The sequence below is a fragment of the Macaca thibetana genome, chromosome 4 (assembly GCF_024542745.1).
Source record: "Macaca thibetana thibetana isolate TM-01 chromosome 4, ASM2454274v1, whole genome shotgun sequence".
NCBI classification, from domain to species: domain Eukaryota; kingdom Metazoa; phylum Chordata; class Mammalia; order Primates; family Cercopithecidae; genus Macaca; species Macaca thibetana.
Window position 1 is genome coordinate 6,694,280 of NC_065581.1, and position 72,089 is coordinate 6,766,368.

At 45.4% G+C, this 72,089-nt stretch overlaps 1 protein-coding gene and 1 pseudogene across 1 annotated transcript; both read right to left on the reverse strand.

Moving 5' to 3' along the window:
* Positions 1 to 17,721: 17,721 nt before the first annotated feature.
* Positions 17,722 to 18,579, reverse strand: LOC126951962 (oligosaccharyltransferase complex subunit OSTC-like). The gene has a single exon (XM_050786199.1). The coding sequence runs from the start codon at positions 18,556 to 18,558 to the stop codon at positions 18,307 to 18,309; it is 252 nt and encodes an 83-aa protein (XP_050642156.1). The 5' UTR covers positions 18,559 to 18,579; the 3' UTR covers positions 17,722 to 18,306.
* A 9-nt stretch (positions 18,580 to 18,588) lies between these two features.
* LOC126951961 (transcription factor BTF3-like) lies at positions 18,589 to 50,662 on the reverse strand (annotated as a pseudogene).
* Positions 50,663 to 72,089: the final 21,427 nt, after the last annotated feature.

Here is a 72,089-nt window from a genome sequence, read left to right on the forward strand (position 1 = left end):
TTGTTACTGGAATGTTTATGTTCCATGTACTGTATTTTTGTATTTGTTCAGTTTATTTATTTATTTATTTATTTATAGAAATAAAGTATTTGAGGCTATATTTGCAGGCTTAAAATGCCTTTTTTTTTGCTTACAGAGGAAACAAGTTTGCTTCAAAATCTGATTCTTTATCTAAGTAAATTCACTGAATGACTAGTTGGCATTACACAAAAGTGGCACAAAAGATTGTTAAATCTCAAGAAAATTGATGTCTCTCATTCATTAGCAAGATCAACCATTTTTGACCTTTGATAGAGAATCAAGCTAATAGTGAATGCTCATCTCTTCACCAAGCATGAAGCCCTATCTGCCTCTGCATTTCCAAAAGGTCCCCAAGGTTTGCCACCTTGAAGGTGGGGTTCACCTGAGCCTAGGGGAACCTGCTTCTCATGTGTATGCCTTCCCAAGGCTACAGGGTATTTGGTGGTTGAGTCCTCTTCCTACAAAAGCCAAAATGGTGAAGGGTGTGGGGTGTGGACCAGTTTAAATAGAAGGCAGAGCAGAAGTGGGCTGACATGCTCATCATATGAGCCTTCCAGCGGTCTATGGTATCCTTCTCGTTTTTTTGTAGAACTGTCTATAGAATGAGCTTTACTTATACTGTGAGTCTAAGCATTCAGTCTTGCCATGAATGCTTCACACAATTCCTACCAACCACCATGAGGTAAGAATCCCATCCTCCTTCCTTAGGTTCCCAAGAACTAATCACTTTGATTCACAAAGGCTTCATTTTACCCCATCCAGACATGCATGGGTTGTTTTGCCTATTGCTTTTGATCTGTTTGTTAGTCTAATACTGACAAGCATGTATCTGTTCATTCACTTTAGAAATGAAGCTCGAATCTTATGTGTCCTGGCTTTCTTAAGCAAGATAAAGTTAAGAAAATGCTTTAACCAAAGGAGAAGTTAACAAAGTTATGGTAAAATAGAGACTAAGAAATTGAGATATTAGCACTCAGTGGTGAGAATTTACCTAACCAAATCCATCCCCTCTAAAATAGAGATAATAGTATCAGCCTGACTGGTAAAGCTATTCTTCAGAAAACAAACAAACAAATAAAACAAAACACAAATAAACAAACAAAAAAACCCGAAAAGTCCAAATCCACTTCCTAGACCAGTGGCTTCTATGCTTTTATTTTATCATTTTATTTTATTTTACCAGTTTACATGGTTAAAAAAAAAAAAAAAAAATATATATATATATATATATATATATATATATATATATATATATATCTTTACACCTTGACCCAGTACACAGACACATAAGCTGAAACAAAAGTTTTATGAGTCAATACTTCCCCTAATTACAGGCAATATAGAATGGTATTTTCTAACTCTATTCTATTTCATTTTAAGATGTTGATGTGACTTAGTAAATAGTTACAGCTCACAGTTTGAAAAAACATGCCCTAGAAAATTACCTCCTGGGCAGCTGTCTAATGAGGTCAAGCAAAGGGCTCCTGAGGCAAAGCCTAGTTTTCCCATTCTCATGCAGTCCCTGCTTGTACTACTTCATCACTGTTTCCCAAATGCCAGTGATAATATTATTCTGACACTTGTTATAAGAGTAGGGAAGACTTTATCCAAGATTACTGCAGGACGTGGTGGCTTAAACCTAAAATCCCAGCACTTTGGAGGGTCAAAGCAGGAGGATCACCTAGGAGGCCAGGAGTTTGAGACTAGCCTGGGCAACATAGGGAGACCCTGTCTCTACCAAAAAAAAAAAATTTTTTTTAAAGGACTATTGCAATAGGGACAGTGCAATAAGGGAGAGAGATTGGGCTCAACTCCAAATACAACAAAGACTGCTGGGGCCAAGGAACAAGGTGGGGATGATTGGATGAAAAATTACCAAGAGAACACATCAAGGGTACAGAGATTCTTGCAAAATTGACCTAACAGAATTCTTGCTAAAGGCAGGCCAAGGATATATACATCAAAAGTGAGGGATGTTAGAAATGAAAGTGTGAAAGTGCAGTGAGAAAAGAAAATGTGGTACATAAAGAACTTGGTCACATATTAAGGGTGATCATATATCAAGGGTGAGGGATTCTTGCTAAACTGACTTAGCAGGATTCTTGCCAAGACTGGGCAGTGCAGGCTCGGCAATGACTAAGACCAAGGTCAAGGCCTAGTCGATAAGAGAGCTCAGAGGAGCCTGACTAAGCCTTGGCCAAGGAGAGTCTTTGCCACTGGCTGTGGTAAACAGAAAGATGGAAATGACTTTGTTATCACTACTGGAGGAAAAATCTCTCAGATACTGAAGTTGTCTTGCAGAAAGCAGGATTACCTAATGGTTCAAAGCATGGCCTTTAGGACTTCTAACTAAATGTGGCAGATTGACCTCCAGAGGCAGGAAAGGAGTTAAAAGACATCAGATGAAGAGACTTTAGCAAAGGAGAGATTTCAACAGGTGTTTATTATTATTATTATTTTGGAAGATGGAAAGCAGATAAAGAAACGGTACAGATTTAGGAGTAAGTTGTGAGCTAGGGTGCCCGCAAGGGGAAGGGGGAGAAGAGGGTGTGAGAAGAGGCCAGTCCTCTTCCAGGACTCTGAGAGCATAAGCTAAGGCACCCGATGCCTTAAAAGACAGGTGCAAGGCTTGAGTGGGAGCAGAGTGAAAGTCAGAACATGGTCTAGTTGGATCTCCATATGCCCTTTTCTTCCTTTGACCACAGCAACTACCCTCCAGCCCATACATACTACTTCACTTCTACCCGACCCAAGCCAGGGACTGGCAATTACACTCTGGGAGAAATTAACCTGAAATTCTCTAGAGTTCGGGTCATCAGACACAGTGTAAAGTAGGGGTCAATAAAATTGAAGGGACGGGTGATAGGGGTAAGTTTGCACTGTGGAGACTGAGACACACAGGGATTCCCACTTCATCACCTCTCCCTGCCCCCGCTCATGGCTAGTATTTTATCAACCAGGGTATAGATATAGACATTTGTTTCCTGGATAGACTAAATGGTCCCAGAAAAAATAAAAATAAAAAAGGAAGCCTTTAGATATTGGAATATGGGAGTCCCCACAAAAATGTCCAGCTCACCACTTACCCTACTTTGATGCCCACCAGTTAAAAGCCCAACCTTGAAAGCACAGAGCTTCCAAGCAGCTAAGGTCTCTAGGCAGGCAAAGCAAGACTTCAAGATTTAGAAACCAAAACAGACACAACAAAAATAAGAACCCAGGAGAAACAGAGACAATGCAGGAAAGAGAAGAAAACTTCTAAAATAAAAATAAATCAGGTTACTCTCCTTAGAAAGAGAGAGATGATGTTGAATATATAGAACCAGAATAAAATGCTTTTAATGTAAAGCAATCAGAAAACAAGAAATCTGATCATTAAAATTCTAACAAACAATTGAAAGATAAGTCAAAGAAATCTCCCAGAAAATAAAACCAGAGGAAAAAAAGAAATAAGAGAGATGAAAGAACAGACTTAAAAGCTCAATCCACAAGTTTCAAATGGAATAGCAGGAATTTCCGAGGCAATACATAAATTGGAAGGAAGGAAATTCTATATAAAGAAAAGTTCCTATAACTAAGTTTCTCTAACTAAAAGCTAAGATTCTCAAATTGAAAAACACCACTAAAATAATAAATTTTTAAAAATACACACCAAAGTCCTGTGCCATAAAATTTCAAAATACCAGGGTTAAAAAGAGAATTCTAAAGGGAATATATAGCAAACCAAAAAAAAGGGGATCAAATGGCTTCAGATTTCTCTCCAGCAACACCTACTACCAGAAGACAATGGAGCAATGTTTCACAATTTTGAGGGAAGATCATTTATAGTCTGAAATTTTAAACTTGTCCAGTTACAATTAATGTGAATAGTAGGACATATACATTTTTAGACATGTAGGAACTCAAGAAAAATTACCTTCCATGCACGCTTTCTTACGAAGCTGCTAGAAGATCTGCTCCAGCAAAACAAAGGAGTAAATCAAGAAATAGGAGGGTATGAAATCCAGGAAACAGGACATCCAGCACAGGAGAGGGAAAGGGAAAATAGCCGATAATGCTGAAAGAAAGGTCAGCATGTAGCTGACTAAGAGGGGGCTCCAGGGAAGGGTCTCCAGGAAAAGTTTGTGAAAAATAAGACTACAATTTCAGAATTTTTCAATAGAGACCTTATGTTGATAAGGTCTACATTGCAGGAAGCCAGAGATTGAGGTCTACTACACTTCAATTTTTTTTTTTTTTTTTTTAAAGACAGAATTTTTTTCTTGTTGCCCAGGCTGGAGGGCATGGGGCAATCTTGGCTCACTGCGACCTCGGCCTCCCAAGTTCAAGCGATTCTCCTGCCTCAGCCTCCCCAGTAGCTGAGATTACAGGCATGTGCGACCACACCTGGCTAATTTTGTATTTTTAGTAGAGACAGGGTTTCTCCATGTTGGTTGGGCTGGTCTTCAACTCTGGACCTCAGGTGATCCGCCCACCTCGGCCTCCCAAAGTGCTGGGATTACAGGCGTGAGCCACCATGCCCAGCCCATACTTCAATTCTTTAACAAATGAAGGCGACTGACTTTCTTTTATGAAGGAGTATATCCAAAAGTTGACTTATCTCCTTGAGATAATCAAGGAGGGAAGAGATCCTGTGACATTCAGCAGGTAAGGGGAAGGCAGATCCTAGAACTAAAAGTTAGCACACTTCAAATGTGCTATTTAAAAGGGGAATGGAGGGGCGGAGCAAGATGGCCGAATAGGAGAGCAGCTCCAGTCTCCAACTCCCAGCGCGAGCGACACAGAAGACCGGTGATTTCTGCATTTTCAACTGAGGTACTGGGTTCATCTCACTGGGGAGTGCCAGACGATCGGTGCTGGTCAGCTGCTGCAGCCCGACCAGCGAGAGCTGAAGCAGGGCGAGGCATTGCCTCACCTGGGAAGCGCAAGGGGGAAGGGAGTCCCTTTTCCTAGCCAGGGGAACTGAGACACACAACACCTGGAAAATCGGGTAACTCCCACCCCAATACTGCGCTTTAAGCAAACAGGCACACCAGGAGATCATATCCCACACCTGGCCGGGAGGGTCCCACACCCACGGAGCCTCCCTCATTGCTAGCGCAGCAGTCTGTGATCTACCGGCAAGGCAGCAGTGAGGCTGGGGGAGGGGCGCCCGCCATTGCTGAGGCTTAAGTAGGTAAACAAAGCTGCTGGGAAGCTCGAACTGGGTGGAGCTCACAGCAGCTCAAGGAAACCTGCCTGTCTCCGTAGACTCCACCTCTGGGGACAGGGCACAGTAAACTAAACAAATGCAGCAGACACCTCTGCAGACGCAAACGACTCTGTCTGACAGCTTTGAAGAGAGCAGTGGATCTCCCAACACGGAGGTTGAGATCTGAGAAGGGACAGACTCCCTGCTCAAGTGGGTCCCTGACCCCTGAGTAGCCTAACTGGGAGACATCCCCCACTAGGGGCAGTCTGACACCCCACACCTCACAGGGAGGAGTACACCCCTGAGAGGAAGATTCCAAAGCAAGAATCAGACAGGTACACTCGCTGTTCAGAAATATTCTATCTTCTGCAGCCTCTGCTGCTGATACCCAGGCAAACAGGGTCTGGAGTGGACCTCAAGCAATCTCCAACAGACCTACAGCTGAGGGTCCTGACTGTTAGAAGGAAAACTATCAAACAGGAAGGACACCTACACCAAAACCCCATCAGTACATCACCATCATCAAAGACCAGAGGCAGATAAAACCACAAAGATGGGGAAAAAGCAGGGCAGAAAAGCTGGAAATTCAAAAAATAAGAGCGCATCTCCCCCGGCAAAGGAGCGCAGCTCAGCGCCAGCAACGGATCAAAGCTGGACGGAGAATGACTTTGATGAGATGAGAGAAGAAGGCTTCAGTCCATCAAATTTCTCAGAGCTAAAGGAGGAATTACGTACCCAGTGCAAAGAAACTAAAAATCTTGAAAAAAAAGTGGAAGAATTGATGGCTAGAGTAATTAATGCAGAGAAGGTCCTAAACGAAATGAAAGAGATGAAAACCATGACACGAGAAATACGTGACAAATGCACAAGCTTCAGTAACTGACTCGATCAACTGGAAGAAAGAGTATCAGCGATTGAGGATCAAATGAATGAAATGAAGCGAGAAGAGAAACCAAAAGAAAAAGAAGAAAAAGAAATGAACAAAGCCTGCAAGAAGTATGGGATTATGTAAAAAGACCAAATCTACATCTGATTGGGGTGCCTGAAAGTGAGGGGGGAAAATGGAACCAAGTTGGAAAACACTCTTCAGGATATCATCCAGGAGAACTTCCCCAACCTAGTAGGGCAGGCCAACATTCAAATCCAGGAAATACAGAGAACGCCACAAAGATACTCCTCGAGAAGAGCAACTCCAAGACACATAATTGCCAGATTCACCAAGGTTGAAATGAAGGAAAAAATCGTAAGGGCAGCCAGAGAGAAAGGTCGGGTTACCCACAAAGGGAAGCCCATCAGACTAACAGCAGATCTCTCAGCAGAAACTCTACAAGCCAGAAGAGAGTGGGGGCCAATATTCAACATTCTTAAAGAAAAGAATTTTAAACCCAGAATTTCATATCCAGCCAAACTAAGTTTCATAAGTGAAGGAGAAATAAAATCCTTTACAGATAAGCAAATGCTTAGAGATTTTGTCACCACTAGGCCTGCCATACAAGAGACCCTGAAGGAAGCACTAAACATGGAAAGGAACAACTGGTACCAGCCATTGCAAAAACATGCCAAAATGTAAAGACCATTGAGGCTAGGAAGAAACTGCATCAACTAACGAGCAAAATAACCAGTTAATATCATAATGGCAGGATCAAGTTCACACATAACAATATTAACCTTAAATGTAAATGGACTAAATGCTCCAATTAAAAGACACAGACTGGCAAACTGGATAAAGAGTCAAGACCCATCAGTCTGCTGTATTCAGGAGACCCATCTCACACACAGAGACATACATAGGCTCAAAATAAAGGGATGGAGGAAGATTTACCAAGCAAATGGAGAACCAAAAAAAGCAGGGGTTGCAATACTAGTCTCTGATAAAACAGACTTTAAACCATCAAAGATCAAAAGAGACAAAGAAGGCCATTACATAATGGTAAAGGGATCAATTCAACAGGAAGAGCTAACTATCCTAAATATATATGCACCCAATACAGGAGCACCCAGATTCATAAAGCAAGTCCTTAGAGACTTACAAAGAGACTTAGACTCCCATACAATAATAATGGGAGACTTCAACACTCCACTGTCAACATTAGACAGATCAACGAGACAGAAAGTTAACAAGGATATCCAGGAATTGAACTCATCTCTGCAGCAAGCAGACCTAATAGACATCTATAGAACTCTCCACCCCAAATCAACAGAATATACATTCTTCTCAGCACCACATCATACTTACTCCAAAATTGACCACGTAATTGGAAGTAAAGCACTCCTCAGCAAATGTACAAGAACAGAAATTATAACAAACTGTCTCTCAGACCACAGTGCAATCAAACTAGAACTCAGGACTAAGAAACTCAATCAAAACCGCTCAACTACATGGGAACTGAACAACCTGCTCCTGAATGACTACTGGGTACATAACGAAATGAAGGCAGAAATAAAGATGTTCTTTGAAACCAATGAGAACAAAGATACAACATACCAGAATCTCTGGGACACATTTAAAGCAGTGTGTAGAGGGAAATTTATAGCACTAAATGCCCACAAGAGAAAGCAGGAAAGATCTAAAATTGACACTCTAACATCGCAATTAAAAGAACTAGAGAAGCAAGAGCAAACACATTCAAAAGCTAGCAGAAGGCAAGAAATAACTAAGATCAGAGCAGAACTGAAGGAGATAGAGACACAAAAAACCCTCCAAAAAATCAATGAATCCAGGAGTTGGTTTTTTGAAAAGATCAACAAAATTGACAGACCACTAGCCAGACTAATAATGAAGAAAAGAGAGAAGAATCAAATCGACGCAATTAAAAATGATAAAAGGGATATCACCACCGACCCCACAGAAATACAAACTACCATCAGAGAATACTATAAACACCTCTACGCAAATAAACTGGAAAATCTAGAAGAAATGGATAATTTCCAGGACACTTACACTCTTCCAAGACTAAACCAGGAAGAAGTTGAATCCCTGAATAGACCAATAGCAGGCTCTGAAATTGAGGCAACAATTAATAGCCTACCAACCAAAAAAAGTCCAGGACCAGATGGATTCACAGCTGAATTCTACCAGAGGTACAAGGAGGAGTTGGTACCATTCCTTCTGAAACTATTCCAATCAATAGAAAAAGAGGGAATCCTCCCTAACTCATTTTATGAGGCCAGCATCATCCTGATACCAAAGCCTGGCAGAGACACAACAAAAAAAGAGAATTTTAGACCAATATCCCTGATGAACATCGATGCAAAAATCCTCAATAAAATACTGGCAAACCGGATTCAGCAACACATCAAAAAGCTTATCCACCATGATCAAGTGGGCTTCATCCCTGGGATGCAAGGCTGGTTCAACATTCGCAAATCAATAAACATAATCCAGCATATAAACAGAACCAAAGACAAGAACCACATGATTATCTCAATTGATGCAGAAAAGGCTTTTGACAAAATTCAACAGCCCTTCATGCTAAAAACGCTCAATAAATTCGGTATTGATGGAACGTACCTCAAAATAATAAGAGCTATTTATGACAAACCCACAGCCAATATCATACTGAATGGGCAAAAACTGGAAAAATTCCCTTTGAAAACTGGCACAAGACAGGGATGCCCTCTCTCACCACTCCTATTCAACATAGTGTTGGAAGTTCTGGCTAGGGCAATCAGGCAAGAGAAAGAAATCAAGGGTATTCAGTTAGGAAAAGAAGAAGTCAAATTGTCCCTGTTTGCAGATGACATGATTGTATATTTAGAAAACCCCATTGTCTCAGCCCAAAATCTCCTTAAGCTGATAAGCAACTTCAGCAAAGTCTCAGGATACAAAATTAATGTGCAAAAATCACAAGCATTCTTATACACCAGTAACAGACAAACAGAGAGCCAAATCAGGAATGAACTTCCATTCACAATTGCTTCAAAGAGAATAAAATACCTAGGAATCCAACTTACAAGGGATGTAAAGGACCTCTTCAAGGAGAACTACAAACCACTGCTCAGTGAAATAAAAGAGGACACAAACAAATGGAAGAACATACCATGCTCATGGATAGGAAGAATCAATATCGTGAAAATGGCCATACTGCCCAAGGTAATTTATAGATTCAATGCCATCCCCATCAAGCTACCAATGAGTTTCTTCACAGAATTGGAAAAAACTGCTTTAAAGTTCATATGGAACCAAAAAAGAGCCCGCATCTCCAAGACAATCCTAAGTCAAAAGAACAAAGCTGGAGGCATCACACTACCTGACTTCAAACTATACTACAAGGCTACAGTAACCAAAACAGCGATATAGACCAATGGAACAGAACAGAGTCCTCAGAAATAATACCACACATCTACAGCCATTTGATCTTTGACAAACCTGAGAGAAACAAGAAATGGGGAAAGGATTCCCTATTTAATAAATGGTGCTGGGAAAATTGGCTAGCCATAAGTAGAAAGCTGAAACTGGATCCTTTCCTTACTCCTTATACGAAAATTAATTCAAGATGGATTAGAGACTTAAATGTTAGACCTAATACCATAAAAATCCTAGAGGAAAACCTAGGTAGTACCATTCAGGACATAGGCATGGGCAAAGACTTCATATCTAAAACACCAAAAGCAACGGCAGCAAAAGCCAAAATTGACAAATGGGATCTCATTAAACTAAAGAGCTTCTGCACAGCAAAAGAAACTACCATCAGAGTGAACAGGCAACCTACAGAATGGGAGAAAATTGTTGCAATCTACTCATCTGACAAAGGGCTAATATCCAGAACCTACAAAGAACTCAAACAAATTTACAAGAAAAAAACAAACAACCCCATCAAAAAGTGGGCAAAGGATATGAACAGACATTTCTCAAAAGAAGACATTCATACAGCCAACAGACACATGAAAAAATGCTCATCATCACTGGCCATCAGAGAAATGCAAATCAAAACCACAATGAGATACCATCTCACACCAGTTAGAATGGCGATCATTAAAAAGTCAGGAAACAACAGGTGCTGGAGAGGATGTGGAGAAATAGGAACACTTTTACACTGTTGGTGGGATTGTAAACTAGTTCAACCATTATGGAAAACAGTATGGCGATTCCTCAGGGATCTAGAACTAGATGTACCATATGACCCAGCCATCCCATTACTGGGTATATACCCAAAGGATTATAAATTATGCTGCTATAAAGACACATGCACACGTATGTTTATTGCAGCACTATTCACAATAGCAAAGACTTGGAATCAACCCAAATGTCCATCAGTGACAGATTGGATTAAGAAAATGTGGCACATATACACCATGGAATACTATGCAGCCATCAAAAAGGATGAGTTTGAGTCCTTTGTAGGGACTTGGATGCAGCTGGAATCCATCATTCTTAGCAAACTATCACAAGAACAGAAAACCAAACACCGCATGTTCTCACTCATAGGTGGGAACTGAACGATGAGATCACTCGGACTCAGGAAGGGGAACATCACACACCGGGGCCTATCATGGGGAGGGGGGAGGGGGGAGGGATTGCATTGGGAGTTATAACTGATGTAAATGACGAGTTGATGGGTGCAGCACAGCAACATGGCACAAGTATACATATGTAACAAACCTGCACGTTATGCACATGTTCCCTACAACTTAAAGTATAATAATAATTAATTAATTAAAAATAAAAATAAAAAAATAAAAGGGGAATGATGATACACTTTGAAAGAGGTCATAGTATTTGTCTAGTAGAGTAAGTAGCATCTACAAAATGGTCACAATATTTGCCAAAGGGAGTAAAACCTTTAAGACCAATAAAGAATCTTTGAGAGCTAAACTTCCTGTTTTCATCACTTTGTTAATTTGTTAAGATTTTAATTTCAGAATCCATAACATTGAGTTCTATTTATTCTGGAGGCTGGTTTACTTCACACTTGCCCCCCACCCAAAGAAAAAGATACAGAGAATTTACAACGTTTGAAACAGGAAAACAACATGTAAATGCATTTAACATATCTGATGGTGTGTATGGAAAGAATTAAAGACCAATATATTGAAAACTAAGTCTTTTTCTAAAGTAGGCAGTTAAATGCAGGAAAAACAAAAATTAGTTTAGAAAAGGAAATGTAATCACGACTGATAACTCTCTACTTGGCTATGTAGTAAGCAATATTTATATAGTTTAATAATGTAAATACAGTCCAACTAATGATGTCAGCAAATATGATATAATTATATTGAGAGGATACTGGAAGGGGAGCGTATGGTGTATGGGGATGGTGTAAGCGTAAGTGGTATCGAATTGCAGTGAATGGACTATTCTTAAAAGTGTGAAAAGGGTTTAGGAAAGCAAAGAGTGCAGTACCTAGCACTGACAGTAGCAGGCAGTCAGTGCCACCTCTAGGCATGAGAGCTCAAGGGCAAGGGGGAGCAATTTCTAGAACCTAAGGGAGCAGCTATATGGAGAGTACTGCCTGCCAGAAGAGGAGGAAGGGGCTTATCTAGGAGAGTAAACACTCTGGCCACTGCATCCCCCTCCAATCCAGTCTCCTGGCAATGCCTCTCAAGAACCACACCCAACCCCGAAGCCAGTGATCAGACAGCCTGTCCACTGCGTTCATACAGGTCAGCCTCTTGGTGGAATGCCCCGGATGAGAGGAATACATCTGGAAGAGGCAGATGGTGTCCCGTAGAGAGAGACAAAACTTCATCACTGGAAGATGCCAAATATCTCAAATCAACACATCAATAAAAATTGCCATTCTCCTATTACATGTAGAATTGAACCGGCTAACATTTGCAAGTGGTTGCCTCTGGGGAGCAGGAAGAATCGGGAGAAGGTGGGCAAGAAAGTGCTGTTTTTCATAAATCTTAAACTAGTTGATTGTTAAAATATTTCTGCATATTGCCTGATTAGGAAAAAATAGCAAAATATTGTAAAATGTTAAAAACCAAAAAAAAAGGAAACAAAACAAAACAAAAAACCTCAGCAGGCACAAGGAGGGGAAGAAATGTGCCAGCTTTGTCACTAAGCTAGACCCTGTGGATTTGAATCTCGCTAGCTGTGGGGCCCTGGGTCACTCACTTTCCCTCTCTGGCCTTAGTTTTTACAGCTGTAAAACAAAAATAGCATTTGCAACCTCAGAGAGATTTGAATGAGATGATGTATAAAAGCATTTGGCACAAAACGAGCCTTAGATAATGACAAAGGGATGCACAGAATGAAAAAGAAAGGGAGAGAGTATGAGAGCCACTAAAAGACAATGGATATCTTTATCATTGGTTTGCTTTTGTCTTTTCTACCTTCCCTTGAAACCTTGACAGCTAACAGAGTCTCTGGTTCATGGCAAATGCTCAGTGAAAATCTGTTGGAGGAGAGAGTAGAAGGCAGCCCTAGGGGACTTTTCTGCCTCACTCCTCCATTTGCTGTAACAGGCAAGAATCCAAGGACCTTGGAATCTGCCTCTCAAGGTTTCACCTTGAGTCTGCCGTCGCAGTCAGTCACTCCCTTGATGGCCCCAGCCCACCTCCTGGCTGCCTACCTCCCTGCAGCTGGGTTTCTAGACTATCATAACCCTGTTTTGCATGTGGAGCTTCTCAGGGCCACGCCCCATCCCTGAAGCCTCTCCTGGCTTGTATACCTGTTCCCTCCACTCATCACTCTGGAGCTTTTTGTGTGATGATGAACCAAGGAGCCAGGGCTGGTCCCTGTGGGACTGGTACATTGGAAAGACTGTGATACTCTGCCAATGGCTTTACCACAAAGGCCCAGGGAGGCTTTTTCAACACAGTGATGGCAAGATTGAAGAAGCACAGCGACTCATAGAAGAGACCCCTGTGGCTCAGTCACAGGGTCAGAGAGTCGGGCCGTTCTGACTGCACCCCTGCTCGTACTTCCAGGAGCGCTCCAAGGACAGATTCTGATTTCACCTTCGTGCTGCTCCCTGGCCACACGTGCTTCTCCTCTGGGTGCAATGCTCTGGTGGGAGGAAATGAAGTCCTTTGAATTCCTTATTCATTAATACCTATTCCCCATGTGGGATGCATTTTTATGGCCTACCAGTGGCCAGTCCCCTTTCATTAATAACAGAACCCTGGTGTATGGCAGTGACTGCCCTTTTGCAGTCATAGGCCCTGGAATCACCATGTGATCAGGGCCTGCCTCTAGGGAAGGTCCCTCTCCCTGATGAGAGAGGTTCAGTGGGAGGAAGCCCTTTACCAAGACTCCCTCATCTACTGCTTGGGTTGCCATGGTGTGAAAGGAAACACAGTGGCCATCTTTGACTAGAAAGCAGGATTTTGCTCACACACCAAACATGGTAGAGTAGCAAGAAAGAAAGAGCCCCGGCCCTTGGGGTTATCACAGAGCCACAGAACCCATCCTGGGCCCTTCCTAGTGCTCTAAGTCAAGGGTCATGGGATCTTCAGCTGGTTGCAGCCCAAACAATCTTTAATGATGCAATGTGTACACCATCAACAGAGACATCAAAGTCCGTTTCATTGCTCTTGTATTGCCTGAGAGATGTGGATGCCTTTTTGTCAAAACTCAGCCCTACACTGAGGGCATTCTTATTTTTTGTTTATGTATTTATTATTATTATTTTTAGAGATGAGGACTTGCTATGTTACCCAGGCTGGACTTGAATTCCTGGGCTCAAGCAATCCTCCTGCCTCAGCCCCCTGAGTAGCTGGGACTATAGGCATGCACCTCCATGCCTAGCTCAGGACATTCTTGCAAGGGCAACTATGATGTCTGTGGGTGGAACCAGATGACTTTGATCCCAAGAAAGGGCTCAGGCAGTCAGGCATGCACATTTGCAGCCTGAAGGCCATACACCATGATAGGAGGAAATGGAGCTTACCTTCCTTCCCTGCCCTCAAACCTGATGTCACACTGTGAGTCCTACGAATGGGAGTCACTTTGCTCTTATGATTCTGAAAGAAGGTTTGTGGAGAGGCTTCCTTGGGAGGCTGGAAAGAGAGGGGCAGGTCTCTTCCCTGCCATGATACCAGCAAGCACTGCAGAAGTGAGATCCAGCGGTGAGTCTTCCTGGGCGGGAGCAAAAACCTTCCTAGTTGCTATCTTTGGCCTAGTTATAAGGAGAGGAGATACCACCTGGATTCTATCCTTTATCTGACCCGTGGTGCCTGGAAGGCTTCAGATTTGCAGCACGCTTTGAAATGGCTGATTTTCTTCCTAACAGATGGGCACAAGAACCCTCTTCAGTGCTTCCAGAGGAAATTACGTGAAAGAATACAGTCAGCCCTCTCAGGATAATGGAGACAAGTTCCCACATATTGGTGGGCACACGCATGATGTAGGGAGCTTGCTTCATAGGCGGGTTCTGGGCCTCAGCACTAGTACTTTAATTCATGAAATCGAGCCAAGCGCCCAGGAATCTCCTTTTGAAATAAACCGTGCATGTCCTTCAACACAAGGTCATCAGACCATTGAAAAATAGATAGAAATGATTGAAATCCATCAATTATTCAGGAAGTTTCATTTTGGATTTTGGGCAATGATCTTTTCTCCTCCTTTTTTTTTTTTTTTTTTTGAGACAGGGTCTCACCCTGTTGCCCAGGCTGGAGTGAGGTGGTGTGATCACCACTCACCGAAGCTTCACCTTCCCGTGCTCAAGCAATCCTCCTGCTTCAGCTTCCTGAGTAGCTGGGACTACAGGTGCACACCACCACACCCCATTAATTTGTTTTCAATTTTCTGTAGAGACAGGGTCTCAATATGTTGCCCAGGCTAATCTTGAACTCCTGGGCTCAAGTTATCCTCCCATCTCGGGCTCCTAAAGTGCCGGGATTGTAGGCCTGTACTTGGATGTTATCCATTAACTCTCTCTTCCCAGCTCCTCCTTCCTCAAACCCTATACCTCATCCATTTCTAATTTTCATACCAGAATTACAAAAATGTAGTGGCGTGACCCTAGGTAAGAGAATTGTTCTAGCATCCCACAATTTATGCCATCTGAACTCTTTATCAAGTATATGCTTTCTCCCTCAGATACATTCCACAGGCATCTGCTGAGCACGTGCTGGGGGCTCAGAAACCAGAAGGGCCTCAGTCTTTCATCTTCTCCGGGCTCCTTTTTCTGGTTTCTCTTGCCTCTGTTCACCTTTACCATCTCAACACCACTCCTTGGGAGCATCCAAATCTCTCCCCTCCCAGCTGATGACCCAAGTCCCTGTGCCGGTCTTAGTCCACTTGCTCTCCCTTCTCATCTCACGCTCTCCCTTCTCGTCTCTCACTCTCCCGCTATAGTCACTCTCGCCTGAGATCTGGATAACTCCTCTGCACCAACCATCTGCCTGCCCCTGGCACCTCAAACTCAACAACTCCCTCCCTCCCCAGCAACTCCTCCTGGGTTTCCTGTTTTCTGTTTCTGACACACCTACTTTCCCTGGGTCATCCCTGGGTCAAGACCTTGGAGTCACATTTGATGCTTTTTTTTACGCTGTTTAATCTCTTACCAAATTTTACTCACTTATTTTCTGTTTCTCTCCCCTCTGTCCCTTTCATTTGCATCATGATCTTTGTGCTTGTCTTAAATTCAATTCTAGTCAAGCCTCTGGTTGCAAGAAAGAAATAACCAATCAACCTAAGGGGGTTATGAAAGACAGAGGCACATCTCACTGACACACAATGGAAAAACAAGGGGCCTCATAGGAAACGAGATTAGACCTGGGATTGAGGCAGCTATGCTTCCAGTTTTTTTTGTTTTTTGTTTTTTTGGTTTTTTTTTGTTTTTTGCCTCCTCTGGGGCCATGTGGTTTCTTACCTGGACTTCTGTCTGCAGATTTGGCCTGTTCCCCTGCTTTTCTAGCTTGTTTATCTCCCCAAGAGATTATCCCAACCCCTCATGACCTTCCAGTGCAACTGTTCTCCAGTCTAAATACAGCCTTGGTCACTTGCTCAGATTCTGAAAGGAGAGGTTCATTGGACACTGGCCAGCCAATGGATTGCACTGGCCTCACCAGGAGCCCAGCTTTAATGCTTTAATACCAGGCAGAATCATGGTATTAACATCGATTCCTGGGTGTGGCCCTTCAGCAGCAGCTACTGGGAAGGTGCATTCCAGATTGGCTGTTCGGGGGTACCCCTTTATAGTCTACTGCAGTGCTTCCTAGAAGCTGATTGAAGGACCAGTGGCATGTCCAGAACCAAGTTCTTGCCTTTTTGTTATGAAATGAGAAAAACAAGCATGTATGTATGCGAGTGTGTGCATGTGTGTGTTGGGAGGAGAAATGATATGTTGATATAAAGTCCCAGATGTCCTTTTTGGGAAATACTGTCTACACAGCAACAACATCCTTCCTGCTTAGGGAAACTAGCAGGTCCTTTTATTTACAAAGCGAGAGTGGGACTAGGTGGTTGTTTTTATTGTTGTTGTTGTCTATGCCCTTATTTGGCAAAATAGAATATTGGGACATCTAGGTGAATCTCTCTAAGTTTTGGGGGAAACTTGGCTTGTCCATGAAATCCAAATGTCTTAGAAACACTAGGCTACGTCCTGGCTCTTTTCATAGCTTCCTAAAATGGTCTCTTGACCTTCAAGATCTCTTTTCCATCACACCACTGTCACATTAATCCCTCTAAAATGTTGTTGAGTAAAGTATTTCCTTGTTTAAGTCTGCAAGGGCTTTGCAATGATTGTGAAATCAAATAGAAAGTCCTCAGCCTGCACAAACTAGCTCCAACCTAAGGTCCCAGCCCTCTCCCACACCTCTCCCCACGCACACCATGTGCTTCAGACAAGCTCCTCCTTGCCCTTCTGACCCTTCCCCGCCAACTGCTGGGCCCCCTTTCCAGCCTATGCAGGTCCAATGATAATCCCTCCATGAAGTTCTCCAACACTCAGCTAAAGTGAATCTTCCCTAACTCTAAAGTCCTTTTACAAAAACATGCATACATTCTTAGACACACACTGCGTTCTGTGTCATTTGTGGTATTTTATGCCATTTCCTACCTACCCCACTCATCAGAAACCCTTGAGCTGCTACGTGCGTGGAGGAAGCGTGGTGAAGAGGAAGTCACGGAACATGGGATCCAAAGCATGACTCTGTTCTGGTATGACACTAGGAATGTCACTTGACTGGGATGGTCCTCCATTTGTTCATCTTCTCACTGGACTCACTGGAATGTATATTCCATGAAGACAGGGATTTATTTTATTTTATTTTATTTTATTTTATTTTATTTTTGAGGCAGAGTTTTGCTCTTATTGCCCAGGATGGTGTGCAGTGGCACAATCTCGGCTCACCACAACCTCCACCTCCCAGGTTCAAGCATTTCTCCTATCTCAGCCTCCCAAGTAGCTGAGACTACAGGAGTCTGCCACCACGCCCGGCTAATTTTTGTATTTTTAGTAGAGACAGGGTTTCACTATGTTGATCAGGCTGGTCTTGAACTCCTGACCTCAAGTGATCCACCCATCTTGGCCTCCCAAAGTCCTGGGATTACAGGCATGAGCTACTGCACCTGGTTTTTTTGTTTTTTGGTTTTTTTTTTGTTGTTGTTGTTGTTTTTTTTTTTTTTTTTTTTTTAATTAGAAAAAGTATTTATTTCTGCTCCTTTCATTCCTCTTATTGTTCAGGAAACAGTCTTACATACATATCTGAAATAATCTACCATCACACACTCTAGTTAAAGGCAAAGCACCACAGGTAAAGCTGATCAGCTGTCCACAGTTCTCAGCTTATGGAATCTTGCTTCTGGATTTTATGTTAATTTCTGAAAATCAGAAATGTCATCTCCAAAAAATGTTAAGGGGGTTGTAAAAAACAATCACTTTATTTGATATTATAGTTGTAGATATGGAGTATATTTTCTTTAAGAAATGAAAAACTAAAAAGAAAATGCCACTCAACATTGTTGGTTAGCAATAGGTCAGCAGGAAAAAAAAAATACTGTGATAAACTTGTCTCTTTAATACCAAGAAGAAATTCTAGTGCAAGCTTCAATACGCTTCCTGTTTTTTCACTAGATTATTTCTTTTACTGCTGCTCTTCATTCTTTTCCACATGTCATACTGGAGGATTGGTACAGCCTTTAAAACTTCATTGACAGGAGCAAATCCAGTATCCACTGATTTCTTCTCAAAGGCACTCTAACCCATCAGATAGCCCCTGTAGGCCAAGAAAGCTACTGGCCTCTGATGCCCATGTTCATCAGTCATAGAGCCAACACTTGGAGGTTCAACAATAACATCATAAATTATTCCTCCGGTAATGAGGAAGTAAGACACCACCACCAGAGCATACACAGTCATGGCCGACGGCATGTGCAACCAGGGCGGCTTCTTCAGCTTCAGGTTGGGACATTCGAGCACTAAGAACGGGACACGGTACAAGGTCTCCATGTTGGTGGCAGCAAGGGCCGTTCTCCCTGTTTTTTGTTTTTTTTCTTTTTTTTCCTAGGCAAAGAACTTTATTAACCTTTGTTTCAAACTTTACTCCCAGGCTTTTTCCAGCTTAATTAGCTGCAAAGAATGAAATAGTGTATAAGCAAAAGATGAAAGCTGCAGTGTCCAAAGGACTTGGGCTTACAAATTATTAGAGATCTAGATTTTATCAGCTCCATAAACAAAAATTTCTTCAAATGCATTCATAATATAAGATAGCAGCTCCCAGCAACTTCTTCAAGGTTTATCTTCTTCAGAAGTTGGCTCAATTCAGTTTGTCTCATTCTTGGAAGCCTCATCAAAATTCTCCACAAGATCTGGAACTTCATTATATCATCCTCTCCAGTAGCAAGTGGCGCTTTTCCGCCCACAGGTTATTTGTGCAGAGCTTCAGCCAGTCTGCTTAAGCTGGTGAGACTGTCTGCACCAAGCTGGTTTAAGATGCCAGGTGGCATTTCTATCAGCTGCTCTGTCTCAGCAGGGCCTATAATGTTGAAGGTGTTTGCTGCCAGAGATGCCGGAACTTTTGGTTTGTGAAAGTGGATCACTGTTCCTTGGTTTGTACACACATTCACCTCTTCAATACTAGAGGTATTGACCCTAACTTCTTTAAGGAGAACTGAAGATTTTATCATCTGCTGTGGCTGTCCCATGAACCACTTTCTTCTTTTTGCCGGCAGTTCCTTTCCCACCAATGCGCACTTGTACCTGTAATTTGTGGAGTTTTCCCTGGTTCATGATTATTTCTTTCATCTTGTCGGAGGAGATAAGGGGCAGTGCGGGAGTCTAGGGTGGGTGTTCAGGGGGTCTCAGGTGGACCAGCTGAGATTAGGCGTACACACATGGGGATGCCCATTTGTTCATCTTTAAACTGGAGATGGTGATGCCAGCCCCTCAAAGTCATTGCGAGGTGACTCAGATAAGCCACGCAAAGTTCCTGGAAAGCAGTCACTGATGAATAAATGGTGTTTCCTCCCTTGCTTGCCTACAATGAAGACTTGTAAAATATTTGTCCAACCAAGAACATCTTGAATAAGTTAAAGGAGGGAAAAAAATCATATTCAGATGTGAAAGTGATTTATAATTTACCTCCAGGGAAGATCCCAGAAGAGTTCAAAATCACCTGAGTGACACATCGCATTGGAAAAAGTGCCCTGCTTCCCAGGTGACCTCAAAGGACAATGCTCATTTGGAAACATGAACTCAGGCATGTTCTGCTTTTATTTTCAAAAAATGTCATTTCTCTCCACGGTGGCCGCACCTCATAAATGGGGCAGTTTGGCTTTTAGCATCTCTCCATTCTCTGCTCAACCTTGGTAGACTGGCTTGACGATCACCTAAATGGGTCAAAATCAGGCAAAAAGATTAGGAGACATAGAAACGTCTGGAGAGACCATCTACCTCTGAATTTCCCGCTAAGTAAGCATGAACATCCGTATTGAAGAAGCCGCTTTGTATTACTTGCTGCTAAAAATGCCGTAACTGGGCACGGTGGCTCACATCTGTAATCCCAGCACTTTGGGAGGCCGAGGCAGGAAGATCACGAGATCAGGAGATCGAGACCATCCTGACTAACACGGTGAAACCCCGTCTCTACTAAAAAAATAAAAAATAAATAAAAAATAAATATTAGCTGGGTGTGGTGGCGGGCACATGTAGTCCCAGCTACTCGGGAGTGGGGCCTGGTGGGAAGTATTTGGATCATGAGGGCGGATCCTTCATGAGTGGCTTCATGCCATCCCCTTGGTGATGAGTGAGTTCTTTCAAGAGCTGGTTGTTTAAAAGTGTGTGGCAGGAGAATGGCGTGAACCTGGGGGGCAGCGCTTGCAGTGAGCCAAGATTGTGCCACTGCATTCTAGTCTGGGCGACAGAGTGAGACTCCTTCTCAAAAAAAAAAAAAAAAAAAAAAAAAAGCACCATAACTGATTTAAACAAAAGAAGGAATTATGCCAGGTTCTCTTGTAGTCAGAAATCAGTTTGAGACCACAAAATGTGTTAAGCGGAAATGGGCTTAAGGAGTCATAGAAAGCACATTGATCCATGCCTGGGTGTGGAGCCCTTGCTAGGCACCAGGTGCTTTCTTTTTTTATTTTTATTTTTTGAGATAGAGTCTCACTCTATCACCCAGGCTGGAGTGCAATGGCGCGATCTCGGCTCACTGCGACCTCTGGCTCCTGGGTTCCAGCAATTCTCCCTCCTCAGCCTTCCAAGTAGCTGGGACTACAGGTGCCCACCACCACACCCGACTAATTTTTGTAATTTTAGCAGTGATGAGGTTTCGCCCTGTTGGCCAGTCTGGTCTTGAACTCCTGACCTCAGCTAATTCACCTGCCTCAGCCTCCCAAAGTGCTGGGATTACAGGCACGAGCCACCGAGCCCAGCCCACCAGGTACTATTCTAAACCTGTCATGCACTTGGTCTCTTGCAGACTCCCATGAGCCAGATGTTCTTACTGCTCCCTCCAGAGATGAGGAAACGAAAGCAACAAGAGGCTGACTAAATTACCCAAGGTTTCAGAGCGAGTGTGTGGAACAGCAGGATTTGCAGCCAGGCAGTTGAGCTCTGGGGTTCACCTTCTTTCTCACTACCCCACTGGGCACCTGGTAACAGATGGTTCCCCCCAGAGGCCATCATTTGGGGTACAACCTGCATGAAAGGGTCCACATTCTTCACGTTTGGTCTCATTTCCAGAGGGGAGGAAATGAAGACAGCATGGATGCAAAGAATGATCTGTTCCATGCCTCAAGCGCATCGATATGGTTTGGGTCTGTGTCCCTGTCAGATCTCATGTAAAATTGTAATCCCCAGTGTTGGAAGTGGGGCCTGGTGGGAAGTATTTGGATCATGAAGGCGGATCCTTCATAAATGGCTTAACGCCATTCCCTTGGTGATGAGTGAGTTCTTTCAAGAGCTGGTTGTTTAAAAGTGTGTAGCACCTGCTCCCTCCCCCTCTCTTACTTCCGCTCTGGCCATGTAATGTGCCTGATCCTACTTCACCTTCTACCGTGAGTAAAACTTCCTGAGACTTTGCCAGAAACTAAGCAGATGCCGATGCCATGCTTCTTGTACAGCCTGCAGAACTGTGAGCCAATTAAAACCTCTTCTCTTTATAAATGACCTAGTCTCAGGTATGCCTTTATAGCAATGCAAGATTGGCCTAACACACCCATGTTTTCTCTCTAGCAGTTTTAACATCCTCCTCACACTCTCCAGGTCACCCACTCTGTCCACCCCTTGTTGCTTCCCTGCACCGCGTCTCTGTACTTTGAGATCCTGGCCTTCCTGCTCTCCCTTCCATGCCCAGGCCAGCAGCTCCTCTTCCTATCAAGGGCAAGTCCATGTTGTTTTTACAGATGCTTGCTTCCACTCAGTCTTCTTTTGAGGAAATGTATTCCACTTTCAGACAGAGATAAGAGGAAAAATCAAAGTAACCAAACATAGAGAAAACATGTAGTGTGCAAAGCCCCTTACCCCTACTCAATAAACAACTGCTAAAATCATGGTAGCGATGCCTAACTCTTACAAATTCAGTTCAGTTCTATACATTTCAGGCTTACGAACACTTGCAAATATCACAGTTAAGACGTATTAAACACCTCTTCTTTCATTAAAAAATAAAATCTCACAAATAAATCCACAATAGTAATAGGTTGAGCGTATGCCCTTCTAAGCACAGTCAAGGCAACCACCTGTGTTCTTTTTCTACCTGACAAAATATAGCTGTCATGCTTTAGTCACAGAATTACAATGCTTTGCTTTCATGACAATAAGCACTGATTAGGTTTTTAACATGTGCCAGATTCTGTGCTCCCGGGAAACCAAAACTGTGTGTCCAACAGTCCCTGGAAGCTGACGCCATGTTCTGTAAGAAGATGATAGAGTTCCAGCGCAGAATACCTCCTCGCCCTCAAAGCCCTCACAGTGCTTCATCAACAGTGATCTCTGCTGAGCAGAGGCACAAAGAGGCAACGCGACATTTGGTGACAGCAATAGACTAGGACTTGGGATCTCTGCCACTTGGTGGCCCTTGCAGTTGCTGCTTTGCTTTTTAGGGCACCTTTCTTGCTTGTCCCTGTGGGTAAATGCTGACTTACTCTGCAAAACCGTGCTGAAAAAATGTCTCCTCGATTCCCCAAGACCCAGAAATTTTCTATTTTGCACTGTTCACTGCAGCTCGTGGCTGCCACATTGATTGAGTAATCATCCATTTGCAACTTTAAAAGGAAGAGAACTCACTCTATTCATCCTTGGAATCCTCATCTCCCCACGCTGTCCCTCAGCACTCATAACACTGTGGCTGGCAAAGGAAGCCGGTGGAAGCCGGATGAATAAAACATGGGTGAGTGGCAGAATGTACACCACTGGTGAAGGGGGTTCACTCCCTCAAGGATGTCACTTTGTTCACAGACATCCCCAACTTTGGCCTCCTCTTCACGTCTTCCCTCCCCATCCCAACTGTAAAAAGACGTAAAGATGGCGTCCTAGTCCTTTTTCTATTGTTTATAACAGAATACTGGAGACTGGGTGATTTAGAAGAAATGAAATGTCTTTCTTACAGTTCTGGAGGCTGGGAAGTCCAGGGTCAAGGGGCTGCATTTGGGGAGAGCCTTCCTGCTGGTATGGACACTACAGAGTCTCATGACAGCACAGGGCATCTTGTGGGGAGGGGGCTGAGTGGGCAGGCACAGGCCTCTCTTCCTGTCCTAAAGCCAGCCGCTCCCAAGACAACGCTTTAGTTCATTAATCCGTTAATCTGTGAATGGACCCAATCACCTCTCTTTTTCTTTCTTTTTTTTTTTTTTCTTTTCTTTTGAGACAGAGTCTCACTCTGTCACCCAGGCTGGGGTGCAGTGGCGAGATCTCAGCTCACTGCAAGCTCCATCTCCCGGGTTCAAGCTGTTCTCCTGCCTCAGTCTCCCGAGTAGCTGGGACTACAGGCACCCGCCACCATGCCCAGCTAATTTTTTGTATTTTTAGTAGAGACGGGGTTTCACCATGTTAGCCAGGATGGTCTCGATCTCCTGACCTTGTGATCCACCCGCCTCGGCCTCCCAAAGTGCTGGGATTCCAGGCGTGAGCCACCGCGCCCTACCAACCCAGTCACCTCTTAAGGGTCCTACCTCTCCATCCTGCCACACTGGGGCTTGAATTTCCACAAGAGTTTGGGAGGGAGCAAACATTCAAACCCTAAGCATGGAAAGAGTCTCATCCATGATACAACAACCTTCCTTGAACATTCCTTCCCAGCCATCTAAAGCCTTTTGAAAACTGGCTGCTTGGTTTTCATGAGGCCAGAAAATTTTGTAAAAGCCAACTGTGGTTCTAAGAAAAGATTTTGCTGAGTGAAGTGAAACTTCTCTCATCGCTGCCTGCAGACTGAGGGCAACTTCCCCAGTGTGGCCTCTAGAGAGGAGGGGGAGCCCCAGCTGAGCCTGGGTGGTGAGGAGTGGGAGTCAGGGGGCACTGAGGGTCTTGCTCTACTTGTGAAGGAATGAGCATAAAGAAGGCCTAGCCCAGGAGCCCACGGCTTACAGAGAGAGAGAACAGCCAGCGTCCTATCTCTGCAGCTGCTTTTCCCTCTGCTGTGAAGCTCTTAACCCACAGATACTCAGCTCACCCTGAATGGAAAACACTAGCCAAATGCCACCTCCTCCAGGAAGTCTTCTGGGGTTCTTCTGGCCAGAATTAACCCCCTCTCCATTATTCTCCCTTGTCATGGCCCTATTCTACCCAGGGACATTGCTGTGTTTGTTAGCCTGATGATAAACCCTAGAGATCGGTGACTGTATCTTAATCTTTTTGTTCCCTCCACCCTATCTGTACTTATTCTCCCTCTCCTTTCTCTTTCTCTCTTTCTGTCTCTGCATTTTTCTCTCCATCTCTCCATCTCTCTCACTGTATATCTCTCTGTCTCCCTCACCCTCCATCTTTCCATCTCTTTCTCTCTGTTTCCCTCTGTGTCTCTCTCTCACTCCTCCCTCTGTCTCTCACATGCCTTCACATTCTGTTTTTCTCTCCCTCTTCCTCTCTCTCGCACACGCAGAAACATACACACACGCACACACACACACTCAGCACAGTGCTGGTCCCGAGAACCTTTCAAAAGAGCCTGTTGAGTAGCTCTCAGAGAATCTCTCCACTTCCACAAAGAAAGGGTGACTAATTCCTTCCAGTGCTTGATAGGGAGAAGTGAGTTTTCAAATCTGTCTGAAACACAAAAACTGAACTCAAGCCACACCAGTCCAGACCCGTTGGTGGCCCAAGAAAATACTCACCCACTTTGACACCGCTCCTGGATTTTCCAGTTCCCTTGCATTTTAGAAAGCAGAGTAGCTGCCCCCACTCCTGGGTGCCTTGCTTCGTGCCCATATCATCCTCTTACAATAAAGCTTCTGAGACTCTGTGCAACATAATGTTGCAGAGATGCCATGGAGAACCATGAATTTACAAGTGAGGAAACAAAGGCCCTGAGGACAAGGTGCTGGCCCCCAGTGTCACAGCCCGCTGGTGTCAGGACTCGGGCTCAGGCCTCTGGCTCCGCAGAGCGTTCCCCTTATGGTGGGTGACAGGTCCCCCGACAGTGACTTCTGCTTGGTTTTCCTTTTTTTTTTTTTTAGATGGAGTCTTACCCTGCCACCCAGGCTGGAGTGCAATGTGGCAATCTCATCTCACTGCAACCTCCACCTCCCGATTCTCCTGCCTCAGCCTCCTGAGTAACTGGGATTACAGACATGTGCCACCATACCTGGCTAATTCTTGAATTTTTAGTGGAGACAGGGTTCACTATGTTGGCCAGGCTGTTCTTGAACTCCTGACCTCAGGTGATCTGCCCACCTCGGCCTCCCGAAGTGCTGGGATTACAGGCATGAGCCACCGCGCCCAGCCTGGTTTTCCATTTAAAAAGAATTAAAGGTTTCATGTCTTATGGTACTGCCGACTCTTAAGATTCAACTAACAAGGAGAAGAAAAAGAAATTTGAACAGGGGAGGCACCAGATCCCTTCACAAACCGTGACCTTCCTGTAGGCTGGCCGCAGGGGCTGCCTGACCACACCTCACCTGCAGCCATGCCTGGCGCGCTTACTTACTGCAATGTGGGACAGTTTCCTGACCTTGGGGGAGGCCATGGGGATGGGCGGCCACGGTGGGGTGGGATGCCCTGGCCTTGCTCTGCGAGACAGCCCTGCTCCCTGCCTCCTTCCTGCACCTGGGGTGAGAGATGATAAACTTGACAAGGCCCCAGCGAGTGGTTGCAGTTCCAGGCAGTGTGGCGCCCTAGTGGAAATACATGGGGAAAAGCAGGGCCAAGCCCCCAAGCATGAGGGCAGAAAGGGTCAGGGAGGGACCAGGAAAGAAGCATTACCGCATTGCCGCTGCCAGGAATCAGAACACTTGAGCCTTTTAAAATAGTGAGTGGCAGGGCTGGAGCATTTCCCCTGGGTGTGAATGAATAACTAACCCAGGGATTACAACGCTTGGCTTCCTTGCTCTCCCCTCTGGGCCTGGAATGGCTCCTGCCTCAGTTTACTCATCTGAAAACTACCTAACGAGGTGCATCCTCAGCCCAGGGGTGGGAAAGGATGAGTGAGCAGAGGTCAGGGGGATGGCCCAGGTGGCTGGCTGCATTCTCTGCCATCCGCCCTCCTGCCCTCCTTCTGGCCACGTCACCTCTCCTCCCTCTCCTTGAATCAGATTGACCCAATCATAGCCGGATCATCCAACTTCCACCCCGCAGGCATCTCCCAGGACACACTGGGTGGAGGATGACTGTGCTACCTCTCCTCACCAAAACTCTCTCCCTTCTATGAGCACCTCCCTGCTGGGACTAGCCCTGCCTCTCAGGTCACCAGCTGCCGCACCAGCCCTTGTGCGTGCTGGGAGACAACACCATCACTCAGCTCATCACAACCTCTTCTTGCCCCCTCAGTGTCGTTCTTGGCTTCCACAAGGGTGCTGGGCTCCTGACATCAGCACCCAGCTCCTTCAGACACACCCCCCTGCCATCTGTTTGAATCAGGGGCCAATACAGAGAGGCAACCTGGAGTCCTCAGGGTCCCCGCGAGCTGGGGACAGAGTGGTCCTCATTACTTACATGGTCAAGATGTTCTCTTTGTCCTTGGTCATGTGCTTGTTCTTTGCTGGAGGGAAAAAATTGATGGATGTTATTCTTTAATAAAAGTTTAAAGAAAAAAGAGTGGAGGGAGTGCTGAGGAGCCAGGGAAGAGGATGGTGTACAAATTGGGAGAGAGGGGAGGTGAGGGAACACCTGCTCAGAGGCAGCAGCCCTTTTGAGGCCATGCAGTGACACCTGGAACTTGAGGTGAGCCACAGCATGATGGGCCGATTCCCGTCCAAGGCACCACCACGGAGGCTCCCTGTGGGATCTGAAGAGTGAGGAAGGTGAGGACAGCCACCAACCGAGACAGCGTGACCAAGCTGGGTTCTCTGACCCAGCCTTTTCACGTGCCTAGTGTGGCATCAGCAAACAAAAAGGAACTGCGAGCACTGCCCTTGTCCCCCGCTGAGCCCTGGAGAAGCCCTGCAGTCCTGCTCTGTCGGATGAGGCTTTGTCACAGAGGAAGCATCACGTTCGTCATTGCTGATGATGAACAGGTGACAGGGCACTGCCAAGTGCTGAACCTCATGAGGGCACAAGCAAGCCACCCACCAGGAATTAAAGCGGGTCACGGGGTTTACTCAGAACAAGCCAGGTGCCTTTCAAGCAGGGACTGTGTAATCCTCGCCATAGCCAATCAGGTCTATGTTGGAGCCTCATTTGCAGATACAAACACTGAGGCCCAGAGAGGCTGTCATATACCACAGTTGCACAGCAGCTGGGGGAGCCGGGATTTGAACCCAAGACTCCAAAGCCCCTTCTCCTTGCCTTGCCCAAGCTGCCCTCTCATGAGATCAGCAGGCAGTCTTGCTATCATTGAGCATCTAAAGCTGTCGCCAGAGGAAGGTGGAAAGGTGAAGACACACTGCTTCTCCTCACAGTCCAGCAAGTCCCTGCCTGACTCCTGCCCTGCCTCAGGGGAAGGAAACACAAAAAGGGCAGATCCTTTCCTGGTGCTGGACACACCCCGTGACGTGTCCCAGGGGTATGTGGATGCTTCTGTCCTGAGTGAGCCATCAAGGCCGGGCGAGAACCAAGCGTCTTGCGGTGCTGAGACACACCTGGGGCCAGGCTACTCCTTCTGGGAGGAAGAAAGATGTGGCGAGATGAGTAATGAGGCCAGGCAGGGAGGAACCTGGTTGGTTTCAGTGAACGCAGGTTGGGAAAGCACCCAGCTACTTTCTGTTCAGGACACCACTATGCGAGGAGGGCTCCTCTCTTCACGGTTCTGTTTCATCGCGATATCTGTCCTGATACGTCCAAGTGCTGTCTATGACCCTTCTGCAACCTCAGTGCCTCAGAAGTGGCTAGCGGTCCTTGATTTGGCCATAATGTCCTGCAGATTGGACCTTATTTCCATCTCCTCAGAAGCTTTTTGGAAACAAGAAAGGCCATTTGAGAGTTCAGGGGTAAGAGGGCCCCAGGACAGCCTGAGGCTGATGCCAAGCTGATGGGGCCAATCTAGCCCACAGGAGCCTAGAAGGAATATGTCTGACTTCCTGCTCCAAGAGTATGGGAGGGTAAGAGGAGGCAGAAGATAGAAAAGGGGGAGACAGTGTCTGCCTGGCGGGGTTTTAGGGCAAGGTGCAGGAGGAGGATAGGGTGCAGGCCAAGGCTAGCATGACGCCAGCGCAGCCCTGGCTGGACAGAGGTGCTGCTGCCGGCAAGAACCCACCCTCATACTCATCCTCATCTGTTGCCTATTAAAGACTCCATGGTTTCCACAGAAACAAAACGAGTCCCATCTGCAGGTGGGGCGGTCCTCTTGTCCCTCTTTCTGCCTCACCCTTGTTTCTCACTGCCTGTCTCCTCCCTCTCCCTTGTTCCTTTGCATCTCTGTCTTCCCCCTGAACCTCTTCAACACCACTATTCCCTTATCTCCACTCTCTTTCCTCCCCCTCCCATCCTGCTCATGCCCACTAGAAATGGGAGCACACATTGTGCACACTCTGCAGTGCCCACTCAGGCACTCCCAACCCTGGCAGCTGTGGCATAAGCTGCCAATTGGTCCCAATACCCTATTTTACCATTCTGCCAATTTTCAGCTATGCATGAGATCACTCAGAATATTGCCTTCACTTTACTTCTAGGTGTGGCACTAGGATTAAGTCTGGGCCAATGAAAAGTCAGCAGGTGTGTTGTGTGCAACTTTCTTTTTTATTTTAGAGATGAGATCTCACGATGTTGCCCAGGCAGGACTCAAACTCCTGACTCAAGCAATCCTTCCACCTCAGCCTCCCTAGAAGCAGAGACAACAGGCCGGTGCCACCATGCCCAGCATAGTGTCCAACTTTTTAGAAGTGATCACAGATAAAGGCAATGTGCCTCAATCGTTCCTTTCCACCGACCTTGTTAGCAGGAATGTGGACATGATGGCTGGAGCTCATGCAACCACTTTGGCATATGAAGTATATGTCTGAGCCAGTGTATCTACTTCCCAGGATCTGCTCAAGTGTGGTTTCTCTGCTCAGTACCACCATTAAGCTTCTGAGAGGATCACCTGACATCACCACCTTCTAGCAGACCATGAAAGAGTTTTTATTTTTTTAAAATTAGGTTCATTGAGTTTCACATCATCTTGTGGCAGAGATTAAGGTGCCATGACATTTCACCTGCCTGGTCAGGCTGGGCCCATGGTGGCGGATGTTCCTGACTTCCCATGTTGCTTGCAGGCACAACCCAACAGCACATTGCTTCATGCCTCACGTCCCATGCCTCCCACCTCCTGCCTCAGGGCTTCCCTGTTACTGTGAAGAGCAAGATACTCTGGTATCTACTCATTCTGGTAGACACGCGGCCTTTCCAGACCAGGCCTGTTGGGCTGTAGACTGAGATGGGCAGGTGGAGAGTCCCCCTGACTCACGCCCACTCACTGGCTGGCCCCAGGTCCTGTGTTCACAGTGCAGATGCTTCTGCTGCTGTTTCAGGAGCTGCTTTTCCCTGCTAGGAGATGCTGCTTTTCCCTGCTAGGAGATGCCAGCTGCTGCCACCTGGAAGTGTGGAGTCCTGCTGCCCCGTGAAGCCAACTTTAACTAGTGGGGGACATGACCATGCAGAGAAATTTTTCTCCCTTCTTCTCATATTTATTATTCCAAGCCCAGTGGGCCTTTCTAGAGACACTCTGTGAAACTAAACAATTAGCTGCTTTTGTTGAAAGCTGGGGCCAGCCTCGTAAAACACCCCTTTGTATTCTACTCCTTCCTTCTCGGCCTCACCTCTTTCCCCCTTCCTCTTGCTTCCTGGAGTTGCATTCCTCAAGAAAGTATTGGTGCATTAGCTTTGGCCTCAAGCTCTGGTTTTTAGAGAACCCAAACCAAGACAGGGAGACACATGGAGGATGGCAAAGAAGAGATGCGGAAGGAGCTGGGGTCCTAAGAATTGTGGCGTTGCCAAACCCCTCCTGGACTGGGGGCTTCTTGGCCTTTCACCTGGGGGAGAAACAAATGTCTTTTTCATATTTAAGCTACAGCTATTCAGGACTTTCTCTTACCTGTAACCTTTTCCTAATAAATGCAGCTGCACAGGCCAGGCTTGGTGGCTCACGCCTGTTATCCCAGCACTTTGAGAGGCTGAGGTGGGCAGATAACATGAGGTCAGTAGTTCAAGAACAGCCTGGCCAATATGGAGAAACCCCATCTCTACCAAAAATACAAAAATTAGCCAGACATCATGGCATGCATCTATAATCCCAGCTACTTGGGAGGCTGAGGCAGGAGAATCGCTTGAACCCAGTAAGTGGAGGTTGCAGTGAGCCGAGATTGCACCAGTCCTCTCCAGCCTGGGCAACAGAGTAAGACTTTATCTCAGAAAAAAAAATGCAGTTGCACATCCAAATCACCTCTGGGTTGCAATTCCCTGGACAGCACCAGCCCATTATTAAAATACTCTTTCTCCTTCATTCCCATTTCACTTTCACTGGCATTGCCTTATTTTGATCCATGCGACATTCCTACAAGGCAGGTTGGACAGATGTAATTATTCCTTTCCATTCACCACCCCTTCCTACCCAACTCCCTGCTTAAAGGTTAAGGAAATGAAATCTCTTTAAGGTTATATGATTTCCCTAAGGGCAAGTGCTAATGAGAGAAAATCCCTGGTCTCCTCGGCCATTAGGCCAGACTGCACCACCATTTCTCCCCGACCCTTCACAGGCCACGCAGTTTGGAAGTCACCAGATTTTCAGTTCTCCTCCCAGGCACACCGTGGGATTGCCTTTTCTGCTGTCTTGAGGTTAGAAGTGACCAAAAGGCAATGCACACAGCAATGTTGTGTCTAGGCGGAAGCTCCAGAGAGCAGCGATGGCTCATCCAGCGTGTCTTCCTCTATCCTGGGGACAGCAGAACTAAGGATGGTGCCTGCTCGGCCACTGGTTCCTGAAATGAGGCCAATGTGAAGAAGGGCATCGCCCCAACCGAAATGGACATATAATGAGAAAGAGAACTAAGTAGGGCTGGGGGATGTTTGTTTATGCACCATAACCCAGCCCCTCCTGCCGTGACTAGACATGCACTAAATAGGTCCCGTTCTGGGATTGTAGCTCATTTTCATTTGTTTTTAAAGGGGACAAATCTAAGCCAGTTTTATTAAAATATCAAAGATCTTCTCAAATTCCGACAGCCCTGAGAGGGTCAGGAAGGGTGTGCCGGTGTTAGTTGAAACATTCGCAGCAAGGATTCTGAAAAGCCTTCGAGATTAAAGCCAAGGGATGTGCTTTTGTTTCAGAGCTCACAGGCCTGTACTCAAAAGAGTAGCTTCCAGGTTTCTGTTATCAAATGGAACTTTTCCACAGCCCTGACACAGATTAGACATTCTTGCTAAGAAAATTGGTTTTTGTTTTTAAAGGAAAGCTTTTCTCTAACATGTAAGGCATTTATCATTTCATACGTAGGAAGAGACAAGTGTCCCAACAAAGGTGATTTGCCCGCTTGTTCTCCCTCCAGCTCTAGGAAGAAACCCCTCCAGTGAATTCCATCAGCTCCTAGGCCTTCTGTCCCTGGGTGAAGAGAGCTGGTAAACACTACGTTGAACAAATTGGGGAGAAATAAATCCATTCCCCCTTAAAATCCCTGAGCCTCTCTGGAAGCCACAGTTCTTGGGGGAGGGGTGGGTTGATTCCCTCTGCAGTGACTCTGGATGCATCTCAGAATGGAAAGAGAGAATTTGCCTCTCTGGGAGGCAGAATAGCCCCAACACAAGGCTCCCCATTATTTGTGGAATAAATAAAATAAATAATAAATATTTGTGGAAGCATGGCAAGATCAAGGCTATGTTTCCCGCCCAAACCCAGGAGAATTAAACACTTCAAAAACGACATGAAATTCTCACTGGAAGCTGTGAGCTCTTTGCTTAGGCAAAGGAGACTCATGGATCTTTTGAGCTTGTAATCTTTGTGAACTCTTCAGGCACTGCAGTTCTGTTCCGAGCTAATATATTGCCCTTGTCCAGATCTCGCAGGGGGTTCTCCTCCTGCCCAGTCCCCGGGTGCAACCTTCCCATTGTCAACATCCCTCCTGCCACACTTGATCTTTGCAGCCCTTCAAAGTTACTCTAAGCCCAGCCCATCTCCTATGCAACTTCAAGCCACTTGCTCCCTTTTGGACTCGTAATTTTACCATTTCAAGCTAGTAATGGAATCCCTAAAACTTAATTATGTACTTAATCGTTCCAATGCGCTGTGTCTTTACCCAGCTTCACTGTAAACTGCACAGAGCAGGCATCACACCACATTTTCTTGGATTGCCATCCTGCTCTTTCCACGAGGATTGTGCTGAGGGTGCATTAGTCCCTCAACAAACACTCTGTCTGTTTCATTTCGCTTGAGGGCTGAACCCAGGCTGTTTTCTCCTTTTCATGTTTTAAAATAGATTGTGAAAGTCAAAGCACTGACAACTGCCACCACTGGGGCACAAATAGGCCTCCGTGTCCCACCTGGCCAGGTGACAAGCTAGACAAAGTCCACCATGAAGTCCACGGTCACGTTTTCTTTGTAACTAACTGAAAAGTGCTTCATGGGGAGGGACTCTGAGACTTTTCTTTCTTTCTTTCTTTCTTTCTTTCTTTCTTTCTTTCTTTCTTTCTTTCTTTCTTTCTTTCTTTCTTTCTTTCTTTCTTTCTGTTGTGTGTGTGTGTGTGTGTGTGCGCTTTTCTTTTTTAAGAAACAGGATCTTACTCTGACACCCAGGCTAGAGTGCAATGGTGTGATCATGGCTCACTGCAGCCTTGGACTCCTGGGCTCAAACCATCCTCCTGCCTCAGCTTCCCAAGTAGCTGAGACTACAGGCCGTCTCCACCATACCTAGCTAGCAAGATATTTTTTAATCCCTAGAGTCCAGTGTCTTTCTCTCATGTACAGGTTGCATCTTCTACAGATTCTCTTGAAACTCTTCCAACCTCGTTTGACCTGCTTTACTTTAACTAAATGTGTTTTGTTCTGTCTGCTGAAAGGATGGGAAGTGGGGTGGAATAGCCCAGGATTGATGGACACCTGGTTGCTGGTCCTGTCTTAACCTCTCTGAGCCTTAGATCCCAGATCTGCAAAATGGGTACTAAACAGGAACCGAGTGAACTGTGAAGCCCTTCCAGCTTTGTGGCTGCACAATTTGGAAAGCACAAATGGTGACTGGAAGCACAAATTGCGATTGCACGATTTGGGCCTCCTCCACTTCTGTCTGAAGGTCCCTGTGTCTGTATTATAACTGGCTATTTGGAACAGTCCTTCACTTTATTAATGGGGTGGGTAGTTTGGGGAAAGAGGTGTCTCCTGGAGTCCTCCAGGCACAATGAGGGGGGAAGAAAGTAGCAGCTTTAGTTTTCTCTGGTGAACAGGGACCACCTACCTCAGAGTGTTCACAAGTGGGCGCCTGCCCCATCTCGTTGCATCAGCTCTTTGTGGAAAGATTTTTATGCTTTTGGAAGTTCATGCGCACATAGAAATGATCATAATTTTCACTGCAAGAGAAGGGGTTTCCACTTAACTCCTTCTTCATCTGCTTGGTAAATTAAAACACACACTCATAGAGAGACAAAGTAGATTAGTGACTGCTTATGGCTGGCAGGGGGAGGGGTGAGGCGGTAGGAGAGGGGTAGCTTAAAAGGGCTTCTGATGTTCTACAACTGACTGTGGTGATGGTTGCACATATCTGCGAATGCATTAGAAATCATTGGCTTATAGATTTTATTTATGTATTTAAATATTTATTGAGATGGAGTCTCACTCTGTTGCCCAGGCTGCAGTGCAGTGGTGCCATCTGGGCTCACTGCAACTTCCGTTTCCCAAGTTCAAGTGATTCTCCTGCCTCAGCCTCCTGAGTAGCTAGAATTACATGTGAGTACCACCACGCCTGGCTAAGTTTTTATTTTTATTAGAGACAGGGTTTCACCATGTCGGCTAGGCTGATCTTGAACCCCTGACCTCAAGTGATCCACCCTCCTCGGCCTCCCAAAGTGCTGGGATTACAGGCGTGAGCCACCACACCCAGCCTGGACTTTAAATTGACCAATTGTGTGGTGCATAAATTACATCTCACACAAACACACACAACACATGTTGGCAAGAGGACCATAAGAGGACCCTGATTCTCCCTGGGCTGATGGTAGGGACTAGAAAATAGACCATCCGCATGTGGTCCTAGGTGAGGTCAGGAGAGGTTTAAGGTGGTCAGAGAGCAGGGAGAGCCCTGCAGCAGGAGAAGTGACAGGTACAAGGACAGGAGGATAGGAGGGGCCTCATGAGGAAGGAAGGGCAGAGGCCTGGTTGGGCAGGTGCACCTCTATTGGTTGATCTCAGGGTCTTAAGGGCAGATTACCAGCCAGGTTATCTCTTTCCAGGCTGGGGTGTGCAGAGATTCCTGATAAGGAAGGACCTGGGGCTAGGCTGCCGGCTCCTAGCACGGGGTTCTTGCCTACCACCTGTCTCTCCCACCAGCACCAGAAGTGCCGGGGGCAGGGGCAGGTGGGGGGGCGGTGGGCAGGGAATCTCAAGGCTTCGGGGAAGGGAAAAGTACGTCTTTCTCCAAAAATTTTAGATAGATAAATAGAGCTTTACTGATTCCAAGAGATAGTATAGTGAGATTATTGCAAAGCATTTAAAAAAAATCATGATTTGGATCTTAATTTGGCAGACTCCTAGCTGTGTGACATTGGACAGGTAAGTTATGTCTAGACTTCACTTTCCTCATCTATAAAATGGGGACAGAGATTATGCCTTCTTCATCGGGTAGTTGTGGAGGTTCTATGAGAATATGAATTGGAAACACTTAGTAGAACACCTGTTACCTAGTAAATCCTCAGTGAATGTTAGGTGGTGTTGGTCTTTATCTTTATCTTATAAGGATGATGATGAACTCATGAAACATATGAGGAAACTGAGAGCCCAGAGTGGAAGCCAGGACTGTACCTGGGAAAGCCGAAGTGTTCGCCTAGACTGAGTCGGAAAAGCTCCTCCAACCTGACTTGATCCTGGGTGCAGAGAATGCTGGAAGCCTGACACAATCACAGCCTGAAGGGAGCAAATGAAAATAAATCCTCTGAATGAAATGTGGGGTCTCACTTCACAGCACCCACCCTCTGCAAAAGGGAGATGTTTCCACGGCTGCTGATCCTGGATCCGGAGGCAGCACTCCCTCCACGAGGGACACTCGGGCATTGTCAACTCAAGCATCCCTTTGTTTTCCATTCTCCACTCAGACTTTCCTGATGACTAACCAGGGATCAATATAAATCACATCATTGTGATCTGGGGTCTTTTCCTGCTAAGGAAAAGTGGAAAGTGTAAGGAAAAGACATTGGTTTGAAAACAGAAAGCAAAATTACTCCCTACAAAAGTTACCTGGAGCTATTAGGAAAACAAGGAAGAGGCTCCTGGTGATTTGGAAGCTGGGCCAAGGTCTAGGATGCAATTGATGTCAATGGGCCCTTCGCAGGTAGAGGGACAGGTGAGGTCATAGTCTGACGTCTATTCTTAGAGGACTCCTCCCTGGAAATGACTCTCTTTCTCTGGACTCATTTCCTCTCAGGGCTTTGTTCCAGCAAGGGTTTCTTTTGAAATAGGAGAATCCCAGGTGGCACAGGATGGGATGGGGCCTCAGCAGGAGCAGTTGCTGCAACTGCGAAAGAGGAGGAGGAGGAGGAGGAGGAGGAGGGGGAGGAGGGGAGGGGGAGGAGGGGGAGGAGGAGGAGGAGGAGAGGGAAGAGGCAGTACTTCCAGCTTCCAGGGAAAACCTCTGTGCTTGCTGCCTTATCACCGTGACTGGGTAAGCCCAGGGATCCAGGAACGAAGGAAGGGGGTGGGAGGTGGCCAGGACAATAGCTCAGTTGTTGTCCAAGGCACGCCCTCATCACCTTCGTCATTTCTCCTTTTGAGCCAGAAATCCACCCTCAGACACACACACAAAGCTGTCATTAACAGAAGCCTCACGTGTACCCCGGAAAGCAAAACTGGGCACTCGGCTTCAAAGGAACCGGCTTCTTCCTTCACCAGAGTTCATCACTAAACGGTTGTCTGGCATTTTGTGTTTTCAAATGTCCACATTTTATGTGTCCAACTGATTCTCCCTTTATCAGCAGCAGCCAGGACCACAGCTGAACTGTTTGTGAGTTGGTGGTTTATAAAATCAATGCTAAGTCTTTGCTAGTCTTTCTCTAACACATACTCATTTGTACTTATTCATCTCAGAAGTAAAAGAAGAAACACAACATACAAAAGGCAGAATGGTGCTTTTCTAGGTCAATATGTGTTTGAGGACTTTTCTAGCTAACTGACATAAACCCGACAGATGACAAGCAAGAATATCCATCCCATAATGAGGCTTCTGGCACTGGGTTAATAAAGTACATCCAGAAAACAAGGCTCTAAATTACTTGAGAAGTGTTTTAACTGTTTTTGCATCTTTTCTCTTTTTTCTTTCTCTTATTTTTAAAAAATTATTCTTAGAGGTAGAGTCTCAATACATTTCCTAGGCTGGTCTCAAACTCCTGGTCAGGCAATCTTCCTGCCTCAGTCTCCCAGGTAGCTGGGATTATAGACATGAACCACTGTGCTGTTTTTGCATCTTAAAGGCAGAGGTCCGAGGGAGCGGTGGATCCCAGTCCTGTGGGTTCATTTGCTCTAAGAAGTCAATAAATCAAGGGAAATGTCAAAGGGCAATTACACATATGGGCTTTGACGCCAGGCCAACCAGCTTCAATCCAGGTCTGAATGAGAACTGAGCCTCTCCGAGCCTGTTTCTTATTCCACAAAATGGGAGTTGTAATTGTACCTACTGCATACGATTATTATACAGTAAGTATTTAAAACAGTGCTCAGCAAACGTGAAAGAACTCGATGTTGAAGATAAATGTTCAGTCCACCTCCTTAATGCGACAGATGCAGAAAGTAAAATTCACAGAATTTGTGCAAAACTCAGTTAGTTCAGAGTCAAGTCCAGAACCCAGACTCCTGACTCACAGTCTAGTGGATTTGAAATGTTTTAAAATTATTTTTAATGCATCAACTGAAAGGCGCCTTAGGGACATTACCCACTTTTTTTTTTTTTAATTACAATAGGAGTTGTAACAAAAACTGTGGGCCCTGGTGGGCTCAGGCCACCCATCGAAGCATCCGCAGACTCAACTGGTTTGGAACTCTTGGAGAATGGGGCTTTGTGGCCACACTCTAGACCCAGTCCCATGGCCCCTGCCCTGAGCTTCAGGCAACATTCTATCACAGAAAATGCAAAGCATTCTACACTGATTTCATTGCATTCTTCTCACGTGCCGGGGCATTCAAAGCTGCAAAAAAGAGATTTCCCCTAGACCACATGATGCACGAGTTGCTAATATGGGACTCAGACCCTGGTCTCCTGGTTCCAGGAGAGTGCTCTTTGTTTGTTTGTTTGTTTGTTTTTTGACACAGAGTCTCGCTCTGTTGCCCAGGCTGGAGTACAATGGTGTGACCTCGGCTCACAGCAACCTCCAGCTCATGGCTCCCCCTCCCGGGTCCAAGTAATTCTCCTGCCTCACCCTCCCGAGTAGGTGGGATTACAAGCACACACCACCACGCCTAGCAATTTTTTTTTTTTTTTTTCTATTGAGACAGAGTCTCACTCCGCATCACCCAGGCTGGAGTGCAGTGGCACAATCTTGGCTCACTGCAGCCTCCGCCTCCTGGGTTCAAGAGATCCTCCTGCTTCAGCCTCCCAAGTAACTGGGACTACAGGATGTGCCACCATGCCCAGCTAGTTTGTTTTGTATTTTTAGTAGAGGGGGGTTTCACCAGTTGGCCAGGATGGTCTCGATCTGACTTCGTGATCCGCCCGCCTCAGCCTCCCAAAGCGCTGGGATTACAGGCGTGAGCCACCGCGCCCAGCCCCGAGTGTTCTTTCTTCTGAGCACACTTGCTTGGCCCTACCTGCCACCGCCCCTTTGGGGAAGGAACAGTGGGAGGTGGGAGGAGAAGGTACAGGAGCAAAAGGAACTCCTCTATAATGAGAGAAGAAAAATGCCTTAGTCCGAGGGTCACTTGGGTTTGCTTAGACTATTTTGAAAGGATGAAACAATTTAAATATTAGTAGCATGAAGACCTCACTAGCTAGTACACAGGCCAAATGCGGGCTTACCCTCTTACTAAAGGACACTGATTTACTAAGATACAAAGAAGTTTAAAAACAGAAATGTGCATGCTTTTAGAAGGTAGTGAAACACGCCTGTTGTACTCATCAACTCCAAAAGTCCTGGTCAGTGGGATGATTCACTCACCTACATAAGAGGGGAGGAAAGAAACATCTAAGAAAATTTGAAATAGTAAAAATGTACATATGCATTTGGAGAGAACTGAGAAGAAAAACATTCTACGCATCTCCTGGCTTCCATGACAAGAAAAGAAGAAAGGCGGCATTCCGTTACCTGCTGGCTCAGCAGAGGGTCTTATTCCTCTCTCTGGTTCTCCCTTCCTCCCTTCCTCCCTTCCTTCCTTCCTTCCTTCCTTCCTTCTCTCCTTCCTTCCTTCTTTCCTTCCTTCCTTCCTTCCTTCCTTCCTTCTCTCCTTCCTTCCTTCTTTCCTTCCTTCCTTCTTTCCTTCCTTCCTTCTTTTTTTCCTTCCTTCCTTCTTTCCTTCCTTCCTTCTTTCCTTCCTTCCTTCTTTCCTTCCTTCCTTCCTTCCTTCTTTCCTTCCTTCCTTCTTTCCTCCCTTCCTTCTTTCCTTCCTTCCTTCCTCCCTTCATTCCTTCCTTCCTTCCTTGTTTCTTCTTCCTTCTTTCCATTGGTTATTTATGCATTCAACAAATACTGAGCACCTTCACTATCAGTTCCCGTCCCAGTGCTAGAGACATGATAGATAAGAAGACAGGGGAGACCCTTGCTCTAGTGCTCTTCATTCTTAAATTCTAGTCATAGCTCACTGAGCGCTCACCACACGCTGATCACAGAGGAAAATAAAGTTAGTTCATAATGCCTCCATTTTCCACTCCAAGAGTATTCCCAATTTGACAGGCATTTTCTTCATAAATACAAGTTCCCATTTTCCTCTGGAGAGGCCAAGGCACAACAAAGTAAAATAGAAATAAATTGATATAACTCCTGTCAGAGAGGAAGTCAGTGGCAGAAATGATCATGGTAATAACAATAACAGCTACAACCACAAACATGGTTTGAAAAAAAAAAAGAAGAAAAGAAAGGACCTAAGTTCAGTTGACAAATTGAACTCAAGTCATTAGTTAACAAAACAAATACTAAAGGGTCCTACCTGCCATCATCCTACCTCAAAACTATATCTTATTTCCAGCAAAAATGTCCAGTTTAAGAGTCCTAAGGTTGTGTTGAACCTCCACAGAGAAAACCAGCATTCTAACTTTGGCAAACTTTTAAAATAGAAAATAGACCATGTTTGTTGGTTTTCCCAGGAGAGACCTTAGCTCAGCTGTAAAACCAGACATGAAAATGGGATTCCTCGCATCCTCCATAGACTCTGGATCATGAGAAATTTTGCCTCTCAACATGCCAACAGGTCGGAGGGCAGTCACGTTCTTTGCTGTTCATAGTACATTGCTGTAGAAGGCAAGCTGTCGAGGGAGTAAAAGGAATTCAAAGAGATTCATTTGGACATTGCTCTCGAGGGTCTATAGAAGAGCATTCTCTTTGCTGGCGCAGCCCCAAGTGGCCACTTGCATTTTTGTATTTTTTCGGAGTCGTTGGAGGAGGCAACCATCGTCAGCAGCCCCTGCAAACGCAGAGACGGAGCGGGGTGGAAATGTTTCCCATTGCCGCGGAGTCGGTCAGCTCTACCACCTTCCACACAATTCACTCCTTAGCTCTTACAGCCTCTGTGGAACAGAAGAATCATCTGAGCTGGGAGGGCTCAGAGGCCCAGGGTCCAGCATTCCTTGGTCGGTGCCGACACTACCTTTGAACGTCTGCCGTGCGTTATTAAGGACGCAAACAAATGCTGCAGTGAAGAAACCGGTGGAATTGTTTAATTCATCATTTTCTTTTAGAGATAGGGTCTCGTCTTGTCACCCAGGCTAGAGTGTAGTGGCATCGCTCTACCTCACTGCAGCCTCTAATTCCTGAGCTCAAACAATCCTCCCGCCTCAGCCTCCCGAGTAGCTAGGACTACAGGCATGCATCACCACACCCAGCTAATTATTTTATTTTTTGTAGAGACATCATCTTCCTACTAATATGTTTTCCAGGCTGGTCTTGGGCTCCTGGGCTCAAGCAATCTTCCTTCCCCAGGCTCCCAAAGTGCTGGGATTAAAAGGCATGAGCCACTGTTCCTGGCCTAATTCACCATTTTCTAGACTTATTTGATCACGCAAATATTATTCCTTTAAAACTGATTAACATCTATTGGATTCTTTGAAGTATGGTCTGGGAAAATACTGATTGCATACAAGTTTCTCACACACACGTGTGCACGTGTACATGCACACACACTTTATACAAGGATCTCAATAAAACATTCCTAGGTAACAAAAGCACACCATAAGCATTAATAGAGTGAATGACTAGATTGATAAATTAATGAGAAAATGACTCAGCGAATTTACCAGAAGTCCTTACAAACCGCACTGGAAGACTAGTCGCAGTGAGCCAAGCCCTGTCCACCCACTCTCCCTCTCCCATGTGGAATATTCAGAAAGGGATCCTTGGAAATGCAGGGCCCACGGTGCTGTGGTTGCCTCTGAGCCTGGCTAGCATAAAAGGGAAGGCTACGGGTGCTTGGACATGGTGCAGGCAGAGGAAGTTTCAGACTCTGGGGTCTCTGGTAGGATCATGTCGCCTTAGACTTAGGAATAGAGGGCAAAGCAGGCTGTCAAGCTGTCATCTGGTTGGATCCCATTCCCTATCAAAAAGTAGCATCTGATGTTTATGTAGTATATATTTTAAAAAAGGTATGCTTCAGGTTCACAATCTCTTATCCAAAACCCTTGGAGCAGATGTATTACAGATTTCAGAAGTTTTCAGATTGTTCCAAAGGTAATGTGGTACGTATACCATGTGTAATTCCACACACGCGGGCTTGTGGTACTGTCTCATATTCATACATTAACATTTTTGCAATGAAGCATGAATATTCACAGCAAGTGAAATAAATAAAGCTTACACATTGTTTCAAGCCAGTTCAGGTCAGATGATGCTGCCACAATGGTGTCAAGTATACAAAACACTGTTGGATTTCACAGCTGTCTGGATTTTGGGAATTGTAGGTGAGAGAGTGTGGGTCCTTAATATACCTCTCATAGGAAGGATACTTGCTACAAAGAGAAAAGGGCGATGGCAAGTCCATACAACAAATCTAAGGACTTCTTATAAACAGAAGGAGGCACTGCCAGTGCCTCGCGTGCTCTTATTTATAAACAAAAGACTTCCCAGTGCTTCATTTAGGGTCAATCCACTGTGGGCCTTGCTTTAATGTTATCTGCTTCTATTTGGAATCCACTATAAGGGAAATCTATTTTTGCCCTTGAAGGACTCATGGGAATTTTACACTGTCTTAACCATAATGAGAAGTGACTCAAGAAAGAGGGGGTTTCCAAGACAAAAAGGATGAAGAACAAAGACCTAATGAGTCACTCATTGATACATTTCTAAATTCACCAAGATGCCTACATTTTGGGTGAATTTCAGTTCAATCACATGATTTTTAATGAGCATAGTGACAACGACACAATGACTTGTTTCTCTCCTTGTGTGCACTTAAATGAACTCAAATATCATTCTTTTTAATTTCTGCCTTTATGGCCTTAGGATTTAACCTAGAAAGAAAAGTTAAATGCAGACGTCTTATCTCCTGTAGGCAATTTTCAAGGAGGCTGCAAGTTTCTAACAAAATTCTCACAACACAATCAATCATTATTTGCCTTAATAAAGTATATACGCTCCACAACATGAAGTACTGAGCCACAGCGCTAATGGAACAATGGTAAGTGGTCCAGCTTCAAAAATGGTTGGTATACTATTGGGATATAACACTGGAGGATTCTGCCTATAAAACAGCTGAGCTTTATTCATTAGAGTTCAAGCAAGTTGAAATGCCAAGACTGTATTTTCTCCACATCAGGCCATAGGACCATTGACAAATACATGTAGAGATTTCACAAAATCAAAGTGCAAAAACAATGTGGTTGATAATTTTTTTTTTTTTTTTTAGGTGAGTCTAGCTCTGTCACCCAGGCTGGAGTGCAGTGGTGCAATCTCAGCTCAGTGTAACCTCTGCCTCCTAGGTTCAAGTGATTCTCATGCCTCAGCCGTCCAAGTAGCTGGGACTACAGGCACCCACCACCACGCCTGGCTAAACTCCTGACCTTGTGATCCGCCCACCTCGGCTTCCCAAAGTGCTGGGATTACAGGTGTGAGCCACCACACCTGGCCATGGTTAATGCTTTTACTTCAAGCCACACTGCATCAAACTTGTCAGACCCATCATATTCATTTCTGTTTGCAAAGGTCTGCAGACATAACAGCTCATCAATGCCTGAATCATTCATTCCTGGGTTTAAAGCCCCTCACTGTCAGTTTGTGGCAATTCACCCCAAAGTCCCCAGGTCAATTATATTTTGTCACTGGAGATCTAGCCTCACCAGGCCACCAAGGCTTAGTAACCTCAAGAAGGGAATTTCCTAAACCTCACACCCAGCTGGGGATTTAGGACAATGAGTTTCTCTCCATTAATCTTTAATTCCTGAAAATGCTGAGGTTGCCGATAACGGTCGTGTGTGTTTCCCTCCAAATCTTCAGCGGCAAGAAGCTGAAGCAGCCACGGTTGCTACAGGAGGCAGAGGCTGCCTGTATCCAGCTCCCAGGTGGGATTTGGTCCTAGCAGCTGGGAGGTGACAACAAGGGCAATCCAAGGGCAGAACAAAGGAATGGGGAGAAGCCCCCTAACAGCTAGAGTTTACTCTGCACCCATGGGGAGGGAAAGCCAAAGCTAAACAACTCAGTGGTCAGAGGCCCTGTGCTTCACACCAAGCTCTCTGAGAAGCCAGAGACTCCTGTTCTCAGGGGGATGACGACCCAGTGGGAATCTGCACAGAAGATAGAGAGAGTGGGTTGGTAGGGGTGGGGGAAGAATCCCTCAAGAGGAGGTAGCGTCTCAGGACACCATTCTGTAGGCAATTTCCATGAAGCCTCAGAACAGTGCCTGGCACCCAATTACGTGCTTAATAAATCAAAATATTCTCCTGTCTCCTGGCCTGCCCTCTCTAGGCACAAGGTTGTCCACTTTGTTCTCAGTTTGGTCTCTGTAGTTCAAGCACATCTACTTCTTATGTTTGCATAGAAATCCTTAAGTCAGAACTTTGCAGTGAAAGAACTAGTTAAAAAGTGATTGACAAGGGCCAGGCATGGTGGCTCACACCTGTAATCCCAGCCCTTTGGGAGGCCGAGGCCAGCAGATCACCTGAGGTCGGGAGTTCGAGACCAACCTGACCAACATGGAGAAACCCCGTCTCTAGTAAAAATACAAAATTAGCCAGGGTGGTGGAACATTCCTGTAATCCCAGCTACTCAGGAGGCTGAGGCAGGAGAATTGCTTGAACCCGGGAGGCAGAGGTTGTGGTGAGCCGAGATCGGGGCCATTGCACTCCAGTCCGGGCAACAAGAGTAAAATTCTGTCTCAAAAAAAAAAAAAAAAAAAAAATGTGATTGACAAAAGAAAAAGACTGGATTCCTATGTATCTAGCATTCTCAAAATAGTGAAATTATAGAGCTGGAGAACAGATTAGTCATTGCCAGGGGTTAGATACGGAGTAAGGAGGTGGGAGATTTTTGCAATGATGGAACAGTTCTGTATCTTGATTATGGTGATGGTTACAAGACTCTACCACCAGTTCAGTGTGATAAAGCTGCACAGAACCACACACACACACACACACACACACACGCACAGACACACACACAAATGAGTTCATGCAAAGCCGGTAAAATCCAAGGAAACTCTGTAGAGTATACCAATGTAAATTCCTGGTTTTAATATTATATCTAGTTCTATAAGATGTTACCTGCAGAAAACTGAATGAAGATGAAGGACACACAGGACCTCCTTGCACATTGTTCTGCAATTTCCTGTGAATCTATATTTATCTCATAAAAAAGCTGAATTCATGTGAATGAATTATGTATGCAATTTGCTAAACAGTTAAGGTAAGCATAGATAGATATATAGATGAACTGTGAATAATATGCACTGTTTGGCTCTGAAGTTAACTTTTCACACATCCCTCACTAAGCGACTGGGATAAATCTTATGCAGAGCCACCACTTTGAAAAACTCCAGGGTTATCACGCATATTGCAGTCTCTACGAAGTGCACCTTCAGGAGCTGTGCCATATACAACCTGGACAATCATACACAGCAATCCTGCCTTTAGGCATTGCTGGTTCTTTGCATTCATCATCCTGGCTTCATGATCTGTTTCTGTTCCTTAAACTGCTCCACTTTTGAAGTCAATCCAGATTGGAATAACCACAGTTTTGCAGCAGCATTGATATTTTTGTTACACAGAATTCTCAGTTTCTTGGTCTACAATTGCTCAGATTTCAAACATGAAACAGACTTTTTATTCATATATCTAATAATCTTTTATTGAGAACTTACTGTGGGCTATAAAGATTGATTTCTGTGTTGTTGTTATTGTAACCGTGATGAACCATAGTTCACATGTACACTTGTACAATGCTGTAGTTCGAGGCATTTCATGCTCTTCTACCAGCTGATCTGTGAAATGCTTTCTCTTTAGAGAAAAAGCTTCTCTCTCTAGCTCTGGTATATATCTAGTTGTCTAATTTGTTGGCTGAAAGAGAACCTTCCAGCGTGAAATCCACCTGAAACAAGACTCCCTGCTATGCAGCAGTTGATTCTGTTTCTTTACAAGTTGAACCATCCAGCTTGGCTGGTGCTAGACTTTTATTGTTTAACCATTTCAACCTATTGATGTGCAGGCCATTCATGATTGTGTGGTTCACAGCTGGGCTGGTCCCAGGACAAGCCCAGTGGTGATTCAGTTAAAGGGGACAGATACGGGAACAGATGAACAATGCATGGGGTGAGGAGGTGGTGGTGGCAGGGGCAGTGCAGGGGAGAGGGCTGGACAGGTGAGGCAGGCCAAAACTGGTGACTCATGGGCTCCCCTTTGTCAGGAGGGCTGGAGCAGGTAGAGCCCGCCCAGAGCTGGGGAACCCACACCCAGCACAGGTCCTCTCCTGATCTGCTACTCCCGCCCCAGTTTCCCGTCAGACACAGGAGCAAGGGATGCACAAAGGCTGCTTCCTGAGCAGCGAGTTGGGACAAAGCCAACAGGTGATCTCAGGGCTTGGCACTTTCCCCATGCCTGAAAGTAGATCAACCATGAAGGTTACAATACAGGTTTAGAGAATTAATAAAAAGGTGTGGGATGGGGTGAGTTTCAAGCTCCAGGATCCAAGTGTTTACTTTCCTAGAGCGACTTCTGTCTCAACAACCCCCAACCCACCCACCCACACACACACCCCTACACATCTGGAATTTTCTGTCCACTTGCCAGTCACCAAATCCCCTCTCCACCATCACCAGCAGCCCTTCTCCCTGATTAGCTTGAGTCACTAAAAAGGCAATGTGGCAGAGGGGCTAAAAGTTCACCTTTTCCCAGCTCTAATTAGAGAAGAAAAAAGAAAGAGAAAGGAGCTAGCTGAAAAATAAGACTCTGCGTACATGCCACTAACTTGACCTTGCAGCTAAAGAAAAGACTATATTTTTAAAAGGAGGAGGAGGAGGAAGAGGACATGATGGGGGGGGAAGGGGGAGGAGAGAGAAGGAGGAGAAGGTCCTTTCATCCTTACTTAACCGTAAGACAAATTTGAATCCAGCTGCATCATTTAGTAGCTGTGTGACCTTGGACAAGTTTCTTTACCCCTCTGTGCCTCACTTTCCTCATTTGTAAAATGGAGATGATGGTGATGATGATGGTGGTGATGATGATGATGGTGATGATGATGGTGATGATGGTGATGATAGTGATGATGATGGTGATGATGATGGTGGTGGTGATGGTGATGGTGATGATGATGGTGATGATGATGGTGGTGGTGATGGTGGTGGTGATGATGATGGTGATGATGATGATGGTGGTGATGATGATGGTAATGATGATGGTGGTGATGATGGTGATGATGATGATGGTGGTGATGATGGTAATGATGATGGTGGTGATGATGATGATGGTGATGATGATGGTGATGATGGTGGTGATGATGGTGGTGATGGTGACGGTGATGATGACGGTGGTGATGATGATGGTGATGATGATGGTGATGATGATGGTGGTGATGATAGTGGTGATGGTGATGGTGATGATGATGGTGGTGATGATGATGGTGATGATGATGGTGATGGTGACGGTGATGATGATGGTGATGGTGATGATGGTGGTGATGGTGATGATGGTGTGGTGGTGATGGTGATGATGATGGTGATGATGGTGATGGTGATGATGATGATGGTGATGATGGTGTGGTGATGATGATGGTGATGATGGTGTGGTGATGATGATGGTGATGATGGTGATGGTGAAGATGATGGTGATGGTGATGATGGTGGTGATGGTGATGATGGTGTGGTGGTGATGGTGATGATGATGGTGATGGTGATGATGGTGATGATGATGGTGATGGTGATGATGGTGATGATGATGGTGATGGTGATGATGATGGTGATGATGGTGTGGTGATGATGATGGTGATGATGGTGTGGTGGTGATGGTGATGATGATGGTGATGGTGATGATGGTGATGATGATGGTGATGATGATGGTGATGATGATGGTGATGATGGTGTGGTGATGATGATGGTGATGATGGTGGTGGTGATGATGGTGATGATGATGGTGATGATGGTGATGGTGATGATGATGGTAATGATGATGGTGTGGTGATGATGATACTACCAACCTCATAGGATTTTGGGGGAGGCTTGAAAGTGTTGATATGTGTGAAGCCACAGAGATACGCCTAGCACATAGGAATGTTCAGTGCACTGAGGCCATTCTTTAAAACTCTGGCTGGAAACCCCTTCACATTCCCCAGTTCCCACAGAGTCTCCATCTTCTCCCTCTGCTTCTTCCTGCCTCCCTGCCTTGTGTTCTTTCAGAGTCCCTCATGACTGTGTCTTTTCCCCATCCCCTTTCCCCCAAAAGGTAGCTGGGTTTCAGTATTAAAATCAGTGCTTTGGAGTCTGACCAAGGTGAATTCATATCCTTGCTCCACCCCATCCTGGCTTGGGCAGGTGCCTGGCTGCCCTCACCTGGAACCTGTGGCTTCCATCCTGCCTCCCAGACCTAGTCACAGCCATGAGGATGCCAGTCAGGAAAAGGAAGGAATGCCCACCCTGAATAGGAGCTCAACAAATGGAGCCATTCTGCTTCGATGGCACCTGATGCCTAATTCTGCAGTTGCTCCCGGTTTCCCTCTCTTCTCTTCCACCCTCCATACCATATTGTGCTAATAACAAGAATCATCATGTACTGAGCATTCGTGCCTTCCCAGCACTGTGCAAAGAATTTTGCTCCTGTAATCCTCACAATTCCTGGATTTAGATTCTGCCCTCTGCTCCCAGAGCTCTATCTACATTTCCCAAGGGTACCACTCAAATAACAGCGCATTGCTATGAAGATCAAAGCAATAGGTGCACAGTGGGAAAAGAAGAGAAAGACATGAAGGGGCACCTAATGGGGTAACCAGCCCTCCGGGCTCGCCCAAGGCTGAGGACCAACCGGGACGGATGGTCATTCTAACAATGCAGTCATCCACAATGTCAAGGATGCCCAAAAATATTTTTTGCTGCTATGACAATGGCTCAGAAACCCGCCTGATGATTTTGGAAGGTACTTCTCTGAGACTCAATTTCATCATCTAAAACAGAGATAGCAATGGCTACCTCCTCACAGGGCCATTGAAGAGACGAAAAGGGACAAAGTGCATCCAGCATTCTTGCAGCGTTTTTCTCATGGTGAGCCCTCCTCCACAGGTGTCAGCATCAAGCCCTGGAAATCACACCTGGGCTTGTCCACCTGCCAGCCACCAGCCCTGGCCACTTCCTTACTCTCTCCAAATCTCAACTGCCTAAACTCCATCAGTTCAAGCCAGGCATAGTAGCTCACACCTGTAATCCCAGCAATTTGGGAGGATGAGGTAGGAAGATCCCTTGAGACCAGGAGTTTAAGATCAGCTTGTTCAACACAGTGAGACTCCATGTCTACAAAATATTCTTTTTAAAAACTGGCTCAGTGGGGAGATTAAGTAAGTTACAGAAAGCTTGTGAAGAAGAAAAGAAGAAGAAGAAGAAAAAAGAGGAGGAGGAGGAGAAGGAGGAGGAAGAAGAAGAAGAAGAAGAAGAAGGAGGAGGAGGAGGAGGAGGAGGAGAGAAGGAGGAGGGGGAAGGAGGAGGAGGAGGAGGGAAGGAGGAGGAGGGAAGGAGGAGGAGGGAAGGAGGAGGAGGGAAGGAGGAGGAGGGAAGGAGGAGGAGGGAAGGAGGAGGAGGGAAGGAGGAGGAGGGAAGGAGGAGGAGGGGAGGAGGAGGGAAGGAGGAGGAGGCAGAGAGAGAGGAAGAAGAAGAAGAAGGCGGCAGAGAGAGAGTGCTAGCTGGAAAGAACACTCTGCCTAGACTCCACTGACCAGGCCTCACAGTTTTTAGAAGAAGGAAGAAGACAAAGCTCACAGATGCAGCCTGGCTGGAAAACCCCAGTCCCTCCGTTCTTAACCACCAGACGGGGAAGTCTTGGCCAAACAATGGTGGAACAGATTCTCTGAGGGACAGACAAGAAAGAGAGGGGGACAGAGGGCCCCAGCTCCAGCCTGAGGCTTGGGTCTGAAATGTCCAATCCACCAGCACACCTGACACTCCTTGGCAGGAAAAGGAAAGAAACCCTGGCAATCTGGAGGGAGGCATAGCCAGTTCACAGAATCAGAAACATGGGAGCAAAAGCCATGGCCTTTGGTTCAGAAATACCAAACATCTAGGCACCTCCGGCAAAGTCCCTGGCCCAGTTCCATGTTATTGTGACCTCTGAGTCCTGGCCGAGTGCAGGGCAAACTCCACTACCTGCTCAGTGGTCCTCGGGTCCCTTGCTCCTGGCACTGGGGTCCTGTTTCTTTTTGCCCCTTCCAACTGGGCTATCTGGCAGGGATCAATCCGGCCCCACGTAGAAGACACAGTCTGGCAGGGGTCTCCAAGGCCTTTATGTGAAAGTCGATGGCTCGGATGTTACTATTTTTTAACATGGATTCAATGCCAATGGCACGCTGAGCCCATGGAGAAATCAGAGGTAAACAGTCGGCAGACAGGCTCTCTGGGGAGATAAACAGATGCATGGCATTCCAGGTCTCTGAGGAAAGATGCCCCTCAAAGCTAGGGAGCAGCTTTTGTCCATGCTGCCACCTTTAGGGGCATTCTCAGAAATTCCCACTCCTAGGCTCAGTGACAGGATCATCAGAGCCTAACAGCTTCTTGGCCATGGTCGTGCACAGTCGTTGCCAGCCACCCCCGCTATGGCAGGCTGTGCTGTGATGGCCCTTTGCTCCCTGCACCCCAGGTGCTCAATCATGACAGGAGCAGCCTCCAGCCACCCTAGCTTCACAGCCACCCTAGCTTGGATCAGCTGGTCCCTCTCCTGGGGTGAAGGCAGCGAAGGAATTATATCAGCCCACAAGGAAAAGCCACTACTTTTGGAAGGGGCCAGGAAAGTGCAGCGGGAGGGGTCAGCAGAGTGAGAGGGGACAGGGACCCACCATGAGGGATGAAATTGATGACTTCCAATTGATCGCCCCACTCACCCTCAGCACTGGTCCCAGCCTGTGCTCACCTCCCCCTGCTGCAGGTGTGGAGGCGCAGCACACGTGGGATGGGGGCTGCCCCTGAGCTCTCTGGCTGCGGAGGGACAGCTCTGACAGGAGATAGGCTCCTATACTGATTAGGACAATTACTCTTTCTCTGGGCTTCGGTTTCCTCATTTGCAACATAAAAAGCTTGGGTTTGATGGGTTTTCGAAGAGCCTTTGAGCTCTCTGATTCAGCAATGTGATTGGAGTCTAGCCAGACACAGCCCCCAAATGTGGGGCTGGCCCCATGTCTGTGGAGGGATGGAGGTGGAAAATCAGGATGTGGTGGCAGGGCTGTCTGTGGGATTCTCCTGGGAGCAATGCTCTTCCCCATCTCACAACTCACCCGCACGGCCTTGCCAGATGCCCTGGGTCTGCACCAAACGTTCCCCCGCCCTCACAGCTTGCATCCTTGCTCACCTTGTAAATGACTCATGACAGCTGGGGACGGGGTGCCCCAGAGCACGCCCACAAGTCAGTGCCCATCCGCCCCTTCTCCAGGTGCCACTGCTGGGAGCTGTGGAGTTGTCAGCTGTTCCTAAGCCAGGGGAGCTCCTTGAGTTACAAAACCGAGAGGACATGGAAATTGAAATAGGAGAAGCAGCCAGTGGGGGCCAAAGGGCTCCTGGGGCAGCTATGGAAAGACAGCCCTGCCAGAGCAAGCACATTATTTATCGGCTCTCTTGGGGAGACATATATGGTTATAAACAGAACCTCTTCCTATCACAAGACACGCCTGCCAGCCTTTCCATGGATCACCAAAGCACCCCCGAGCTTTGCGCTTAGGGACGATTGCCAGGCGTGGGAAACACCTAACAGTTGCATGTCAGCACCGAAGGAAGTGGGGTTCAGACAAAAGGCGTTCCATTTCACAGCAGGGAGGAGGGAGCCCCTTGGAAGTAAAAAGTCTTTCTTGGGGCCACCCAGCAAGCCAAGCCAGAGCTTCTCAGCAATCAGGTGTGCATTCCTGGAGCCCACGCCACCCATTCTCGACCCAGGGAAGGGATTAGGGAACTAGGGATATTTTGAGACCCAAAGAAAATTTACCCCCTACGAAAGAGCCCAAAGTTTTCCCACCATTCTGCAAATCAGCACCTGGACTGCGAGGCCACGAGGGCTGCATTGAGTCGGGGGAGAAGGAAGGCTGGCCAGTTAGGAATGACGTCATGTGGCTACAGTTTAAAAAAAAAATGCACACTGCTGCTGAGAGCTGGGGTATAAATGCCACGGCAGTTGCTGGGCATTTCTGCCCCGGCTCTTAACAGCGGAGTGCGAGGGGATCTCTCCAGGTTGGATCGAGTGGCTGCTTTCCTGGTTGCTAGGGCCGATAAGACAGGGAAAATGCTACACTCGGTGTTCATGGGAAAACATGTTGATATTGAAGAAGAGCTGAGACGTGTTAACAGTTGAGTAAAAACAGAGCAGCCCTGGCTCAGGGGCTGCAGCTACCCGCCAGGCGGGCACTTAGATTACCCACGTGGTGTGCTGCAGGCAGTGAGTCAGACGGCCCATGCTCCCGAGACTGAGGGATGACAATCCCAAAAGGACGCACCACCAAATGTGGCTCCTCCAAGTAGGCCCAAGGACCCGGCCTCCGCTCCAGACGGCTGTGGGCCCCTGCAGGCGTCGCACTGCAGCCAGCCACCCTGGCACACACAGAGACTGTGGACGCTGACAGGCAGTGCCACAAGGCTGGAGATGAGGAAAGGGACCGTGCAGGCAGATGGGGGATGCTTTGCGGCAGGGCACAGGAAGCCCTCGTGGGGACAGACTCTCCACTGGCAGGTGTGGCCAGAGGGGCACTGGCCTCGGAGCCTCTGTTTGTAGCTCTGTGCTGGGGCTTGGGGTACAGGGCGGCCCTCAAAGGGAAATGGTTTTGGTGGTTCAGGAAATAAAACCTTTTGGCAGACACCCAGGGCTGGCCTGACGCATGCTGCTTTCTGCCCTACAGCTAAGAGCGTGGTAGCAAGGTCCTTCTAGGTTTCCATTTTAATCCACTCACCAGATGCCTCGCCTGGGATTTACACAGTTTAGACTCCACATTGGAAGATTCAAATGTCCCTCATTTTCTGCCTCCCACAAGTCAGCTATGAATTTTCCCACACATAACTAGTAACTTCAGTTTTTCTCTGCTATTCCCTGCAGGTCTCTGCGAGCTCTCAGGAAGATGGTGAGAGGGCTGAGCTCAGGATGGCTGGACGCAGCAGGGCCTGAGGGTAGGGCTTAGGGCCACAGTGCTGCCCTTGACCAGTGATGCTGGGAGCCAGGAGGCCCAGTTCTGTTTTATGCGCCGGGCTGGGCATCACTGCCCTAACCAGGAAAGCAGAAATCAGTGAGTACCAGCTACTTCTCTGTGATGCTCCACTCACCACAGATAACTCCTGAGACATGGTATTGTGTTCCGGAGGGGACTGGGAATAATGGACGGAGGAGAGAGAAGAGAAAGGGAAAAGAGAAAAGGAGAGAGGTCTGAAGTCAGCAACCCAGCGGGGTAAGGCAGAAAGCGGGAGCACAGAAGGCCAGACAGAGGGGGCTCCTCACCCGGCAGGAGATGACCCGGCATGCTTAGAGTAGAATGGAAAACACAATGACAGGTAAATCTGAGTTTAAAAGGAATTTTTTGAAAGAAAACGGAGACCGGGATAGTAGCTCACGCCTGTAATCCCATTACCTTGGGATGCCGAGGCAGGTGGATCACTTGAGCTCAGGAATCTGAGACCAGCCTGGGCAACATGGTGAAACCCTGCCTCTACAAAAAAACACAAAAATTAGCCGGGCATGGTGGCACACGCCTGTATTCCCAGCTACATGGGAGGTTGAGGTGGGAGGATCAACTGAGCCTAGGAGGTCAAGGATACAGTGAGCTGAGATTGAGCCACTGTACTGCACCCTGGGTGACATAGTCAGACCCTGTCATGCCTGTAAGCCCAGCACTTTGGGAGGCCAAAGTGGGTGGATCACGAGGCCAGGAGATCAAGACCATCCTGGCTAACATGGTGAAACTCCATCACTACTAAAAATACAAAAAATTAGCCAGGCGTGGTGGCACGCACCTGTAGTCCCAGCTACTCGGGAGGCTGAGGCATGAGAATTGCTTGAACCCAGGAGGCGGAGGGTGCAGTGAACCGAGATCACACTGCTGCACTCCAGCCTGGGCAACAGAGTGAGACTCCAAAAAGACAGAAAGCTAGAAAGCTAGAAAACAAGAAGGAAATGAAGGGAAGGAGAAGGGAGGGAAGGAGAGGGGAGGGGAGGGGAGGGGGGGGGGGAGGGGAGGGGAGGGGAGGGGAGGGGAGGGAGAAAGAAAATGGAACCAGGGTCTACTTGAGAGTAGAGGCTGGGAGAAACATGAGGATCAAAAAACTACTTATTGAGTACTATGCTCATTATGTGGGTGACAAAATAATCTGTACACTAAACCCCTGTGACATGCAATTTACCCAGGTAACAAACCTGCACATGTACTCCCTGAACCTAAAATACAAATTGGAAAGAAAGAAAAAAAGAGACCAGGCACTGTGTCTCACGCCTGTAATCCCAACACTTTGGGAGGCCAAGGTGGGAAGATCACTTGAGGTCAGGAGTTCAAGACCAGCCTGGACAATGTGGGGAACCCTCATCTCAACTTAAAAAAATACAAAAATCAGATGGGTGCGGTAGCACACACCTGTACTCCCAGCTACTCAGGTGGTTGAGGCACGAGAGCCACTTGAACGCAGGAGGCATAAGTCTCAGTGAGCCAAGATAGCACCATTTCACTCCAGCCTGGGTGACAGAGTGACGCTCTGTCTCAAAAAAAAAAAAAAAAAGAGAGAAAATGGAAAAGACTGAAAAGTTGAAGCGGGGGAAAATTAATCAGTTAGAAACAAGACTATACCCTAAGATGGAGCTGAAATTTGAAGTTTAGAAAATAAGGCAAAGGACATATATGTGTAATATATATAAAGAAAAAACAAGAAGCTAACATCTAATTAGAGCAACAATCTTCATTCCAGAAAGGTAGCAGAAATAAGCACTTAGCAAATTTAAAGTATTCTGACTAATAGAATGACAATCACAAAAAAAGAGCAATATTATGAAACTGAGCAGTGGCCTTCAAACATTTTTGTCAGGGGAAAAAAATTCAAATGGTACTAATGTATTAATACTGTTCTGTTTATAAATTTCATATGATTGCATCTATGTAATTTTAGAAACATTAGGAAATAGAAAAACAAAAATTTAAAGAAAATATTTTAATAATTTAAAATATTTTATTTATCAACTATATAAAAAGCTTTATATGAGGCTGGGCGCAGTGACTCACGCCTGTAATCCCAGGACTTTGGGAGGCCAAGGCGGGCACATCATGAGGTCAGGAGATCAAGACCATCGTGGCTAACCTGGGTGACAGAGCGAGACTCTGTCTCAAAAAAAAAAAAAAAAAAAAAAAAAAAAGCTTTATATGTAATATTAATATTCTATGAGAGTAATATGATTGAATAATTTTAGTTATTTTTTCAAATCTTGGCTTAGCGTGTGATTTGAAGGTCATATTTTGCTATTTGATTTTAATGACTGTCATAAGTAAAAGACATGCCTCACAAACATTAGTAACGTAAGTAGGTCCAAATGAGGATCTTGGGACATTGGTAAGTATCTTTTAAACCTATGCACCATATTAAGCAAAAGGTGTATTGAAATTTGACTGTTAAGTAACAGTCTTCACTAATGTTGATTGGCTATTATTAAAAATTAATCAGAAGTTGTTGTACTTTATACTTTCAACAAATGTCTTTAAAACTCACTGAAATTTCTTATTTGACAAATTGGGGCAGAATAGAAAATTCTTTTTCCATATTTTTAAAGAATGCAGGTATGAGGTCTATGTTTAATAAATATCATTTTCAGCTGAAAGGAAGAATGAGAGGGAAGGAGGGAGGGAAGGAAGGGAAGGAGGGAGGGAAGGACACTGCAAGATTTAGAAATAATCTCAAAGACCTGTTTCAACATGCTCTCACTGCAACATAACTTTCTTTTGAAAACCAACTATTCTTTCACTCATTATTAAAATGTCATATTTATTTAGAAGGGACATATTAAGTTGTTCTTAATTTTCAAGATTATTTTCTACATAGCTTATAACTGGCAGCTACTCATCAGAACAGGTCAGAAATTTTGAAATTGCAGTCAAATCTGCATCTTCAGGTCTGACAAATCTCCTGAGAGCTTTGCCTTGAATAAACCTCTACTTGAAATATATGTTTCCTATCTACTTCCCATTTCATAAAAAGTGTAAAGATTCTACGTAGAAGTCAGTTATAGACTATGCTACACATGTATGTGTGTGTATATATATACATATGTGTGTATATACATACACACACTTATTTAGCCACACCCATGACCTCCTTATAGCACATGAGCTACATGTAACAAGTCACTGGCAGTGAACATGAGTGAGCATGTCGTTATCTGTCAATCTCTCAAATTGTCAAATTCCCTCTCTCCTCACAGGGCCATATATAGGAATGATCACCTGACAGACAGATCAAGTGAAACTACCAGTGTTAATCTACATATTTTCCATTAATCAGCCAAGCACAGTGGCTCATGCTTGCAATCCCAGCACATTGGGAGGCCAAGGCAGGTGGCTCACTTGAGCCCAGGAGTTCAAATCCCACCTGATCAACACGGTGAGACACTGTCTCTACAAAAAATACAAAAATTACCTGGGCATGGTGGTGCACACCTGTAGTCCCAGCTACTCAGGAGGCTGAGGTGAGAGGATTGCTTGAGCCCAGGAGGTCAAGGCTGCAGTGAGCCACGAACGCACTACTGCACTCCAGCCTGGGCAACCAGAGCAAGGCCCCGTCTCAAAAATAAATAAATAAATAAATAAATAAATAAACAAATAAATAAAGAAAAAGAAAAAGAAAGAAAAGATTGAATTAAATCAATCAAGTTCAATTTGTTTCATAATTTTAGTTTAGAATACATTGAAATCAAAATTCCAGCTCTCCTGGAAACCCGCTGCAGAGGGGCCAGGATCCAGTAAGGCACATAAATGTCTGCTCTGGGAGTCTATGTTCACTCCTCTCTGGACCATTTATTGCTGTGCAGCCCTGAATAAGTCCTTCAAGCACTCCGTGCCTTGGTTTGCTCATCTACAAAGGGAGATAATAAAAATTATTACAAAAATCTATTCAGGAGGTGAGTGTGACAATTAAATGAACAAATCCATGCAGAGGCCTTAGATTTTTTTTTTTTTTTTTTTTTTTTTTTTTTGAGATGAAGCCTCACCCTGTCACCCAGGCTGGAGTGCAGTGGCACGATCACAGCTCACTGCAACCTCTGCCTCCTGGGTTCAAGCAATTCTCCTGCCTCGGCCTTCTGAGTAGCTGGGATTACAGGCGTGTGCTACCACGCCCTGCTAATTTTTTGTATCTTTAGTAGAGATGGGGTTTCACCATGTTGGCCAGGCTGGTCTCGAACTCCTGACCTTGTAATCTGCCCGCCTTGGCCTCCCAAAGTGCTGGGATTACAGGTGTGAGCCACGGCTCCCGGCCAGCTCTTAGATTTTTTAGCTTACAGTGGAGATTCAAAAAACATTAGCTGTTATGATTATCACGTGCAATAATTATGTCCTTCTATAAACTGGAAGTAGTACCTGGTGGCTAAGAAACCAGTTAGAGGACTGTTTCTTTATCCAAACAAGAAAGGATTGTGGCCAAAACCAAGGAAGCAGCAGCGGGGTTGGACAGAAGGAGAAGGATCTGAGAAACATTTGAGACATTATGTCAGTAGACTTTTCAACTGTTGTAATATCAAGAGAAGGAAAAAAGCAGTCAAGTGTAACTTCGAAGTTTCTAGTGCATGTGATCAAGGAGTATTAGCTGAGAAAAGAAAATAAGGAAAGGTCTAAATTTGGTGGAATAGAATAACTTATTGAATGCTTACTATGTGCCAGGAAATATTCTAAGTGTTTATTATCCACTAAGTCATTTAATCCTCGTAACAACCCTGTGAGATAGATGCTATCCCTATTTTATAGATGACAAGACTAAGCCATAGGTCTGTAACTTTTCCGAAGCTATACGGCTGGGCTTCTAACCCAGGATATCCAACCCAGAGTACATGACCTCCACTGCCCCACATGTAGCCTTTCTTAGAGATAATGAGTTCAGTTTAGTTTGAGGGACATGGAAGAAGCCATGTGGAGGAGTGGGTTGAATGTAACAGTCTGAAACTCATATGAGATGTGGAGATAGCAACCAAGCTTGAGATGCCAGATGTACCAGCATAGAAATGGGATTGCAGCCACAGAAGGGCACACGGGAAGGAAGAGAGATCTTGCACATGAGAAGAGGTCTGGGAGACATCCCTGGGGACACGGATGCTCCCGACCTGCCCACAAGGGTGTAAGTGTTAGCTGCTTTTCATTGTGGATGTTTGCCTATCATAACGGCTTTATGCAAGGGGGTCTTGGGCTGCTCAGCATCAGAACCCCCTTGCCATATCGGGGAATCTGCCTCAATCTTGGTGGGACCCACACCTTTCACTATAGTAGTCAGAGAGCCAGACATTTGCTGTTCCTCAGCCTGGGAGGCCAAGCCTGAACAAACAACATGTGTCTGGCCAATCTAATAGGACAGCGAGTCCTCAGCAAGTGACACCGAAGCGAAGAATGTTGCCACATGTGTTCCACCTACAGCAATGCCTGCAGTGTCCTGGGGTGGCAGGGGTGGCTGAGGGCTCGTTTTCTGGCAGCAGAGTCCCCCCACCCTGAGGTGCGACCTTGGCTCTGATTTCCCTTGGCTTCCCCTCATTTTCTTACAGTTGTTCTCTAGTCTTTCTGTCTATTCTGCGAACTTCTTGGCTTAGTCCCCCAAATGTCTTCTTCTAGAGCAGTTTCTCTTGTTTAACTTGCTCTCTCACTGGTCCAGTACCAATGCACCATTCCTGAGATAATTCTATTGTCCTTGCACTCCTTTCTCTCCTTTGTAATATATTACAGAAGTGGTTATACATTTTCACCTAAAAACATCCCTAAGAAACAATCACCTCTGGGACTGAACTGTAGGACAAAATACATCCATAAAGAACGATTACCCTAAATTAGAATAGTTATCCAAATGTACAAATGGAATAAGTATGAGTTCTTCTACCACACCTGGAGCGTAACAAATGTCTTATTTCACTTTCTTAATTAAATTCAATCCCAGCACCACTTGCCAAGGTTGGTTACAATGGCTAATATCAGGCCAGACGTGGTGGCTCACACCTGTAATCCCAGTACTTTGGGAGGCCGAGGCGGGTGGATCACTTGAGGTCAGGAGTTTAAGACCAGCCTAACCAACATGGTGAAACCTCATCTCTACTAAAAATACAAAAAATTAGCCAGGCATGGTGGTGGGCGCCTGTAATCCCAGCTACTCAGGAGGCTGAGGCAGAAGAATCGCTTGAACCCAGGAGGCAGAGGTTGCAGTGAGCTGTGATCGTGCCACTGCACTCCAGTCTGGGTGACAGAGTGAGACCCTGTCTTGGAAAAAAAAATAGAATGGGTAATATTAGACAATATTCATGATCTACCATCCTGGAACATGTAGGACTCCCAGGGCTTACTCGCATCAGAGAAATGGGGAAGGGTTCTGAATGGTCTTCGGCTCTGAATGGTCACTATTTCTTTGCTGCCCAAAGCCACTGCCAAGAGCAGGTTCTCCCTTCTGGCGTGCCCTGCTAGCCTGGCAGCCCCTCACAACTGTCCTCCCATCAACCACAGGTGCAGCCATGGAGCCCTTGCCAGCATCCCCAAGGTCACAGGACCCAGCGGCCAACCTCACTGTCTTATCCACGCCAGGTCCTTGGAAGAGCTGGCCAAGGGGTGCCCTCGTCCAGCAACCTGTGGGTCCTGGAGGTCTTCATGCACAGATGGCCTCCTGACCCTCAGGATGGCCTTCCCCACACACAGCCAACACCTGTGTGAGGAATCCAGCTTCTTGTCCCTTCAGGTCCCAAGAGAGCAGAGAACACAAGAACTCCTCAGAAGACAGCCCCTGGCTGTTCCTTATGGAGAAAGTGGAAATCACCCTTTCTTGTGCCAATGTGCCTCCTAGGGAAGCAGATGAACAAATATACAATAAAAATCTCAGTTCCAGAGCCAATGTGTTTAGGAACAGTCCTAAAAACACAGTTTATTTTTAATAAGAATTACTTTAGAAACAAAAGTTATGTTGATAGATGTTCTGCCTGCAAGTAAAAGAAATAATCCCAGTGTAAGCCAAAAGTGGGCACTTTTTTCTGTCAATGCAGAAATAGAGCCAGGCCTCTGAAAAGATTGGAACCCTAGCCTGGAAGGCAGCCAAAACCTCCGCGTACTTTCCCCTTGCCTATGCTTTGCTCTGCACACCTGCTTTATTTTGCTCTCTGCAGACCACTTGAGCTCCCCAGAGTGTTGCAGAAGAACATGCTCATAGCTCCAACGCACATACTCCCACTCCCCACCTCCACCTCCCTCCAGAAAGATTCATTCAGCCCCTCTCTCTTTCCCCTTTTCACTTATTTTCTTTCTTTCCTTTCTTCTCTCTCTCTTTCTCTGTCTCTCTCTCTCTCACACACACACACACTCACACACATTTTTCTCTCGTCTCTCTTTTTGTCTCCTCTCTCACTCTCTCCCCCCTCCCCACCCCCTACCATCCCTGCCAATTTCCAAGTTCCAGGAAGGGACTCTGATTGGTCCAGGTGGACTCAGCTCTGTCTCTCTCTCTCTCTGGTCCAATCAACTGGCAGAAGGACAGGCTCATGTTACCCAAGCATGGCTGTCAGGTCCAGCCTCATCACTTGACAGGCTGCTGAGAGGGAGGGCAAAGCTAAGGACAGCAATTTGTTTGGATCTCCCTAAAAGCCAACCCTGAAGCAAGAACTCAAGTGCAAGTGGGGCATTCGGGAGATGCCAGCAATACCAGTTGGGGAATAGGGAGGTGATGCAGGAAGAGGACGAAAGGCAATAAGGGCTTCTTATTAAAGTAGCTGCCCCTGTGCATGACTCTGGGAGGGAACTCTGGGAAATGGTCCAAGCCTCAAAGTGATTCCACCTGACAGTCAACGGAGCCAGAGTTGATGTCAGCTCCCGAGAGTCCTCGGTGGAGGATGGCTCCTAAGTTGTGATCACCCTATGGCACTTCCCACCTGTGTCGCGTGTGAGAGCAGAATGGCCTTCCTCACTCTATCTGTATCTATAGTGTAAAGCCAATTATGTACATTTTAAACAAACAAATATCGAAGACACTATGTGTTTTATATACATACATATACATAAACACACAATATATATAGATACATTATATCCATACATATATAGAATTCAAGGACATAAATCAAGCACATTTAAAGTGGTTGCCTGTGGGGAGGAGGGAACTGAAATTTAGGGATCAAATAAGGAAAAAGTATAAAATAAAGCAAGACAAAGCTTTGCCCAGACCCCGAAAGGTAGGGTGCCATGAACTGAGTAGATTTCACTCAATTCTCTGCCATCTGAGTTTTTCAATAAATGTTTTTAAAGCCAAAGTTCATTCATTCCTACAGTGGCATTCTGAAGGGATTATTTTTCCTTTCACCTAGATTGCCCAAACCTTCCTGAGTTTCTGTCCCTCCCAAGGCCTGGTTTTCCCCATTGCCTCCAATTCTGGGAGCTCTCTCTTATCTTTCCAATAAATACCTTTTTCCCCATAAGTTAGCAGAATCAGCTTCTGTTGCTTGCCACCAAATAACCCAATAAGGCCTCAATGCATATGGCTCTGGGGGACCATCAAGAATCTTCCAGGGAAAAGGCTTCCAGGTAGAGAGATCAAGTGGCCATTTATTTCCATATCCAGTGTTTAAGCTGCTCTGTCTCCAGGGCTCTGGCTACTGTTTGGGAAGGGCAAGGTCATGCTTCAGAGTGGAGTCCCCAGCACCTTGCGTGGGGCCTGGCCTACAGTATGAGGTCAATAAATGCCTTTTGAACAGATAACTCCATGAATGAAAGAACAAGTAAGTGAGTTTACAAAAACTGCTGTTGTCCAGTTGCTTTTTCCTAGAATCCTGCCTCCACCCGGCCGGCTGTATTTATCTTAGTAACCATGGTATAACAGGCAAAGGACAGCAGGTGTTCTGTGAATTATCTTGGTTGGACCAAATCGCTCTGGGTTAGCCCCAGAGTCAGCTTCATAGGTGGATGTCCTGTGCAAATGTTCTGTGCCTTTGCCATTTTAAAACCCTTAATAATTTTTTAATAGGGGGTCCCACATTTTTATTTTGCACTGGACCCTGCAAATTATGTAGCTGGTCCTGGTTAGCACCAGACTAAATCAAGCAACATACACCTACAGGAAACCCAACGAAACTAAAATACCACTGTTGAACTCCAGTACTGCCTGGCAATCACAATGATAACTTACTGGCAAAGGAATTTTCTATTCCAAAAACTGTGCCGTTAGGATCATGGCCTTTCCTTCTTACTTCTGCAGAGCAGGGAAGGGCAATTCCACAAAATCCTCTCCTAAAAACAGATAATCAACCATGTAGAAACCAAATACGTGGAAATTCCGGGCACAGACAGAATACATAAAGATAATTATAAGTGGTCTTGCTATGCAATATAGCTTGGAACAGTACTTGGGTTTCTACAGATATTTTCCATTCCATTTTCCGGAAGAGGGGTAATGGTTTGGAAAGAATATGAATTTGGGACTTAAGCAGAGCTCAACTTGAATATTCTTTTTTCATTTAGTTGTATAAACTTGGGAGAGCTATTGAAGTTCCTGGAACTTTAAGTTTTTATCTTTAAAGTAAGAATAATCATAAGATTGTTAGGAGAAATAAATTGGTATTAGAAGAAAAAGGAAGGAAGGAAGGAAGGAAGGAAGGAAGGAAGGAAGGAAGGAAGGAAGGAAGGAAGGAAGGAAGGAAGGGGGGAGATAGAGGAAAGAAGGGGAGAAAAAGGAGAGAGTGGGGTAGGAGGGAGAGGGGAGGGGAGGGGAGAAGGAAAGGAAAGGGCAGGAAGGAAGAAGGAGGAAGGGAGACGTAAGCACCTGCCATGGTCTCTGAAATGTCCTCAGTGCTCAGCAAATGGGAACTTCCTTCCTTATTCCTTTTTACTCTTATTTCAAAAAATAGCTGTTTGGGGTGCTCTGGATTTAGCGCCATTTTTCTCTGGTCCCCACAAGCCTTAAATCCATTCTCAGACAAATACTAAAACTAGGAGCGCACAGGACATTCTGAGATTAAATTTCCCTCTCTTGGTCCATATTTGAATCCCACACGGTATTTAGCAGTTCTCTGACTTATTTAATTACTCTTTGTGCTTCCTGAATGTCTTTTTCTCAATGTTCTCAATCTATACACATCTCCTAACTCCCTGCGTCAGTCATCCCCGTCCTACCAGCCCACAACCCTCCCAATCCATATCTCCACACACCCCTTCCTAATAGTTCTCCAGCGCTCCTGGGTGCCAAGAAGAGTTGTTCTATGCTGGGGGCAAATCCCAGCCTAGAAAAGCCCAGGTGCATTTTGATAAGTGCAGCCTCGGTCTGGTAGCCACTCTCTGGGCACTTGAGAAGGTAGGAGGCAAAAAAATGCTGCTGTCAACAGAATCCACACGACTTAGTTTTGAATTCCTACTTGGTGCTGACCTAGATCTTACCACCTTGTCTTAACCTTTGCTACAGAGAGGAGTCACACCATTCACCCACCTCCTGCAGGGCTCGGAGGACAATCAGTAAATTGTTATTAGTGAATGGTGCTTTTCTTATTATTTACTAGCCATGCCAGGAAAAACCAGTTATTCTATCACAGACTGCCTCTTACAAGCAATTAAAAAAAGGAGAGAGTCCAGGGAAAGACAGATAAGGAAGAATTTCTAAACCAGAAAAAAATAAAATAAAATGATTAAATTTGTACCCAGTTTAAGATTTCATTTATCCTCCAGCAAAGTGAAATTCAACCCATTCCAAAAGATACGAGAATCCCTGAAACAATGTGGTCTATGAGAAAGAGACAACCATGATTTTTCAGTGAATAAAATTTCAAAGCCTGCTTTCGGTAAGTCGGACTCTGACTCTGAAATACTATCTGGGAATCTCCAGATGTTGGTAACAGGTAAACTCAAGAAACCTGCATCTGACTGGGGATGTGGCTTAGTCTGGAAATAGATGCTGTTACAGTGAGTAAGGTGTACAGTTTATCTTTGTAAAGATAGTTCACATACCACGCAGCTTCTTTATTTCCCCAGCTAAATTCCAGCAGCCATTTGCCATTTTTGCTAAGGATGCCTTTAACCAGAAAAGTTAGGCTGGGTCTAAAAGAAATCGAACACCATAATTTGTTTGTTTGTTTGTTTAACATTCTGATCTCTCTTTTCAACATCTGTGCCTGGTGGTTTTACTTTGTGGGCAGGGAGCGTGGTAGAAACCTGAGTGTGCATACCAAAGCAGTCAGGTGGTATCTTGTATCACAGAGATGCAGTATTGAGGTTGGAAAATGGAGTATGGGGTTCTGGAAAGGCAAGCGTGCTAGTAACTCGTAATATTTGCTTTGCACTTTACAACTGACAAAATGCATAGGTGATTTCAGTATAATCGATTCTTTATTCTACAGTTTTCATCCTTTTTTGACCTTTAGACATAATGATCCAATGTGTCATACACGGAGATGCTCAAACATAGAGCATCAAAAATAAAGTCTCACACAACGACACTTACCTTTACTCTATGTGAAACACTCTGTTATTTTCTATTTTACTCCATTTGATTTGTTAAAAATGCTGGCCACACCCCTCTAAATTCATTTTGCAACCCACGAGTAGGATGCAACTCTCAGCTTTCTTTCTTTTTTCTTTTTGGTTTTGTTTTGTTTTTGAGACAGAGTCTCTCTCTGTTGCCCATGCTGGAGTGCAGTTGTGCCATCTCGGCTCACTGCAACCTAGCCTCCTGGGTTCAACTGATTCTCTTGCCTCAGGCTCCCTAGTAGCTGGGATTAAAGACTCTTGCCACCTCACTCGGCTAATTTTTGTATTTTTAGTAGAGAGGGGGTTTCACTGTCCAGGCTGGTCTTGAACTCCTGACCTCAGGCAATCCGCCCTCCTTGGCCTCTCAAAGTGCTGGGCTTACAGGTGTGAGCCACCACGCCGGGCTGCAACCTTCAGCTTTCAATTACCCTTTTAGTCAGTGGGCTGAACACTGTGGGCTCTTGCCCTCATCTCTACCTGCTTCTAAGCTCTTTCTTGACCCCTCGGTGCTAGAAGCAACCATCTTACCAGCAAGGATCCACTATCATTTGTGCCAGTACAATGCCTTTGTGTGAGATTTGGAAGGCAGAAGTCAAATGAAGGCATCCTTGCTCCAGCAGGAGCAGTAGCCGACGACAGACCACTCATAGGTAAATGTGAGCCTTTGCTGGGGCCAGGAGACTGGGCCTTCCCCGCCAGCCACTCACCCCAGGACGCTGTTTCTTGATCTCAGGGTGGTAGTAGCAACTTCCTGATGCTCACAGCTTGGCAGCTACACAGGCAAACTGGAAAGCAGCGGTGCTTCTCTCGCCTTCTGTTCTCCCAATCTCTCCTGTGGGTTTTAAGTACCTAATTCCCGGTATTAACTGCCCATTTGCTTTAAATATTGGTTTCTGTTTTCTGACTGAGGCCCAGGTGAAACAGATAGGTGCTAGAAATCCCTATTTGATTTTTGCAGAAACCAAGACTCAAAGTGGTCAACAGTAGTGGCAAATCTGTAACTCAATCCAAGCTTCCTGATGACAAATTTACTTTTATTTTTTTAACCACAGCTATATGTACATTAAATAATTGTTGGGTTTTTTGTTTATACAAAGTCACACTTGTATATCTGAATTATGATAAAAGTCCTCAAAGTCTTCTCAATTCTTTTTTTCTCTTCTTTGCCAAATTAAATTTTATTCTTAGGCACCTTCATGAACCTACTAGCTGGAGTGCAGTGGCACAGTCTTGGCTCACTGCAACCTCTACCTCCTGGGTTCATGCAATTCTCCTACCTCAACTTCCTGAGTAGCTGGGATTACAGGCGTGCACCACCACACCCAGCTAATTTTTGTATTTTTAGTAGAGATGGGGTTTCACCCTCTTGGCCAGGCTGATCTCAAACTCCTGACCTCAAGGGATCAACCCTCTTTGGCGTCCCAAAGTGCTGGGATTACAGAGGTGAGCCACCACATCTGACCCAAATTCTTTAAGTAAGAAGACATTTTCTGCGAGACAGTTTGGGGAAAGCAGAATTTTATTCAAGGGATAAAATGTAAGAGCCCTCTTCCTAAAATGAAAACAAGACCCAGTCAATGAGGAAATGGAAGCCCACATAATTCCGCCAACAAAGAGGGAGAATGACCTTTATTGGATTCCAACAATTTACACTAACTGTGTTTCTTCATTTTCCCTTCACTTGATTTCCTCAACTGTTTATCATTTTTCTAATGATGAATAGTTTTACAAGGCAGTCTCAAGTCCTTTGTGAAATGAGACAGAGTTTAACAAAATGTTTCCATAGACACCCACCCTGCACACATACTGAGGTCCAGAGAACGTTCCCTGCCACCTGAGGTTGAGATCTGACCTGACACCTAACTCTACGATCAATGCCAGGCCAACAGCATCAGCCTCACCCGGGATTGTATCAGAAACACACACTCTCAGGCCCTGCCCCAGACCTGTGTTGGAAACTCTGGGGACTCTGGTGCATGCTCAAGTTGGAGAACCATCACTGTAGACATTTGACTCGAACCAGAAACACTTCCCCACCTACTTCTCCATTCACGGCCTCTATACCCACCATCCTAAGGCTGTATAAAAGCGAGGGAAACATCAAAATTAGACAGGACTGTGTTCAACTCCACCTTCTAGCATTCAGGGTGACCTTGTGCAAGACTGAGTCTGGCGTCTGAGGCTGGGCTTCCCAATCTGTACAACAGAAACCTCATGGTACTTAGTGAGGCTGCTGTAAGAATTAGTAGTAGTTCTCAATTGATGGCAGCAGCGATCCCTTCTGTTCATAGCACCCTTGCCTCTCTGCAGTAATATGAAGGCACACACTGGCTTTCAATTACACAGCCTGCATCTTTCCCTCCGTGGAATTGCAATCCATTTCAGCTGACAGATGAGTCAAGAAAAAAAATGGCAATAAACATGAAGATACAGAGCATAGTGAAGAAAGCAAGCAAAAGAGTTTAAGAAGGATGAGAAGAAAGCAAAAAATAGGTGACAAAAAAGAGGAACAGGAAAAGTTTAGGAAGAGTGAAGAAGGAAAACAGTGACCAGGAAGCAGGTGGGGAAAAAGAGAAAAGAAAAAGTGGGGAAAGAGAAAAAAAGAGGAGAAGAGAGAAAGCGTCAGTGGAAGGGGGGGAAATGAATGAGTCCAAGTTCCGCTGGGAGCCAAGCTTTCTGTCCCTCCTAGCATGAGACTCTACCTAATTACCTTGTTCCCTCCAAGCTGCTTCTCAAGCTGGAAAGTGGTCTTCTGTCTGGAAAAAGCCATAAGCATCTTAGGTACCTATGTTCCACCTAATCCCTGGCATTGCAGCCTGGGTGCCTGCAGATGGGGTCACGGGTTTGTGCCAGCTGCCAGGTGGTGTGGGCAGCTCAGGCAACTCCAGTCCTGGATACCCAGAGGCCAGAAGCTCAAGTGGCACCCCTCATCTCCCCAGACCCTGGCCAGAAGGAAGGGCTTCTTCCTTTACCAATTTAAGGGCTGGAAACAAAGAGAGTCCAGATTCTATTTCCAGTCTCCTCACATTGCTTCCTCCCTAAGCTTTTCCTCCCAAAGCCAGCTTGGTCTGGATGGGCAAACATCCAGTTCTTTCCAGTGAAAAGATGAGAGGGGAGAGGACAGAGGGACAGGGAGGAAAGAGGGAAGAATGGAGAAGAGGAAGAAGGGAAAAGAGGAGAGGAGAGGAGGGGAGGCGAGGGGAGAAGAATGGAACCAGAAGGGGAAACTGTCCTTGCTCACTCTCTCTTTCACTTAAAATGTAACTCCACCTGGAAACAAAGAATTTGCCCAGAAGAGCATCACCCCCAACGCAGATTTTTTTTCCCTCAAATTTCGGTTTTCCTCTTTCTTTTCTTTCTTTCTTTTTTAAAAGCAGGAATGAATTCAATCCTAGAGTCTCATGAGAAGGATCACTCAGCCTGCTAGAAGGACCATCCTGTCTGGAATCACAGGAATTAAGAGAAACCACAACTTTGCTCAACTCTCAGTGCAACATAAAACATGTTAGCACTTGGGAAAAGGCAGGTGAGTGACAAAGAAAAGCCCTTGCAATGAATTCATTCCTTCCTGGTTGTCTGTTCGGGTCTGCCTGCCTCCCACCTGCCCATCTAGAGACCTCTCTCTCCACACCATCCTCTCCAGAACCCACCCCACATCCTGACTGCTCTGCAAAATGATAAGTGTGATTAACCTGCCACACACCTGAACTTAGAAAGAAAATGTGTTAAGGGAACAGGAAAGGGAGGGGAAATAATGTAAATATCAAATATATGGTACATACCAAGTAGGTTAGCAGGGCAAGCCTTAAGCGAAATGTTAGAAAGCAGCATTCGGCTGCACAGCTGCGCTTGGGGAGTTGAGAGTTAGGCTTCATTCACTCACATTTCATTCTGCAGCAATAAAGGCTGCTAAGAAGCACCTTGAGTTTTCAAAACTGCCCAAGCATGATGGGACGGAATAGGATGGGGTGGCAGGGAATCTTAAGATGGGGTCGGTGGATGCTCCACAGAGCAGGTGGTCTTGCACCCAAGAGCACCTTATGTGTAATTCACCAAGGTTAAGCAGGGCCCCTCTCAGAATTTCACCTCGGCCCCTCCTTCACAGCCAAGATTCTAGGGCAACACCTCCAATGAGAATGGAAATGGGCTCACCTTTTGCTTTTCCCCAGACACAGAATTCAACCACTAGTGCAATGTGTAGGGAAGACAGACTTTCCAGGCTTCCTGTTTAAATCTCTCCAAGGAAAGGTATTTACAACACACCAGGCTGGGATGAGTCATTCAAAACACTCAAGAATTTTCAGCTCCATTTTAAAGGCAAACAAGCCTGATCCCTTCCAAAATTGCCTTTGGGAAGGGCCGAAGAGTAGTCAGGAGATTCTGTCCTGACTTCATCTGGCCATCTATGTAACGAATGATTACTCTGATATGTCTTTACTCAGGGCCCGCTCTGCCACACAGCCCTCGCTCCACCTCTCCGGCCAGCCAATCCTCACCGTGGTGCCGTCCAGCGCATGCCCAGGCCAGCTTCTGACACCTCTACCACCTCTGACTGAGGGGAGAAGTAATTTTTTTAAAAAGAAAAAAATCCCCACTTTTTCTTTTTTCTCCTTCCTTAGGGCAGAAGATCCAGAATTATTAGATAATGATAACCTAAAGCTGTACAATGTAAATTACTGACAGTTTGCCCCTGGAAGACTGAAAATAAAATTACCTGAAGCCAACGGAATTCCTCAGCATACAAAGGCAAACTCTAAAATAGCAAACATGTACTGGAGCTTTGCACATTTCCAGGTAACTTTCTGTACACAAACATGGAGCAGCCCATTCCTTACTAGTAAATATCCACTTCCAGATGGAAGCCTGGGTGAGCCTTGTCAGGAAATTCTCTGTTTCTTGGAAGCAAAGAAGTCCATGATGGTAGTTTGGAGGTCTATTTTTTTTTTTTCCAGAGACAGGATCTCTCTGTGTTGCCCAGGCTGGTTGCAAACTCCTAGGCTCAAGAGATCCTCCTGCCTTGGCCTCCCAAAGTGCTGGGATTACAAGCATGAGCCATCATGCCCAGCCAAGGCTGCAGGTCTAAAGAGAGGTCCCCAGAAGTTATTTTTGAGGTCACTCATGTTCCAGGAACTCCATCTTTGTGTACGGCTTCTGGAAGCCACAGAAGGACTGTCTGCCCAAAGGACTTGGGAAGGGCCCCAGACTCCAGTGCCCCGGTACTAACAAAGTCTTTCTGGTGTGCATGCACACAAAAGCCCATAACTACATTTCTCTTGAACCAAACCAGGGATAACAAATTGTGATTGTAATTTTACAGGTGTCTTTTTAAAAAATAATATACTTTATGTTTCAGAACAGTCTTAGATCTACAGAAAATGTCACAAAATAGTACATAGAGTTCCCATGTACCCTGACACCTATTTTCTTCTATTATTAACATCTCACATTAGGATGGTACACTTGTTAACAATTAATGAACCAGTATTGATATGCTATTATCAACTGAAGTCCATACTTTGTTCAGATTTCCTAAATTTGTGCCTTAGCTTTCTGTTACATTTTTTTTTTTTTCCTTTCTGGGCACTGTATTACATTTAGAGATCATATCTCCTTCAGCTCCTCTTGTCTGTGATGCCTTGTGTTTGATGGCTTTGGCAATTTTGAGGAACACTGTTCAGGAATTTCGCAGAGCATTCCTTGACTGGGTTTGTCTGATGCTTTTCTTATGATTAGACTAGGTTATGGGCTTTTGGGAGAAAGAGCATAGAAGTGCAGCACTATTCTGCTCATATCATGCCAAGCTTACATGCCATCGATGTGACCTGTGACTATTGGTGCTGACCTGGATCACCTCACTGAAGTACTGCTGGTCAGATTTCTCCACTGTGAAGTTACTCTTTTTCCACTTTTTCCGTAAGGAAGTCACTATGTGCAGTGGACACTTAAGGAGTGGAGAGCTATGTCCCGCCTGCTTGAGGGTGAAGTTATCTACATAAATTCATATCTGAAATTCTTGTCTATGAGAGATTTGTTGACCTGTCCCATTTATTTAATTATAACAGTATAGACTCATGGACATTGATTTTATACTTTGCGTTATAACCCAATGCTACTTTGTTTTATTGCTCAAATTGTTCCGGCTTTGGCCATCGGGAGCTCTTTCCAGGGACTCTTGTGCCCCTTTGACATATCCCCATCAATTTGGGGGAAGGAAGAGGACACTTCCTTACTTTCTGGCACTACAGCATGCCTCAGGCTCATTTTGTATATTTTTTTGCCTCAGTCCTATTTCTCCAAGGAGCTCTGGGTCCTTTTAGGTGAGAATGGTGCTAGAAACCAAGATCTGGGTGCTAGGTGTACTCCTTGCTACTAGGGTGTCTTTTTATTGTTTGTTTGTTTGGTTGGTTTTTTAGGCCCTGTCAGCTGGAAGAGAAAAGAAATATTTGTTTGTATACTAACCTATATACATACATACCACACATACACACACACACACGCACATACATACATTTATATATATATATATAAACATGCATACACAGTTTTATATATATATAATATTTCTATATGTAACCATCTCTATATTAAGTTAAACATGAGTTTTTACTGATGTTTCCAACTGTAATCTGTTACCACGTGGACCATTCTAGTTTCTTTCTCTTGATTATCTGTAAATTCCGACTCCAACAGTGTGAAATCTGTCTCCTACTATCCACTATCCATGTATTTAACGTTCATTCCAGTATAGCTATAGCAATGGAAAGAATTGTTAACCTGTAACACTGTGAGAAAGGACGTTATCAGCTAAAGTACAGTGCTTGTGTGCAGTCCTTTTGCCTTTAGTCTTATATACTCTACTCATTTCCAAGAGTACTTAGGACAGTACCTTTTCTCCCACCCTCTTCAGTGAGGTTGTTCCATACATTTTTAATACAGTTAGCATCTCTTATTATAGTCTGCATTTCTTCCTGAGATCCCACAACCTTCTAAATGACCTTTTCTTGTTATACACTGTGTATATTAAAATATTAAAATTAAAATGTATATATTGACAAATTCATAATGTCATGTATCCTCCATTATAGTACCATCCAGAATAATGTCACCACTCTAAAAACCCCTGTGCGTGGTCATCTATTCGTCCCTCCCAACTAACCCCTGCCAACCACTGATCTTTTTACTGTCTCTATGGTTTTGTCTTCTCTGGATTGTCATATAGCTGGAATCATTCAGTATGTAGGCTTTTCAGACTTGCTTCTTTTACTTAGTAATATGCATTTAAGGTTCCTCCATGTCTTTTTGTATCTGGTTTGTTTTTAATTGACTCGAGGAAAGAAAAAATAAGCAGCCCAAATCTGTCACTTCACCTAATCTTTCCCACCCCAAGCCAAGCCATTTCCTACACATCTGGATTCAGATATCATATGAGAAAACACGTTCCTTGACACCCATATGAAACTGCAGTCCCTGGCCCTCACTCTTTCTTGGCTTTATTTTTAGCACTTTCTCATACATCTTTACTTTTATTTATTTATATTGTTTAATGTCTGTCTCCATGAGGACAGGGGTTATTGCTATTTTAGTTTTTGTTGTTTTTCCAGCAGTTGAAATAGTGTCTGCCACATAGGGTCCTTGGTAAATATCGCATGAATGAATCAAATGGACACCCCCCCAGAAATATTTATGTGCATTTGTGTGCTTGATTCCATGGCTTGCAATGTTCCTTGGCTTGAGAGGAAATCAAGAAATTAGGATGGGAAGATGAAGTGAGGAGGTGTAAGGAAGTGGTGGCTGCTCTCAGTTCTTTATCCTATCTACATGCTTGCCATGGTGCCTGACATTTCTCTCTTAGAGATTAATTCAGTTGGGGTTCTTTTCCTCTATTAGAATTTTGATTTTTGTTTTTAAATGTTTAATAGAATGGTTTTGACTGGGTGTGGTGGCTCATGCCTGTAATCCCAGCACATTGGGAGGCCGAGGTGGGTAGATTATCTGAAGTCAGGAGTTCGAGACCAGCCTGGCTGACATGGTGAAACTCCATTTCTACTAAAATATATATATATATGTATATGTATATACAAAAATTAGCCGGGCCTGGTGGCAGACACCTGTAATCCCAGCTACTGGGGAGGCTGAGGCACAGGAGAATCACATGAATCCGGGAGGCAGAAGTTGCAGTGAGCCGAGATCGCGCCACTGCACTCCAGCCTGGGAGACAGAGCGAGACTATGTCTCAAAAAATAAAATAAAATAAAATAAAATGGCTTTAAATGGTTTTTAAAATTTCTGAATGTTTATTATAATGA

Excerpts from the sequence above, each read along its gene's own strand:
- LOC126951962 (XM_050786199.1), bottom strand. The coding sequence starts at position 18,558 with ATGGAGACCTTGTACCGTGTCCCGTTCTTAGTGCTCGAATGTCCCAAC.